General features: G+C 39.6%; 2 protein-coding genes across 2 annotated transcripts; both read right to left on the bottom strand.

Moving 5' to 3' along the window:
* Nucleotides 1–23,355: 23,355 nt before the first annotated feature.
* On the bottom strand, nucleotides 23,356–39,489 carry LOC107822071 (uncharacterized). Its single transcript, XM_075251196.1, has 7 exons — nucleotides 38,498–39,489; nucleotides 37,731–37,868; nucleotides 37,061–37,306; nucleotides 36,377–36,490; nucleotides 35,781–35,963; nucleotides 28,034–28,251; nucleotides 23,356–24,017 (listed from the first exon to the last, which is right to left on the bottom strand). The coding sequence occupies exons 1-7, from the start codon at nucleotides 39,098–39,100 to the stop codon at nucleotides 23,693–23,695; spliced, it is 1,827 nt and encodes a 608-aa protein (XP_075107297.1). The 5' UTR covers nucleotides 39,101–39,489; the 3' UTR covers nucleotides 23,356–23,692.
* An 8,545-nt stretch (nucleotides 39,490–48,034) lies between these two features.
* LOC142180247 (uncharacterized) lies at nucleotides 48,035–50,722 on the bottom strand. Its single transcript, XM_075251197.1, has 3 exons — nucleotides 49,737–50,722; nucleotides 48,970–49,107; nucleotides 48,035–48,545 (listed from the first exon to the last, which is right to left on the bottom strand). Exons 1-3 carry the CDS (start codon nucleotides 50,337–50,339, stop codon nucleotides 48,207–48,209), a joined length of 1,080 nt encoding a protein of 359 aa, XP_075107298.1. The 5' UTR covers nucleotides 50,340–50,722; the 3' UTR covers nucleotides 48,035–48,206.
* Nucleotides 50,723–72,089: the final 21,367 nt, after the last annotated feature.

Consider the following 72,089-nt stretch of genomic DNA (forward strand, 5'->3'; position numbering starts at 1 on the left):
GCGGTCTGCCAGCTGTAATTTCTGCATTTGCGGACCATTTTTCGCACCTGCGGGGTCTCAGATGCGGACCCAACTTTGCATCTGCTAAGCACCAGCACCGGCTCTCTTCTCCGACACTAAAATGAGCATAACTCGCTCATACGATGTCCAGATTCAATAATTTTTTTTCTATGTCTCCGTAATTACGATATAGATCTAATGTATCAATCAAAACAACAATTGGAGGTCATTTTCTTAATGTGGTAGCATTTATGCTTGAAGAAACGATGTTGAAACATCAAAAACGAGCGCAACACAACCCAAACCTATCTGAAACTCACCCGAGCCCCCCGGGACCCCGTCCAAACATACCAATAAGTCCCAACACATAATACGGACTTGCTCGAAGCCTCAAATCACATCAAACAATATCAAAAATAAGAATCGCACCTCAAATCGAACTTAATAAACTTATGAACCCGGAATGACGTCAAATTTTGTATCCAAGTCTCAAATGACGTAACGGAGCTAGTACAATTCTATGAATCGCAATCCGAGCTCCATATCAACAAAATCAACTCTTGGTCAAACCTCTTAACCTTCCAAAACTTCAACTTTCCAATTTTCGCCAAAATGCTTCAAATTATACTACGGCCCTCCAAATCCAAATCCGGAAGCACGCCTAAGTCCAAAATCACCATAAGAAGCTATTGGAATCATCAAAATGCCATTTCATATTCGTCTATACAAAAGTCAAACTCCGGTGAACTCTTACCGTTTAAGCTTCTAAAACAAGAATCATTCTTTCAAATTGATCCCGAATCATCATAAATTCGAACTCCACCACACACGCTAGTCATAATACATAATACAAAGCTGCTCGAGACCTTAAGCCGGCGAACGGAACACTAATTCTCAAAATGACCGATCGGATCGTTACCTTCTCCCCATCTTAAACAAACATTCATCCTCGACCGTGCCAAGAATTGTTCCGAAGTCATCAATCACTGAGTGAACAAACCATACATACACCCGCGGGTGACCCCACGTCACCCCAAATCCACATAAGCCCGATAACACTACCTCAACTGAAGGTTTTTCCATCCACCAATACCAATAGGCCTTAGAACCAAATTTCTCACCATCCGGTTATTTCCACAAGACCTGATTCCTACATCAACACATGGTATCAGCCTCAACCAGCTACAATAACCTATGTATACACTCACCAGATACAAACATATGACCTAACACACTTCACATATGTCCATAACAATATTTCTAATCACAATAGTCGTCCATACTCAAACCCAGCACCGACAATTAACCTCATATCAGCTAGAACCATGTTCCAAACCTACATAACATCGACAAGGATGCAAGAAGCACGAAGATATCATGATTATTCACTCAAATAAATAAGTCACACCCAACACCACTTGGGCACACACGTCGCAAGCTAAACCGCAATAAGTACAACATGAATATAACTGAATATACGAGGGAACACATGAAAGAACTATGAAACAAGCTCGACCGGCACAACTCCCTATCAATACCATACTACAAATTAATTCCACAAGGGAGAATCAAAGTATACGAATAACTCACAAGGATATCATCCTAATATAACTTCACCACGGCACGCAGCCCTCAAAACCATACTTGTACGACATCAACGGACTGATCCCCCTTCTTGGGCACCCTCTACTGACCTGCATCCCAAGCTGGTGGTGCAGTGATATCAGCAACTCGAGCCGAACGCATAGCCTGGATACCCCACCGTGATATATCTATCCGGAGTTTGGGACAATCTCTCACCATGTGGCTGGTATCTCCACACTCAAAGCAGCCACTCCACTGGCGTGGTTGTGGAAGCTGTCCGGCACGGGCACTCTACGACCTATGGATATCTAAAGCACCACGCAAAGCCTGAAGTGAAAACTAATAAACTGACCCACAAAACCTCTACCATGGTGTACCTTGCCTCCAAAATAGGGACTAGTAGATCCTCCTGGTCTACGAGGCCCCTTAGCCTCCATGTCCTCTCTCTCCTAAACCTTTATGTCCTCTCCCTCCTAGTCCTGCATGCCCTCTAGTCGGCAAGCGATCTCTACCACCTTCTGAAATGGAACATCTGACTCCAACTCCCAAGCCATGCTAAACAGGATATATTGGTTGAGCCCCTAAATGAACCTGCGAACTTGCTCTCTAACTGTAGAAACCAAAGCAGGTGCATGTCTGGACATATCACGGAATTTGATGACATACTATGACACTAACATAGTTCCCGGGCATAGTTGCACAAACTCCATGCGCCAGGCATCCAGAAGAGTCTGAGGAACATATTCCCTCAAGAAAAACTCTAAAAACCGATCCCATGTGAGTGAAGTTGCCTTGGCTATGCTACCCAACTCTTACATTCGCCACCACTGATATGCCGCTTCCTTAAGCTGGAACGTAGTAAAAACAACCCCACTCATCTCCACAATACCCATAGTGCAGAGATAACGCTGCACTCCTCTAAGAAATGATGTGCATACTTTAAAGCCAAACCACTGAAGGTAGGAAGGTAATACTTCTTGAACCTTGCAAGTCTAAGTTGTTCTTCCTCAGATGTTGCTTCCCTAATAATGGGCTGAACTAGAAAACCTAGCTGCGCCGGCACCACACCCGGAACCTGACCAATGTGAGCCCGCTGCTCTAAGGTGCAGGCGGTGGTAGTTTGAGCTCCTCCCTTGGTCTATGAAGTAGCTTGTGCAGCCGGTATAAACCCCGCCTGAGCTAGTGTACCAAACATGCTCAGGAACTGTGCTAAGGTCTCCTTAAGTCCGGGGCAATAACAGACACATCCGGTGCCTGTCCCCCAACAAGATCTACTGGTAGCTCCTCAACTGCTGCTCTGATAGGTGCTCTAGCTATAGCACGTGCTCCTCCTCGGCCTCGGCCTCGACCTCTGTCTCTGCCTCTGCCCCTTCCCCAGCCTCTAGCAACACCGGCTCTGGGGGTAGGGTCATTAGTAACTCCAGCTCATGTCCTCACCGTATGTAAAAGAATAGAATGACAAAGGCTCAAACTCCGAGTTGTCTCACCCGACAAGAACTATAGCTGAATTCTAAGATGGCTAGTGACATTATTCTTCCCAACATACCGTTATCAAATCCGGTAGCACTTATTCCAGGTCCAATAACCTCATCTCATCCAGCATAAGCTGCTCGACCGACATTCCACACCAGCACCGCCTTGATCCACATTTTGTGCAACCAGTGCACCAAACAGGCAACAACTCGAATGTACCCAATAATGGAAAGAAAAACAAATAAGAGAACCATCCCGCAAGCTGAACAAATACCACTACAAGGCGCAATTCTATGAACCCATCACACAAAGGAGAAACAATATACATGAAATAAGAAAAAAGATCATATTCCAACCTACTCTAATGTGATGCATGACCCAATCTGAACACCGGTCCATATGGAATACCTCATGCCACGATGCTCTAAATTCAATAACCATATGCACAATAATAACAAACATGCGAAGTACATGACTATAACCATGGAGAAACGGATAACACAATATATGATCCACTCCTAATCCACACTCAACAATGAGTGGAAGAGGTCGTTGGAAGAATGGTATGCAATTATGAGTCAGGGTCGATTTCCTCAGGGAGCTAACAATGAGTGTTAGAGTCTATACTTGATGCACGGAGACGAAACAACTTAAATACACTTCCAATCAAGTTGGTTTTGCTAATTACTTGTATAAACTATACTATCAATGATCAACTAGAGAAATGAAACTAGAAATTGACTAATTGTTTTTGGTTGTTTTCAAACAGGAAAAAAGGCCTAGGGATATAACCTGCGCCTAGGTGTTCTACTAATGGGTTAGTTATGTTAAAACTTATTTTAGTAGTTGGGGTCTATCATAGCTCTCAACTCTAAGTTACCCACTCAATACCTCCCGGTCATAGAGTGATTTTGCCCAATTTGGATTTCTCAAGCTCAAATGGGTATCAAGCAAAATAGTTGATATGAGCTGAAGTCGGGTTTTCCGTATCTGTAATTCAAACCCTTTAATTAGACTAGTCAAATCCTTAACTGGCCTAATTTCTTGTTAGCCATGTTTTCCTACACTAGGTCTCTCTTTCTTAAGTAAAGAGCAAGTCAAAAAGGCATTAATCAATGTTTGCAACCATTAGTTATAAAACTAAAGCATGAACAAGGCTAAATAACAAACAATCAATCATAAACAAGGGTTAAATTAAATACCCATAAGGTTTACACACTAGGGTTGGGTCACAACTCTAGTAAGAATGGAGCTACTCATAGTAGAAAGTGAAGAAAACAAAGAAGAAACACTAATTAAAGCCATAATATAAAATTGAAATGATAAACTATGATGTTGTTGTCCAATAATGATCATAAATTACCCAAAATGGTATACTACAATGGCTACAGCTAAGAAAACATCAAAACATGACCTTAAAAAGTGATTCCCGTCAAAATAAGGCCCTTCGGGAGGTTCTGCTGCCGCACAATTCCATGTGCGGACCGCACATTGCTTGAGTCTGCAGGTTGAAAGATTCTGCAGCCGTACAATTTGATATGTGGCTATACTTCAGCTTCTACGGCCGCACAAATCATGTGTGGTCCGCACTTCTGGTAAGGCTTCATTCTTGGTCATTCTGCACACTCTATGAACTTTTAGAATTATTGTCAGTGCAACCATGTTCTGCGGTCGCACTTCTCTTCAATCACTTCTGGGATTCTACATAAGATCTGCGGCCACAGAGAGAATTCTGCAGTCCGCACTTCTAGTCTGTTGCGCCCCTTCTTTCCTTGTGAGTCGGGACACTCCTTTTTGAGTTGGATTTCTTCATTAGAGTCCAAATATCCAACATTCCTACAATTTTCTCACTTCGATTAGTTTTAGGAACATAAATCAACACTTTCATACTAAAACTGAAGTGAGAAGTTACTAAAAAGTTGTCAAAATCCACACTTATCAACTCCCCCAAACTTAAGTCTTTGCTTGTCCTCTAAAAAATAGATTAGTTACAACCTCCTCAGAGTTAAAGGTCATTTTAGCGAGTCAATGGTAAGCCATCCATACTCAATTGGGACCATCAATTATACACAACACTCGTGCATTGTCAAAAAGTTGACCATTCACATATCATGCACCTATAGTTCTAATGTGACATTTGAGCTTCAAGAATTGACTTTACTCATCGAGTACTCTTGTTCTATCATGTAGATCATGGTGGAATCCAAACTTTTCTTCCTCTAACTTCTATTTGCCAAGTTCACTATAAAGGTTAGCACTCAATCTTTAGATCAATGAAAGGTTTACTCTTCTCTTATAATAGAATATCACAAGTGCAGCTTCAAGTACCATAGGCTTGCCCCTGGTGTTCATCACCACTAATGTAAGCTTGGTTCAAAATCAAGTAGGACTTATTTCGGGTTGTAATGAAGGATTTTGGATTGGGGTAGGATACCATAACGTTAAGTGGCTACACCGTTCCTTAAGCCCTCCATATTTTCATTTCTTGGCTCTCAATTACCAATTCTTAGAGGCATTCTCTTTTTCTTGGGGGCTAGAGAGACTTGACATCACTCTTTCTTGTGCATTTCATTTTTTTTCTCCCTCTATGCTTACGTTAGGGATGATTACCTCTTTTTGAATCATCAACCCTTCCTTTATTATCTTTCTTGCATTTTCTCTTTTTGTTTTTTTTGTTCTTTCTCTTTTCTTCCCTTCTCTTTTCATAGAAATCATTTGTTTTGTCTTTTTTGTGCCTTGTTACCTTTTTCAAATTCCTCAACTCTCCCTCATTATTCCTTAGGCCACTTATTTCACAAGAGTGTTAAGGAAGGTCCAGGTGCCAAGACAGGATCACGACAAAATGGGTAAAGGCTTATATCATGGTTATCAAATGAGAAAGGCTAGAAGCTCTAAGGGGGTTGACTAGGGATAACAATATTGGTTGGCAATATAAATCTCAAACGAACCAAGGAAAGCCTACAATCATTTCCCAAATCAAGAAAACTCAGGATTTTGCCTTGAAGCACATTCGGGAAAAGTTCCAGATCATTCGCACGGGTACTTGGACTAGCAATGAAAGATCACCTCACCCCTCACGTAACTAAACCTTAAAAGAGGATATAGTCGAGAGACTACAACAACCACAATCAAGTTAAAGATCACTATGGTCCAATAAACCACTAAATGATTACCAAAGTCAACTCAAGAGTCTCAAAGTCACTAACTAGAGCTATTTTCTTTCAAAAACCTTGTTCCAAACCATAAGCACGTAGTTAAGTGTGTTGGTACCAAATAAAGCATGAATGAATCTTTTTATGAGAATGATTTGATTAGGCCTTTTATTATTACTATTATTATTACCTAAACATATATAAACTGACTCACTCCCTTAAGAAGGTTGTCACGCCATCCATCCTTGGGACGAGTCACCTGGTTCACACAAAAGCTACCTTTGGAAAGAATCGTGGCATTAAAAAAATCAAAGCCTTATTATTTACGAAAACATAAGAAGATGCTATTAACAAAAGAAGAACTAAAGTGGAAAATTAAAGAAGCTAATGAACAATAACTTCTAAAGATAGATAAACTACAAATAAGAAAAGAGAACAGAATCATCAAATTATTACAGTCCAAATGTATCCAAAATGTGTCATATGTCAAATCAAATAAACTTCACCCCCCCTCCCCCCCCGAATAAAAGTAAGTGTTGTCCCCGATGCTTAAAAATATAAGAGTGAAAAGAGAGAAGGCAAAGAAAACTCCATATGGATCCTTGGACATCTCAGTGTCCTAAGCAACATCATCTCCCATTAGGTAAATCAACTTATCATCATCATCATATCTAGGAGTGGTGGGAGTGGCAAACACCACACGCACTGCCTTAGCAGTGTTAGCAGCAAGGCATGGCTCATCAGACTGGCCAGCTAGTGCAACCTGTGCAAATGGTGCATATGGATCTGGGACGGACTGGTCTGGGTCAAGTAACATATCAAAGGGTAGATCCCCAGCCGTCACAAGTCTTGTCACCTCCTTCCTGAGCTTGTCAACCGATCTCTTGCTTGCTTGGGACTTCCTCATCTTCTTCACTTCTTTGGCCAACTCCTCAATAACTGACTTGTGATGTACCATAGTGTCCGTGATCATCTTCTGGTTGTCCATAATCTTCTTCAACTTCTCATCAACATCATAGGAGACACGTGGTACCTATATAGATGACTACGCTGCAACAATACTACATATGTCAGACATCTTTGAAGTTGTCATCTGCATCCGGTTATTAAGACTCGCCAATGTATTGAAGACTCGTAGAGCGGATAATGGAGTTGTAAGCATGGGCACCAGCCTCAGAGCTATAGCAGGGGCTTCCCTAGGGGTAGTGGTAAGACCCGAGGGTGGTGGTAGAGGTATAGTAGTAGCACTAGAAGAGGGCTCAACAGAGGTAGATGGAATGTCAGTTGTCTCGATGACTACCACTCTCGTCTCGTCAGACTGGCCTGTGGTGGTAGAAAGCTGAGCTCTCTTCTTTGGGTTTGTCACATCCATCAACAAATACCAGTCAAATGGCTTCTTCGACTTCACCTTGGTGTCACATGATCTTGGATATAACTTTACATCAGTGAGGTACTCTGTGATAGTGTTAGGATAAGGGTAGGCCGTGTTGGTATGTTGTGCTACCAATGAAATGTTGGCCGACATCACGGTACCCATATTAATTGGGTACCTGGCCATGATAGATGCCACAAGAACATCACGAGGAAGAGGAAGATGAGTCTCATTCGGGCACGGATCCAGTCTGCTACAAACAAAGGTCTCCCATCCCTTCACCTCAAAGCTCAATGTGTTCTGCTAAATTGGAACCCCACTAGTGATCCATGGTTGTGGTGGCCCTGGTGGTGCTAAGATCTCTGCTAGCCAAGGTCGGCTTCTTCTTTCATTGCACACTTCTATAGGCACTCCCTTAGCTCCAAGTCCTCAAACCCTAAGTAGGCATTTAGCGTGTACTGATCAAGCCTCATCTTGAGGTTGCGTACTTTAGTTACCTTCTTCCCCTTCTTGATGAGAGAAACATTTGTGTAGAACTCTCGGACAAGGTACTCCTTGGAATCTTCAACTCTCTCAGTAAATCACATCTAGCCCTTTCTTGCTCTGAACTTCCTCAACACTGTCGTGTTGTATTTATCCAAATCCTTCAAGGGAAACTGTTGCTCAAGTGTGAAGGATCATACTGGCCACCACATATGGAAGTCAGTGAAGCCTACCAAGCTAACGAACCTAACCTCACATATCTCCTTTTTCTTCAATCTCTCCGCACTCGTGGATGTACCATCTCCCCCTCTAACATCATCCGGGATATTCTATACAGTCTGTGCATTTGTGTACTGGGCAGCTGCTGGATCAGAGGTCTGGCTGGCACTTTCTGACCCCTCGGAAGTTCTGTGAGATGAGGAGGCCTCATCTATGAGCTGAAATCTCCCCTATGGCCTAGACTATATTGGTGTCTTCTCCTCCTGAATATCGACTGAGTTTCCCTCCGAAGCTTCCCTAGACGGGACATAGGAACAAGACTCGGAGAGGTCTGCACCTCTCCGTCTACCTGTTTTGGCCTTCTTCCTAATGGTTTTGGGCTGGCCAAGGGGCAAGGTACCTCTACCTCGACCCCTAGAATATTCACCTTTTCCTTTTGTAGTTTCACCGTCGCGGTGCGCTCGAACCATTTCCTGTATCAAAGAAAAGAAAATTGTTAGTTGCACCTCATCATTCAACATATGCAAGACTTATGTAGGCTAGGGAGAATATTGTGGACACAGTGAAATTATGACAAAAATAAGAGGCCGCTGGAACTGGGATCTGCAGTCTGCAGATTATTGATGTGCGGCCGCAGACAGGAAGTGTGGACTGCATAATTACTAGTCTGGCCACACAGTTATCAAAAAACATCAAAGGCCTAGAAGCCCCTCTCTGACAATAGTGTGGAGGCAGTTTTGCTGCCGCAGAATATATCTGTGATCCGCACATTTTTTAGGGCGACCCCTTTAAGATTTCCGTAGTCTGCATAATTAAAGTGTAGCCGCAGATGCACTTGCTTCACCAGGTTGCCCAAAACACCTAAACTGCAGAAGAAACAAATTCAAGTACGGTCATAGATTTAAAAATTACGCACATACATTCTTTTTCTACTTAGATTTTGCAATTACTTGTCCAAATAAACATGGTAACATGGTGTAATCATGAAATCGCATTAACCCAACCCATTATAGCATGTATTATCAACTACCCAATTCAGATCTACCCCACATGGGCACATGGATGAACTCTAATAATAGAAGGCCTAAAAATAAATTAAAATTTTAAAAATTAAACTAACACAATAAATTAACATGAAATGAACCATACCAGATAGAGTCAGTGCAATGGGTGTATAAGCACAGGTGGGTGTGTGGGGGGACCGTGAAAATCTCTCAGGAAACTTGCAGAGTAGCAGCAATTTTGAGGAAAGGGAAAAGTGTAAAATGAACTCAAGATTTATATTTATACTAAGAATCTTAAGAGGGAAAAGGGGTCAAGTGCGGCCGCAGATTTCCATGTGCGGTCCGCACTCTATCACATGGGTCAACATTCTCTGATCTTAATTTGTGGTCTGCACATTTTTGGGTGCGGCCGCAGATTTCCTCTTGTGGTCGCAGATTAGCCCCGCACTGACAGGCTCAAACTTCAAAGAGTTGACATTTTTACACTTTTGCAACATCATAATTGTGCGGCCCGCATGTGAAATTGTGCGGTTCGCAGATCCTTGAACACTTGGCAAGTTTTTAGTTCACCCTTCTTGCAAGTCGTATTCAACCCTGTAGCACACTTCAAATCACGTGAGAACACAAATAATATATAATTACAAAAGAAAAGGAAAAGAACATGGGTTGCCTCCCAAGAAGTGCCTAATTTAACGTAGAAGCAATGTCAAAGCTCCCTCAAGTGAAGTAAATGATCGACACCATGTGGCTATCTCCAATCTTGCCCAAGTAGTGCTTCATTCGGTGACCATTGACTCATAATACTTCATCTTTCTTATTCTTCATGTCTAATGCACCAAAAGGTGTCACACCCACAATTTAAAATGGACCAGTCCACTTGGATTTTAGCTTCCCGGGAAACATTCTCAACCTTGAGTTAAACAACAATACTAGATCGCCCACCTTGAACTCTTTGTTCTAAATATATTTGTCATGAAGATATTTCATCTTTTCTTTGTAAAAGGACAAACTCGCATATGTATGGTACTGAAACTCATCCAATTCATTCAAATGTGCGCCTCTCAAGTTAGAGGCTACATCCCAATCAAGATTAAACTTCTTTAGAGCCCACATTGCCTTGTGCTCTAGTTCCACCTCAAGAGGACAAGCTTTTTTGAACACCACTTTAAACACAATGAATTTCTTTACAAGAATTGGAGTAAATTGAATGGCAACCGTTATGGAGACATCCCGATAGGTTTTTTATAATACGTCTGATAAGCCCATAACGCATCATCAAGCTTCTTGGACCAATCCGTCTGATTAGCATTCACCGTTTTAGACAAGATACTCTTTATCTCCAGGTTGGAGGCTTCCACTTGCCTATTATCTTGTGGGTGAGAGGGAGTCATGACCTTTTGAGTAACACAATACTTGCTAAGTAAAGTGTCAAAAGCTTTGTTGCAAAAGTGTGACCCCACATTGCTTATGATTGCACGTGAAGTACCAAATCTTGTGAAAATTTTCTTCTTCAAGAAAATCACTACACTTCTCGCCTCATTATTGGGTAAAGCGACAACCTCAACCCATTTGGAAACACAATCCACCACGACCAAGATGTAGGTATTTCCACAAGAGCTCACAAAAGGGCCCATGATGTCAATGCACCAAACATCAAAAATATCAATCTCAAAAATGGTTGTGAGAGGCATTTCATTTTTCCTTGAGATTCCACTGGCCCGTTGACATTCATCACATCTTTTCACCAACTCACTAGCATCCTTGTAAAGAGCAACCCAATAGAAACCACAACTAAGCACTTTGGCCACCGTTCTTGCTCCACAATGATGACCACCATATGGCGAAGAGTGACAAGCCCCAAGAATATCACCTTGCTCCTCTTCCGGTACTCACCTCCTAATTATCCCGTCCGTATAAATTCGAAAAAGGTATTGTTCATCTTAATAATAATCTTGACAATACCTTTTTAGCTTCTTCCTTTGGCTTGAAGAGAACTCATCCGAAATATTTCCACGCACAAGAAAATTTGCTCGCTAACCATGGAACATCTTTCATTGAAATTGCCAAAGGTTGCTCTTCGGGGAAGGATTCATTTATTTCAAGTCCATCATGTGGCCTCCCCTCCTCCTCCAAACGAGATAAGTGGTCCACCACTTCGCTGTTACTACCTTTCCTATCTTGGATGTCAACATCAAATTCTTGCCACAAGAGTACCCATCTCATCTACCAAGCTTTGGAGTCCTTTTTGCTCATAAGATAATGACGTGCCGCATGGTCCATGTGGACAATAACTTTGGTACCCATCAAGTATGGGCGGAACTTCTCAATTTCAAATAAAATAACGATATAGTTGACTTGGGCACTATTCATGGTCTTACTAGCATAGTAGACCAAATGGAAAATCTTGTTGATACATTGCCCCAAATCATCCCTCACCGCTACATCACTTGCATCACATATGAGTTCAAAAGGCAAACTCCAATTTGGAGCGATGATGATGGGAGTAGTTGTAAACTTGAGCTTTAACAATTCAAAAGCTCTCACACAATCATCATTGAAATTAAAAATGGCATCTTTCTCAAGGAGCTTGCACAATGGGTTCACCACTTTAGACAAATCATTGATAAAGCACCGGTAAAAACCCGCATGGCCTAGGAAACTCCGCACACCCTTCACTGAAGTTGGGGGTGGAAGATTAGAAATCACCTGACTCTTTGCCTTGTCAACTTCACTTCCATTCCCTGAGATTTTATGGCCAAGGAGAACACCTTCCCTAACCATGAGGAAGACAATCATGAGTACCAGGTTGCTTTCGTCACATCTAGCGAACACTTTGTCAAAATTAGCAACACATTCATCAAAAGAATCCCCAACCACCGAGAAATCATCCATGAAAACTTCAAGGTAGTCCTCCACCATGTCCGTGAAAATAGCCATCATACCCTATTGAAAAGTGACCGGTGTATTGCACAAACCAAATGGCATCCTCATGAAAGCAAAATTACCACAAGGACATGTAAATGTTGTTTAACTTTGATCTTCCAGAGCAATAAGAATTTTGTTGTAGCCCGAGTATCCATCAAGAAAGAAGTATAAAGCACGACCAGCCAATCTATCGAGCATTTGATCTAATAAAGGAAGTGGAAATTTATCCTTCCTTGTTACTTTGTTGAGCTTGCGATTATACATACACACCCTCCATCTGGTCACCATTCTTGTAGGAATCAATTCATTCTTATCATTGGTGACCACCATCGTGCCCCTTCATCGTGCCCCTTCTTTGGGGCACATCGAACTGGAGAGGTCCATGAACTATCGGAGATAGGGTAAAAAAAACCCGGCATCCAACCACTTGATAATATCCTTCTTGAAAACTTCTTGCATAGCCTCATTGAGTCTTCTTTGATGTACAATGGATGGTTTAGCGCCATCCTCTAACTTGATCTTATGCATGTAAAAGGTGGGGCTTATAACCCAAATATACATCAAGGTCCACACAATATACTTCTTCCTCTTTTGTAACACTGCCAATGTGTAATCTACCTGCACGTTAGTCAAATAAGAGGAAAGAATAACCGGTAAAGTTGAACAAGGGGCAAGAAATTTATAACAAAGGTGTGGAGGCAATGGCTTCAACTCCAAGGTAGGTGGCTCTTTAATACAAGGCTTTGTAGGAAGAGTCTTCCTATTTTCAAGATCCAAAGACAATTTCCGAGGTGCATAGTTGTACGACACTATTCCCTTTAAAGAGTTCACACATTCCACAAAACCATCCATCTCGTCATCATCAAAGTTGAGCAAGACGTCCTCCAACATATCACCAACATTGATAGTATCCCTTGTACCATAATCAATAACATCAGTCACCAAATCCACGAGAGAACACACCTCATTGCTATTTGGTTGCCGCATACACAAATGGAATACCACTTTTTCATCACCAACCCAGAAAGTGAGTTCTCTAGCTACGATCGGCCATTTGCAATCTCATAGAAGTGGGTATTGGTTGTCCAATCCACAAAGTCTTGAAAACTGAATAGGGCATCAAATTTGTACTTGCCCCAAGATCAAAAAGAGCTTTACCAAACTCGACACTTCCAATTGTACAAGGAACCATGAAAAGCACCGGGATCCAACTTAGGAGACATTGAATGAACAATCGCTCTCACTTGATGAGTGACTTTGATAGTCACAAAATTCATCATCCTATTATTTTTCACAAGATCTTTCATAAACTTTGCATAACTGGCATTTGTTCCAAACCTTCTACTAATGACATATTGATTGAAAGATTCTTCATCATTTGAATTAACTTCTTGAATATATTCTCACTATTTTACTTGGCAAGTCTTTGATTATATGGAGGTGGAGGATTAGGCAATGGTGCCCTTGACTTTTGCACTACTAGCTCTGGTATGTCAATGATGTGTTCCCTAGACGGGTTCACCTCCTATTGAGTCTCTTCCACACTATCATGTATATAAAACCGAACTTCCTCATTTGGTTGAGCAACATTGTTCGGGATCTATTCTTCTTGCATTACATTATCAGCATCAGCAAGTCGCCTTCTACTTGAGGTGGGTACATTCCCGTCTCTTCCACTTCTTGTGATAACCACCATAGCATACCCCATATTGTTACTACCCTTTGGATTTACCACCGTGTCACTTGTTAGTGCACCCTTAGGACAAGAATTTAGAGCTTGAGAGATTTTCCCCATTGAACTTCTAGATTGCGGATTGATGTGTTGTGTGAGGCAAGTTGGTCATCCGAATTGGCATTTTTTTGGTGGGTTGCTCAGTTCTTGATACATTGGGGCCTTTGTAAACCCGACCCCCCGACGACCTTGATTTTTACCCCCAACAACGTTGAATTAGTGAAAAAAATGTTTATTTATTTCTTGTTATTGAGTTTTTAGCTGTATTTCTATAATCCATGCTTAATTATAATTTCGGTATTTATTGTTAGCCCATAGTAAGTGTCGAAGTCGAACCCTCATCACTACTTCTTCGAGGTTAAACTAGATACTTACTGGGTACATGTTGTTTATGTACTCATGCTACACTTCTGCACTAATCGTGCAGGATCTGAGGCAGTGCATCTGGCTATCAGTCCGGCGCGCATCCTTGATTTCTTCGAGACTTAGCGGTGAGCTGCCTTCCGAGCCCGTTCTGCAGTACCCGAAGTCTTCCTTTTGTTTTTACTTTCTGTCTATTTCACTTCAGACAGTAGTGTAGTATTTTTGTATATTCTACTAGTAGCTCATACACGTGTGACACCTGGTCTTGGAGATCATGCTAGTAGACACATGGTGATTTTTGGATATTTCCTCATCTCATTTGCTCTTAAAATTATTTATCTCTCATTTTATTTAAACTTTTATTTCCTATTTATGCACTAAATAAAAATCAGTTATTTTTAAAATGTTAAAAGAAACAATCACATGGTTAGTTCACTGTTGGCTTGCCTAGCGGTAACGTTGGGCGCCATCATGGCCTATAGGAGGAATTGGGTCGTGACAACATGGTATCAGAGCACTAGGTTCACGTAGGTCTCACAAGTTATGAGCATGCCTAATAGAGTTTTGCGGATCGGTGCGAAGACGTACGTACTTATCTTCGAGAGGCTATAAGGTGTTAGGAAACTACTCTTTCTTCATATCCTATCGTGCAGTTGATGCTATACTAAGTATCTTTCTCTTATTCTCTCATAGATGGTGAGAACGCTCATGGTGGATGTTCCAGACCCGGGAGGAGTTACTCCCCATGTTGCTAGAGGCCAAGGCAGAGGTTGGGGGAGGGCACCGGCCCGAGGTAGGAGACGAGGATGTCCCAGAGTTTCCCCAGCCATGCCACCAATGGATCCAGTAGAGGATCCCATTATTGAGGAGCAGGGCGAGGTACCTGCAGCAGAGCCAGCCCCGGTAGATTTCATTTCAGCACCGGGCTTCCAGGAGGTCATGGGTCGTATGCTACGGTTCATGGATACTATGAGCCATGTCGGTTCATTTCCAATAGACCTAGCCACATCTCACGCTGGAGGGGGAGCACAGACCCTTACTGCTTAGGCACCTGGGCATGCAGCTGCTGTATATCAGACCCCAGGCACACTACCCGTGGGCGGAGCCCAGCCAGTGGCAGCAGTCGTACCTGAGCCCAGACCAGCTGCGGCCGGCGAGCCGCAGAAGCTATTGGACAGATGGACTAGGCTACACCATCCTGTCTTCGGAGGTGAGCGACATGAGGATCCTCCAGGACTTCATTGATCAGTGCAGAAACAAACTGCACAACAAGAGGATATTAGAGACCCACGGGGTGGATTTTACTACTTTCCAGCTGAAGGGCAGGGCCCGTAGATGGTGGCAGTCTCATCTTCTTGGCAGACCAGTAGAATCTTATCCCTTTACTTAGGATCAGTTTACACGCCTTTTCTTGGGTAGGTATATTCCACCCTCCCAGAGGGAAGAGTTGCAGTTTCAGTTTGAGCAGCTCCAGCAGGGTCAGATGTCAGTGACCGATTATGAGGCGAGATTCTCTGAGTTGTCTCGCTATGCACTTATGATACTTTCTACTGAGGCAGAGAGAGTAAGGAGGTTTGTTGTGGGGTTGCACTCTGGTATTCAGGCAACTATGGCCCGAGCAGTTGCGATGGGGACGTCTTACAAGCTAATTATGGAGATAGCTCGGAGGATTGAGGGTTATTGTCAGCGGGGCCGAGAGCATAAGCTGTAGGACAAGCGATTTCATTATTCTGGAGGGTTCAGTGGTGCTCCATCTGAGGGCAGAGGTCAGTTTGGGAGGGGTCAACCTAGCAGGCCCACATATCCAGCACCACCACCTCCTCGGGGTGCTCCAGCTCGACTTTATTTCAGCACCATGCCAAAGAGTTTCTATCGCCCACCAGCTATTTAGGGTTCTTTTAGTGGGTATTCAGGCCATCATGGTCAGACTTCATGTCAGCAGTCCTTCATACCGAGAGGTTGTTACGAGTGCGGGGACTTCAGCCACGTGCAGAGGTTTTGCCCCAGGCTTCGGGGCAAGTCAGTACAGCAGGATTCTCAACCTATGATTACAGCACCAGTAGTTACACCAGCCGTCCGACCGCCCAGAGGAGGAGGGAAGGTGGGTAGGGGCCATCCTAGAGGTGGAGGTCAGGCAGGTGGAGGCTAGTCAGGTGGTGCTCCAGCTAGATTCTATACTTTCCCAGCCAGACCAGATACAGTGGCCTCAAATGCAGTGATCACAGGTATTATTTTTGTTTGCGGTAGGGATGCTTCTGCATTATTTTATCCAGGGTCTACCTATTCATATGTGTCATCTCTGTTTGTTCATTTCCTGGATGTTCCTCGTGAGTCCTTGGGTACTCATATTTATGTGTCCACTCCAGTGGACGATTATGTTATTGTGGATCGGGTCTATCAGTCCTATATTGTTACATTCTGTGGTTATGAGACTAGGGTGGATCTTCTGCTGCTTGATTTGACCGACTTTGAGTTCATCCTGGGCATGGACTGGTTATCTACATATCACTCCATCCTTGATTGTCATGCCAAGATGGTTACCTTGGCGATACCAGTGTTGCCTAGATTGGAGTGGAAGGGTTTGTCTGTCAGCACACCTAGTCGGATCATCTCTTTTATGAAGGCTCGACACATGGTCGAGAAGCTTTATTTGTCTTATCTAGCTTATGTTCGGTACACTACAGCAGAGACTTCGGCGATCGATTTAGTACCTGTAGTCCGGGAGTTCTTCGATGTGTTTCCTTCTGATCTTCCAGGCATGCCACCAGATCATGATATCGATTTCTGCATTGATTTGGCTCCAGTTACCCAGCCTATAGCTATCCCTCCGTACAGTATGGCTCCGAAAGAGTTGAAGGAGTTGAAGGAACAGCTCGAGGAGTTGCTAGCAAATGGGTTCGTCAGGCCAAGTGTATCACCTTGGGATGCACCAGTGTTATTTGTGAAGAAGAAAGATGGGACTATGTGGATGTGCATTGATTACCGCCAGTTGAACAAAGTTACCATTAAGAACACGTACCCGTTGCCGCAGATTGACGATTTGTTTGACCAGTTACAGGGTGTTAGGGTGTTCTCTAAGATCGACTTGAGATCGGAATAAAATCAGTTGAAGATTCGGGATTCGAATGTTCTGAAGACCGCTTTCCAGACTAGATGTGGCCATTATGAGTTTCTAGTGATGTCCTTTAGTTTGACTAACGCACCAGCGACATTTATGGATTTGATAAATAGGGTGTTCATGCCATACATTGATTCATCTATCATTATCTTCAATGATGACATTTTGATCTACTCGCGCAGCATGGAGGAGCACGAGCAGCATTTGAGAGTGGTGCTTCAGACCTTACGGGAATAGAAGCTATATGCTAAGTTTTCCAAGTGTGAGTTTTGGCTAGATTTTGTAGCATTCTTGGGGCATGTTGTATCAGGCGAGGGTATTAAGGTGGAACCTAAGAAGATTGAGGCAGTTCAGAGTTGGCCTCGTCCTACTACGGCGACTGAGATCAGGAGCTTCTTGGGGTTAGCAGGTTATTATCGCCAGTTTGTGGAGGGCTTCTCATCCATTTCAACACCTTTGACTAGATTGACCCAGAAGTGTGCTCCGTACCGTTAGTCCGATGATTATGAGGCGAGCTTTCAGAAGCTCAAGACAGCTTTGACTACGGCACCAGTTCTTGTGTTGCCCTCCGGTTCGGGGATGTATACTATGTATTGCGATGCTTCACATGTTGGTTTGGGTTGCGTATTGATGCACGAGGGGCGGGTTATTGCATATGTTTCACGTCAACTAAAGCCCCATGAGAAGAATTACCATGTACATGATTTGGAGTTGGCCACAATTGTTCATGCTCTTAAGATCTGGAGGCATTATCTTTATGGAGTATCCTGTAAGGTTTACACTGATCATCATAGCTTGCAGCATTTGTTCAAGCAGAGGGATCTCAATTTGAGACAGCGCATGTGGCTTGAGTTACTGAAGGATTATAATATCACCATTCTTTATCATCTAGGAAAGGCGAATGTAGTTGCGGATTCCTTGAGCAGAAAGGCGGAGAGTATGGGTAGCTTGGCATTCATTTCAGTAGAGGAGAGGCCCTTAGCTTTAGACATTCAGTCCTTGGATAACAGACTTATGAGGTTGGATATTTCAGAGCCCAGCTGAGTTTTTGCATGCATCGTTGCCCAGTCTTCACTATTGAAGCAGATCAAGGCTCGACAGTTTGATGATCCGTACTTGTTGGTTCTCAGAGAGACGGTACTACATGGTGGTGCCAAGGAGGTTACTATCGGCGAGGATGGTGTTCTCCGACTCCAGGGTCTCCTATAAGCTCCTAATGTCGATGGCTTGAGGGAGAAAATTCTAGAGGAGGCACATAGTTCTCGGTATTCTATTCATCCAGGTGCTACGAAGATGTATCGCGACCTGAGGCAGCATTATTGGTGGTGGCAGATGAAGAAGTACATAGTTGAGTATGTTACAAGGTGTCTAAATTGCCAGCAGGTTAAGTATGAGCACCAGAGGCCAGGTGGCCTACTCTAGTAGATGGCTATACCTGAATGGAAGTGGGAGTGTATTACTATGGACTTCGTAGTTGGGTTGCCGCAGACCTTGCGAAAGTTTGATGCAATGTGGGTCATTGTCGATAGGATGACCAAGTCGGCACACTTCATTCCGATTGTGACCATGTATACTTCAAAGAGGTTGTCCCAGATTATATTCAGGAGATAGTTCGGCTACATGGTGTGCCTGTTTCCATCATATCAGATAGAGGCCCTCAGTTTACTTCGCATTTCTAGAGGGCAGTACAGAGTGAGTTGGAGACCCGGGTAGAGCTCAGCACATCATTTCATCCACAAACCGACGGGCAGTCAGAGCGGACAGTTCAGAACTTGGAGGAAATGCTCAGAGCGTTTGTGATTGATTTTGGAGGGCAGTGGTATCGATTCTTTCCTTTGGCCGAGTTTGCTTACAACAACAGTTATCAGTCCAGCATCTAGATGGCTCCATTTGAGGCTTTATATGGTCGGCGATGTCGTTCTATCATCAGATGGTTTGAGCCCGACGAGGCTAAATTATATGGTACTGATTTGGTGAAGGATGCCTTGGAAAAGGTAAAGTTGATTCAAGAGCGATTTCGCACAGAACAGTCCAGACAGAAGAGTTATGCGGATTAGAAGACGCGTGATTTATTATTTATGGTAGACGATAAGGTTCTCTTGAAAGTCTCGCCGATGAAGGGGATCATGAGGTTCGGGAAGAAGGGCAAGTTGAGCCCAAGGTTTATAGGCCAATTTGAGGTGTTGAGACGAGTTGGGGAGGTTGCTTATGAGCTTGCATTACCTCCCAGTCTATCAGGAGTTCATCCGATTTTTCACGTGTTTATGCTTCGGAGGTATCATGACGACAGGTCACATATGTTAGACTTCAGTACGATTCGGTTAGACGAGAGCCTGGGTTATGAGGAGGAGCTGGTTGCCATTGTTGATAGGCAGGTTCGCCAGTTGAGGTCCAAGAGGATTTCTGCGGTAAAGGTTCAGTGGAGGGGCCAACCAGTCGAGGAGGCGACTTGGGAGTCCGAGGAGGACATGCGAAGAGGATATCCACACTTATTCATCACTCCAGGTATGATTCTAGACCCGTTTGAGGACGAACGTTTGTTTAAGAGGTGGATAATGTAATGACCCGACCGGTTGTTTTACTTTCTAGAATCCCGTTCCCCCAAATAAGACTCCTCGTATGTGCTTTTACTGTTTTATGACTTGCGGGGATGGTTAGTTCGGGATTGGGAAGGGTTCGGGTTGAAATCGGAACACTTGGTTCCATGGTTTGGCTTTAAAAGGCTAAGTTTGACTTCGGTCAACGTTTTGAGTAAACGACTTCGGAATCGAGATTTGACGATTCCAATAGATTTGTATGATAAATTTGGACGTGGGCGTATGTTCGGATCGGGTTTTGGATGACCTGGGAGCGTTTCGGCACCTATTAGTGAAAGTTGACTCTTTGAAGGTTTTAAAGTTCTTTAAATTTTGTTTGAAATAGGATTTGGTGTTATCGAGGTCCAATTAGAATTCCGAGACTGGGAATAGTTCTGTATGGTGATTTAAGACTTGCACGCAAAAATTAGTGTCGTTCCGAGTAGTCTAAGGTTGTTTTGGCGCATTCGGAGTAAGTTGGAAGAACTTAAAGTTCATAAGTTGATTCGAATTGGTTTAGGGTATGATTCTTAGTTTTGATGTTGTTTTACGCGTTCCGAGGGTTTGAGCGAGTTAATTTTATGATTTCAAACTTGTTGGTATGTTTGGGCGGGGCCCGGGGGGCCTCGGGTGTCAATCGGACTAGGCACGAACCAAGTTTGGACTTGGAAGAAGAGCTGAAGCACTAGGTTTCTGGTGTAATCGCAACTGCGGAGGGTTAGCCGCAGGTGCGAGCTCGCAGAAGCGAGCCATGGACCACAGAAGCGGCGCAGCCCAGGCTGTCCAGTGTTCGCAGAAACGGCAAGATGACCGCAATGAAAGATCAATTTTAATTTAAAAACATGAGCTTCTCTTGTTTACCAAAAAGGACTCTAGTATTATTTTTATAAGATTTTAGAAACAAATATGCTGAAGTTAGATCAATTTTAATTTATTGTGAAGAAAAGAAATATTAGTTTTAATTTACAAAAAAAAACTCTATTTTTTGTTTACTATGAAGTTCACGTTTAAAAAGAATAAATTTTAGAGTACATGCGCCTAAAATATATGCTAAGACATGAACTTGTGAATTTCTGAGAAGACGAAAGTAAAATTTTATGTAATTCCAAATTCAAATAATTTTTTTTTGAATTTCTAATGATGTCTAAACGAAATTCGCATCAATTAATCATTTTTCATATATAAGCATAAACGAACAAAAGCTACTAATAAATATAATCTAACCTTGAGATATTTATGTTAAACTCATAAATATTGCTAAATATTCTATTATTTTTTTCTCATTTAAGTACTCTTTTTTTTACTTTATATCACCTAACTGCGCTTAGAGAAAATAATATTTTCTCAATAGGACTTTACTTACTTTCTCCATAGAAAAATATTTAATTGTATTTTGATGTTTTTTTCAAATTTTATAAAACAAAACTAATTCTTCATGAATTACCAAAACATTACTTTTCCAGTCAAATCACTTTAATTTGAAATGAGTTAATAGCTAATTTTCAAGTCTATATGTTAAGATTATAGCAACGATCTTCTACAATAAATTGTATGGTTTATACAGTATAGGCCTTCAGTGAAAAAGTTAAGGGTCTAATGTAGAAACTGGCAGGAAAAGTTTGGAGGACTATACTATAGTTAATTCCTACAGGAGCAGATTGATAAATTCATCTGATAGAACCTAACAGTTCTTAAATATTACTCCTCCCTCTCAATTAAAGTGAAAGTGATCAAATTCCAAGAGTCGAACATATTATATTTTGACTGTAATTATTTCATAAGCCTTTAAAATATTTTAAATTATTAATTATTGTAACTTACAGTATTTTTTACGAGTTTCTAAATATGTAAATTTTATTTCAAATAAATAAAAAAAACTACGTTACGTTACAAATTTCAAATATCAGTTCTTTGAATTAATTGAATGTAATTCTCAAGTTTTAAATAAAGAATACATAAATGAAATACATAAACGGCCCCTCGACCCCTTTAAATTGTCCCCAACAATCAGACAGTCACCTTAACTGAGTTCATTTTCAGTTAGACATTTTAAGTGGCTATTGAGTGTATCAAGTAAATACCGACCTAGTCAGCCAATCAAATAATGACACATGTAATTTTAAATAAAAAAAATTATCACATATAATTGAAAAAACAGGAAAAAACTAAAAACCAATTTCCCTTTTTTTACAAAAAGTTCACTGTCTTCCATGGAAAAGAACAGCTCATCCTCTTCCCCACCCCCATTTTAATTTTCGATTTTTCTCCATTTCTTCTCTCAATATTTTTCTTCTACATGTTCCCAACAAGAGCTTTGCTTTATCTTTAACATAAAGCCTAAAAATTTCCAGTAGGCTTCTCTCATTATTATTACATGTATTTTTCTCCAACTCTGATTTTTAATATAGTGGTTATTAGAAAGGAAATTTTGTCCAAAATTTTGAAGAAAAAGATGAATCAAATTCAAGATCTTGAGAAATAATTCTTAAACGACAACGGTAAACAAGTGTGCAAATCACTTGCAGGTGGCGGCGATGGAAATTGCTGAGACGACGGCGACGGTAGTGACGGCAGCAGCCGGAGGACTGACTGGACGGAAAGAATAGGAAACGAAAAGAGAAACCCAATAGATCTTCAATATCTATTTTGTTTTCTTTGAATCTGTCTCATCTGGGTTTCTTCACCAATTAAGCAAAATATTCTCCAATTTCAATACAAATTGGAGGTTTAACAAATGGGCGGCATGATGAACTCGGACAAAAATCACTTGTTTTTCACTGATTATTGCTAGTCAACCTTGGGCTTTGCTAAGGAAGGTTTGTTGGTTGTACTGAAATTTTTGGGAGAGAAGTGGAAATAATTTCGAAGAAAAAATAAATATGGTGTGGGCCCCACTTAAAAATAATTTAAACTGAAAATTAAAAAAAAACTGTAATAGAAGTCCTCACGCGCTCAATTTTAATTGAGACACAACTGAATTGCCGTGTCAGCGCGAGGTGTTTACAAGGCACGCTTAATAGCCACTTAAAGTGTCTAACTGAAAATGAATTCAGTTAAGGTGGTGCGACAACTTAAACAGGTTCTTTATGTATTTCGCCATTCAAAAATGAAAGAAATCATGTTGTACAAAGTATAAGAGCAAGAAAGGTGCTAACGTGTCAATGAAAAAATATTGTTGTCCCGCCATTAAAAAAATATGATCATGGGCCCTCAAAGTACAGTTGTGCCTGGATGTTTCAACGTGCACAGAAAGGCGGGCATCTTTGTGTAGTTGTTGATAACGTCCAAATAATAAGCATTGAGTACAATTCTCTTAAGCAAGCTAACCCTTGTAAATGTCACAAAAAACCCTTAATGTAAACAGGCTGACAGGCATGTTGACGGTGCCTGCTATTCCCTCTTATTAGAAGTAGGAAAACTCACTATCATGAACCCGTTTGTAAAAATTGTTTTGTAAAAACCATAGGGGACAACATTCCCAAAACAAAACAAAAAAAAAGGATTTCTTATACAACACGAACCCCAAACAACAGCTGCAGGCCTAGTGAGATTGAACTCCACAAGTGATGTGATCTGATATTATTCACAAGAAAAATCAACCGAGTAACCTGTGCACATGCACCACCAGCTATCTACACATTCGTGCATGTACTTAAATATTAAAACAACACTAGAAAAGTACCAATCAGAGCTAAACAGGGGGAACAAGCATATTCCTCTCTCCAAACTCTGCAGCAAATTCTTCATCATTTTTGCCCAACATACTTTTCAAGCTGCATTCCATGTTTCTGCCCCTGAGCACCCAAAATCTAGGTTTTATCTTCTTCTCTAACGAGTAGCTGAAATATCTCGGGTATTCAACTACATCACTTAATGGTTTTTCCATTGAGTTCATCAGAAATTCTAGCTTAGGCTTGAGAACTTTGTCTATGCTGTAGCCGAGCAATGGTGAAAACCTGCAGACCATTAGTGCTACTTCCCTCTTCGAAAGCCCAACATGCATCAAGTACGTCATTCTGCTCAAAATGAAAATCAGAAAAGCATCGTCACAACACAAGGTACTATTCTCGCACTAGGAATTTTGTTTGTGTGCTTAGCAAACCAGGCAAATCTGTAAAAGCCTATATTCTGTATGTTATCCAATAACTGTTTGTCTTTTATACGGACTGCAAAATGTAAAACTAGATTGAAATTGCAGCATCGCAAGATGCTGTTATCTACTTCATTTGTTCCAAATTGATAGTACTATTCTGCTCGTTGAGGGTAAACTTGACCCAGTGCAAATTTAATTTGAACTTGGAATAAGTTCTCTTTCTAAAATGAATTTAAAAATTCATATGGATCAATCAATCAACTACATCAAATTCCCAAACAAGTCGGGATCAGCAATATGAACTATAAAAGAATTTAATTATTCATAAACTACAAAAGTTACTTTAACTTGCCTTTTGAAACGCAAGGTTCATTGATGATATGGAACTTATTGATCTTCCTTTACATGGCGGACAGTTCACATGGTTCAGAGGGAATAATGACGAATCAGCATCGAGAATAGACAGATTTTTGGTATCAAGACAGTGGGATGATTCCTTCAAAGCCATCAAACAAAGGGTGCTACCTAGGGTAGAGTCGGATCATTGTCCAATATTGGAGAATGAGAAAGAAAAAAGGGGTACTTTAAGTTTGAAAACATGTGGTTTGAACATGCTAATTTCCTGTCCACGGTGGAGAGTTGGTGGAATTCTTATGAGTTCCAAGGTAGACCAAATGTGGTTCTAGCAAAAAAACTCAGAAAGTTAAAAGATGATTTAAAGAAGTGGAACAAAGAAATTTTTGGTCACCTGGGGAGAAGAAAAGAACAGATTTTGCAACAATTGGACAGGAGGGGGCAAAGTGATAATCAGAATAGTAACTTAGAGGAAGAAGTTTCTGATAGAATAGCATTAACTAAGGAATTGCATGATATAGCCAAAGCAGAAGAGATACATTGGAAACAAAATTCCAGATTTCTATGGATCAAGCAGGGGGATAAAAACACTAGATTTTTTCACAAAATAGCAAATTCAAACAGGAGACATAATTGGATAGACAAGCTACAAATTGATGGGGAGTTCACCGAAGATAAGAATATGATTAAAAATCACATCCTTGAATTCTACAAATATCTTTTTTCAGAGAAGGAGAGCTGGAGACCCTCATGGACATGCCCTGAGCTTGCTACAATCAGTGACCAGGAGAAAGAATGGTTGGAGAGACCTTTTGATGAAGCTGAAGTAACAAGAGTTATTAATATGGTGGAAAGGGATAAGGCACCTGGTCCGGATGGTTTTAATATGTGTTTCTTCAAGAAATGTTAGTATATTGTGAAACAAGATGTTCTGAAGACATTTGAAGTGTTTTACAAGGAAGGAGAATTTGTAAAAAGCTTGAATTCAACCTTTATTGCTTTAATTCCAAAGAAGAAAGAAGCTGCCAACATTAAGGAATTCAGACCTATTAGTCTGATTGGGAGCATATACAAGTTGATAGCTAAAGTTCTCACTGAGAGAATGAAGCTTGTAATAAATAAACTGGTATCTGTAAATCAGAATGCTTTTTTGAAGGGTAGGCAAATAGCAGATGCATCACTTTTGGCAAATGAATGCATTGATTACTATTGGAAAAGGAAATTGTCTGGAGTGGTGTTTAAACTAGATTTGGAAAAGGCTTATGATCATGTCAGTTGGACTTGTATATTGAAGATTCTGGAGAAGATGAATTTTGGAGGGAGATGGATTCAATGGATAAAATTGTGTTTCCACTGCTAAGTTCTCTATTCTTATCAATGGCAGTCCAATAGGGTATTTTAATTCCCAAAGAGGTTTGAGACAAGGGGACCCGATGTCTCCATATTTGTTCCTTTTAGTAATGGAGGTATTGAGTCAGATGATCAAAACTGCCGTGAGAAGCGGCTGGATAAAAGGCTTTAAAATGGAGGGTCAGTCAGGAAAATGTATAGAAGTCTCTCATAGCCTTTATGCTGATGATACATTGCTAATGTGTGGGGCGGAAAGAGAACAAGTGCTGCATTTGAGAGTGGTTTTGCTGGCTTTTGAAGCAGTAACGGGACTGAAAATCAACCTAGCCAAGAGTTCAATGTTTTCTTTGAATGCCGACAGTAATGTAAATATGCTGGCTGATATAGTGATATTATGGGCTGCAAAGTTGAAAAATTTCCTACCACCTATCTGGGACTGCCGTTAGGTGCATAAATTCAAAAACAAATCTGTATGGAATGGAGTCGCCGAGAAGTGTTTAAAGAAGTTGGCTCCTTGGAAGCAGCAGTACTTATCATTTGGGGGCAGATTGACATTAGTAAATACTGTCCTTGATGGCATACCAACCTATCTAATGTCCCTGATTCCTATGCCAGTTAGTGTGGAGAAGAAAATTGATAAAATCAGAAGGCAATTCTTATGGGAAGGTAATGAAGAAAGGAGAAAAAATCATTTAGTAAGGTGGAGCGTAGTAAATACTGTCCTTGATGGCATACCAACCTATCTAATGTCTCTGATTCCTATGCCAGTTAGCGTGGAGAAGAAAATTGATAAAATCAGAAGGCAATTCTTATGGGAAGGTAATGAAGAAAGGAGAAAATATCATTTAGTAAGGTGGAGCGTAGTAACAAAACATAAGAAGGAAGGGGGGCTGGGAGTTAGAAATTTAAGAGCCCATAATCAGAGTTAGGTTTGTAAATGGCTATGGAGGTTAAATGACGGGAAAGATGCTCCCTGGAAAGAATTGATAGAGGTGAGATATGGGAAAGAAGGTTTTTGGGCACCTAAGGAAGTAAAGACTCCTTATGGAGTAGCTATTTGGAGACAAATTAGTAATCTCTGGGAGGAATTCTATAAGTATATTGGCTTGACGGTGGGAAACAGGAAAAAGATCAGATTTTGGAAAGATAATTGGGATGACTCTGGTTTGTTGAAAGACCAATTTCCCAACTTGTACAGATTGGCTTACAATCCGGATGTAGTCTTGGCTGATATATTTACCGATACAGGATGGAACTACCAGTTTAGAAGGAATCTCTTTGATAGAGAAATGCAAGAAGCTGATACATTTATACAGAAGATGCAATTAGTAGAATTACTGCCAGATAAAGAGGATGGTTTAACTGGAGAGCTAGTAAAAAAGGAATTTTTACTGTCAGTTCATTTTATAAAATCCTCAATGCTGGTCAGTCAATGCAAGCACAAAAGTGGCCTTGGAAAATAATCTGGAAGACTATAGTCCCAACGAAAGTGGCATGTCTTGGCTGGTTAGTGTCTCATGAAACATGTCCGACTCGTGAAAATCTGACGAGAAGGGGTTGGATTATGTGCAGTAGATGCTACTTGTGTGAAAAGGCTTGTGAAACCGAGGATCATATTTTTGTGCAGTGTGATTTTACTTGGCAGGTATGGACCATGTTCATGGCAAATTTCGGCATCCATTGGTCAATCCCTATGAAGTTCAGGAGTGTGTTGGAGTGCTGGGAATATGCATGTCCAGAACCATCCCTAAAGAAGACCTGGAGAGTTATTCCTCTTAGCATTGCTTGGACTATATGGAATGAAAGAAATAGAAGATGTTTTGATGGCAAAAAGGAGCAGCTGCAATCTGTTAAATACAATTGCTTCCACTATGTGTACTACTGGAGAGATGGAAATGTTGTACTGAATTTACATAACATGCTGGAGATGCTTGATTGCTTAGGGTTTTAATATTCTTCAGCTAGCTTTCTCTATGTAATTTCACAGTATCAGCTTGATACTGTTTTCTGTTTAATAAAACCTTCCATTATCAACCAAAAAAAAAAAAAAAATTGCCTTTTGAAACGCATGTAAGTATTCATATGGAGGACGAAATAGTTCTCTAAGATTATATTTTAACTCTTGGAAAATGACATAAATCAGCTATTTTCAGACAGTCAAGTTGTTACTTATGTTTTCACATATACCTGCATCTTGAACAACCTAATTATATACCAGAGAATATGATCTTTTACCTTGGAAGTAAAGCTCTGTGGACGTCACATACAAAAAGCTCAGGATATTTCCTGATAATCCTGGGAAGATGATGTCTGGAAACTCCAATACCCATTAGGAAGTTGAGTTTTCTCTTAAGAGTTTTCCCTATGCTCGATGCAAAAATTTCAGGACAGCGACCAAGTATCCTACCAATAACATCATCATCCAGACCTAGATCCCTTAAGAAGCACACTACCTGGAGATAAAGAATTATTATTCCCACGATAAACAGAAAATTATATAACAGGTGCTGAGATAATTATACTACTTGCATTCACTCAAAACAAAGTAAATTCTTCGGTAATCAGCAAAAGAAGATGCTCAAGCACCATAATAAACTTTTACTTTGATAGTTTTATCAAACTATTAACAAGCGATTTCACTCACTTTCTCCATGAAGCTGAAAGCATGCCAAAATCAAGATGTAGAGGAAGAGAATGCATATATCTGAAATACTCACTTATTTGAAATATCAAACTAGAACAAGCAATGCGTATAGCCAGGACAAAGGATTCAGTAAAGATTCATTTACAGCCATGTCATATAGATAAACTTTCAACCAATTGGTAAAAACCCAAGCAAAGAATCACCACATATCAAGATTAAAACATGCAACACCTGGTTTACCTGGATATCAGTAAATGCTTAACCTTCAAGAGATATTAGTTTTATCCCAAATCTTGTATGTGGAAATTAGCTTTTGTATGAGATTAGTAGAGAAGAATTGGGTGGTCTTCATAAAGAGTCATGATTTCATCTCTACCTTTTGTATCCCATCTTGTATGCGAGAACTTTCCTCATTAGTAGAATTAGTTATTTTATCAAAAAATCTGATAAAGGTTGGGTAGTCATATTCTCAAGTTGCCTCCAATTAAGGTGTGAGCTCGACTAATCAGTTACTACTAGAAGGTTACCTAAGTTCAGCTTCCACAGTGATGGTGCTGTTGTAATGAAGCTGCAATGGTCCTTGGGTAGTAATCTTTTACAATTTCAGGGTATTCTATAGGCATGGAAAGATTACTATATCCTTTTCTTCTTCTTAGAAATAAACATATTTTACGGAAACGCTTTTGTTTCAAAAGAAATATTTTAGTGACATAAAGTGGGGATACCACAAAGACAAATACCCCTATAATCTAAAGATCCCCTGTATAAAGACCCGTCAATCATCAATGAAATAGGTAAACATATTTTATTAAAATGCTTTTGTTTCAAAAGTGGGATTCGTCTCGTGTAATTAGTTGACTCTCTCTCTCTCTCTCTCTCTCTCTCTCTCTCTCTCTACCGCTAACGGTCGCTCCTCCTTCGACTCTTCAACTCTTCTTCACCGCTGCACCTCACCGTCGGCACCGGCGAGCACAGGTAAGATCCCCTCCTTCTCTTTCTTTCCCCTTCTTTCTACCTTTCTCTTTCTTTTCTTTCTCTCTCTCCTCCCTTTCTCTCTTTCCCGTTCTGTTCTTCCCCCCTTGCTGGCCGCCGGTTCCTCTGCTCCCCTCTCTTCTCTATTTCTCTCTCTCTCCCTCGCTCTCTGCATGTGTGTGTGAGAGTTAACAGCGGCGGAGTCTCGGCGAACTTTGACAATTTTCCGGCGGAGATCCAGCCACGCGCCGGCGCGTGTGCTGTTCGGACAGTTTTCCAGCGTGTGGGTTTCCCTCCGGTGGTTGCAGCTTCAGAGCGACCTGAACAGCCTCTCTTTCAGTCAGTTTCGAAGCGGAACAGTCCCTCCGGCCAATCGGGTTCGTTTACCGTCCAGTTGGGTCGTTTTTCACTTCCTCCTCTAGGTGTGGCTGCAGCGTCTTGGCACCCCCGTCTTCAATCCAGGTTTTATCCTTCCGGCTTTAGTATTTGCTGTTTTGTTTGTGCATACTTGCTTGCCTGATCGTTATTATCGATTCTTGTAGTCTACCCGATTTGCCTACCTCTGCTGTCACCTTTATATTAGTTGTAGTTATAGCATAGGCAATCCCTTATCTGTACCTTGCCTTTGCTTTTGTCTGGCTGATTTACCTGTTTGACCTCTAGTTATAGCGCAAGACTTTCTTACGTGTACTTGTATTAGTGCCTTTGAGTATTAGACTATCCTTGTGTTTTGGTCTATTTACTTTATTTCTACTCTCTGCCTATTTTAGTTTATTTCTACTTGCATATGGTGTTCATTGACCTAGAAAAAACCTACGACAAAGTCCCACGGGAGGTTCTATGGAGATGTTTGGAGGTTAGCAGAGTTCAGGCAGCATACGTTAGAGTGATATGTACGACGAAGCTAAGACTAGGGTGAGGACTGTAGGAGGAGACTCGGATTATTTCTCGGTGATGATGGGGTTGCATCAGGGATCAGCTCTTAGCTCATTTTTATTTGTTCTTGCGATGGATGTGATGACGCGACACATCCAAGGGGAGGTGCCATGGTGTATGTTATTTGCAGATGACATAGTACTAGTGCTGATTGACGAGACGTGTTGCGGGGTTAACGCTAGGTGGGAGGTGTGGAGACGGACCCTGGAGTCTAAAGGTTTCAAGTTGAGTAGGATGAAAACTGAATACTTGGAGTGCAAGATCAGTGTTGCGATGCAAGAAACATTAGTGGACGTGAAGCTTGATACACAAGTCATTCCCAGGAGAGATATTTAATATCTTGGGTCTGTAATACAAGGTAACAGGGAGATTGACGAGGACGTTACTCATCGTAGCGGAGCGGGATGGACGAAATGGAGGCTCGCATCTGGAGTTTTGTGTGATAGGAATACACCACCAAGACTCAAGGGCAAGTTCTACTGGGTGATAGTTAGACCGACTATGTTGTATGGAGCCGAGTGTTGGTCAGTCAAAAAGTCTCATGTTCAGAAGATGAAAGTAGCAGAAATGAGGATGTTGAGATGGATGTGTGGGTATACTAGGAAAGATAAGATTAGGAATGAAGTTATTAGGGACAAGGTGGGGGTGGCTCCTGTGGAAGACAAGTTGCGGCAATCGTGGCTAAGATAGTTCGAGCATGTGAAGAGGAAAGACACGTATGCCCCGGCTAGGAGGTATGAGAGGTTAAGAAGGGTAGAGGGAGGTCAAAGAAGTATTGGGGAAAGGTGATTAGGCAGGACATGACACTACTTTAGCTTACCGAGGATATGACCCTCGACAGGAAGGTGTGAAGGTCGAGAATTAGGGTTGCGGGTTGACATGTAGTCGAAAGTTTCTCCTAGTGTCACCAGCAGTATTAGTACTAGTCTTATATTTTCCTATTCCTAGTTCCTTGTTATTACACGGTGTGTCATTCTTACCGGTAGTATTGGCACTATTCTTGTATTTTCGTATTCCTAGATCTTTGTTATTACATATTGTGTCATTTGCTTCTGTTGTCCTATTACTTTGTTGATGTTATTGTTTGTTTATTGCTCCCTTTTCTATTCTTAAGCTGAGGGTCTACCGGAAACAGCCTCTCTACCTACATAAGGTAGGGTAAGGTCTGCGCACACACTACCCATCTCAGACCCTACTTGTGGGATTTCATTAGGGTTGTTGTTGTCTACTCTTTGCCTTGCCTTTGCTTTGTCGGACCGATTTACTTGCTTGACCTCAAGTTATAGCGAAACACTTTCTTACTTGTACTTGTAGTAGTGCCTTTGAGTTTTAGATATCCTTGTGTTTTAGTCTATTTTAGATTATTTCCACCATCTGCTTGTATTGTGGTAGTGCTAGCTTAGCAGTTCTTGGATTATAGTGGTTGTGGGAAGTAATGGTAGAGTAAGGTCTTGTCCTTGGGCAGGCCGGGGGGCAAGGGTGGTAAGGGAGCCTCTAGGCTGAGGGTAGGGTTCTGGAACATAGGGACATTAACGGGGAAATCTATAGAGTTAGTGAAGATTCGCCAGAAGAGGAAGATCAATGTAGCTTGTGTTCGGGAGACTAGGTGGGTGGGATCTAAGGCACGAGATGTTGATGGGTTTATATTATGGTATTCAAGAAGCGTGAGGGGCAAGTACATGGTAGGTATTTTGGTTGATAAAGATCTCAGAGAGCAAGTGGTAGAGGTTAAGAGAGTGAATGACATGATGATGACTATTAAGCTTGTTGTTAGAGGGCTTACTGTTAACGTTGTTAGTGCCTACGAACCTCAAGCAGGCTTGGACGAGGAGACCAAGAGTCACTTTTGGGAGGACCTTGACGAGGTTGTGTGTGGCATCCCGCACACTGAGAAGCTGCTCATATGAGAAGATTTCAATTGCCACATCGAGATGGCAGCTAAGGGATATGACGACGTGCATGGCGACTTCGATTTCGGGGATAAAAACGAAGGAGGAACTTCGATGTTGGATTTCACTAAAGCGTTTGATTTGGGGATAGCAAACTCGAGTTTTCAGAAGAAGAAGGAAGTGGTCACCGTCCAGAGTACAGTGGCCAAGACCCAAATTAATTACCTACTCTTCAGGAAGTGTGAAGGTTTATGCACAGATTGCAAGGTTATCCCGAGCGAGAATAACATAGGCTCTTAGTTATGGACTTAGAGATCAAAAGCAAGAGGGAAGAAGAGCGCGGCGTATGGTCAACCTTGACTAAGGTCAAAGCTCAGGAATTGGGGGAAGTTGCTGGCAATGGGGGCCCGGATGAGTAGTGGGGATACGAGTGGTATGTGGTCCACGACGGCGAGCTGCATTCGGGAAGATGCTAAAGAGGTGTCAGGGGTCTCAAAGGGCTACTTAGGAAGTCATAAAGGGGACTGGTGGTGAAATGGAGAGGTCCAAGGTAAGGTGAAAGTCAAGAAAGCAGTGTACGTGAAACTGATGGAGAGCAACGACGAGGAGGAGAAGAGGACTAATAGGGAGGGGTATAAGAAGGCGAAGAAGGAGGCGAAGTTAGCGGTTATAGCGGCAAAGACTGCAGCGTTCGAACTTTTGTATGAAGAACTGGGGATCAAAGGCAGGGATAGAAAGCTGTAAAGGCTTGCCAAGGTGAGAGAGAGGAAGACCAGCAACTTGGACCAAGTGAAGTGCATCAAAGATGAGGACGACAAAGTATTGGTGGCAGAGGCACTTATTAGAAGAAGATGGCAGACTTATTTCATAAACTCTTGAACGAAGAGGGATAGGAACATTGTGCTAGGCGAGTTGGAGCACTCCGAGAGTCGCCGTGATTTTGGGTATTGTAGGCGTATTAAGGTTGAGGAGGTTGAGGGGGCTATGCGCAATATGAGCAGGGGTAGAGCGACCGGGCCAGACGAAATCCCCGTGAAGTTTGGAAATACGCGGATAGGGAAGGCTTGGAGTGGCTCACTAGGTTGTTTAATGTCATTTTTGGGACAAAGAAGATGCCCGGGGAGTGTAGGTGGAGTACGATGATTCCGTTGTACAAGAACAAGGGTGACATCCGAAACTGTAACAACTATAGGGGTATTAAGCTGTTAAGCCATACCATGAAAGTTTGGGGAAATATGGTGGAAGCAAGGGTGAGGAAGAGTGTCTATTTTCGAGAACCAGTTTCGATTTATGCCGGGGCGTTCGACTACGGAAGCCATTCACCTCATTAGGAGATAGATGAAGCGGGACCTACATACGATGTTCATTGACCTAGAAAAAGCATATGATAGAGTCCCGAGGGAGGTCCTATGGAGGTGTTTGGAGGCTAAAGGTGTTTCGATAGCATACACTAGAGTGATTAAAGACATATATGATGGAGCTAAGACCAGGGTTAGGACGGTAAGCGAGGACTCAGAACGCTTCCCAGTTGTGATGGGGTTACACCAAGGATCAGCGCTTAGCCCTTTTTTATCTGCCCTGGCGATGGACGTTTGGACACGTCACATTCAAGGGGAAGGTGTCGTGGTGCATGTCATTTGTTGATGACATAGTACTGATTGAGGAGACGCGAGGTAATGTTAATGCGAGACTGGAGGTTTGGAGACACCTTGGAGTCAAAAGGTTTCACGTTAAGCAGAACCAAAATGGAGTACTTGGAGTGCAAGTTCAACGGCGTGTCTCAAGAAGCGGATGTGGATGTGAGGCTTGATTCACAAGTCATCTCGACGAGAGCGAGTTTCAAGTACCTTGGGTCAGTAATCCAAGGGGAAATTGATGATGATGTCATACATCGTAGCAGGATGGATGAAATGGAGGCTCGCATCCGGTGTTTTGTGCGACAAAAATGTACAACCAAGACTTAAAGGTAAGTATTATAGAGTGATGGTTAGACCGACTATGTTATATGGGGCAGAGTGTTGGGCAATCAAGAAATCCCATGTCCAGAAAATGAAAGTGGCAAAAATAAGAATGCTGAGATGGATGTATAGGCATACCAGAAGAGATAAGATCAGGAATTAAGTTATTCGGGACAAGTGAGAGTGCCCCTCGTGGAGGATAAGATGCGGGAAGTGAGGTTAAGATGGTTCGGGCATGTGAAGCGCAAGGATACAACTGCCCTAGTGAAAAGATGTGAGAGGTTAGCCCTGGAGGATAGGAGGCGAGGAAGAGGTAGACCGAAGAGGTATTGGGCGGAGGTGATTAGGCAGGATATGGCGCAGCTTCAGCTTACCGAGGACATAACCTTTAATAGGAGGGTGTGGAGGTCGAGGATTAAGGTAGAAGTATAGTTGGTAGTGGAGCTTATTTCTTTCCCATACCTGTAGTATTAATATTGCTCTTGTATTTTCTTGTGCTTCGTTCTCTTTTATTACCTGGTATTTCGGTTTCTCATTCTTATTCCTACTCTTGTTCCTTTCGCTTCGGTTGGTCTATGATCGTGTTACTATCTATTAGCTTGTTGTTATTGCTATTAGTTCTGTCTCATTTTCCTTGAGCCGAGGGTCTATCGGAAACAGTCTTTCTACCCTCACAAGGTAGGGGTAAGGTCTGCGTACACTCTAACCTCCCCAGACCCCACTTGTGGGATTACACTGGTTTGTTGTTGTTGCTGCTGCTTTTGTTTCAAAAGAAATATATTTTGCTGACATAAAGTGGGATACCTTAAAGACAAGCAATACCCCAAGAATCTAAAGTTCCCCTGTATAGAGAGCCTTTAATCATCTATATAAGTAGGGATATCTTTTCACTTCAGAAATAACAAAAAAGGAGCCCAAAAAAATTGATGAGAAACAACAAGGAGCAAATTAATGTGGCCTTTTTCCATATATGGGAAACTTTCTCATCTCCGCATGTTTAAAGTAAAGACTAACTTACAGTCTACTACTGCAGAACCTAACAAATATGAAGTCAACTCCAAGATCAATATCACTTATGATGGAGCTTCAATCAGGAATGTGATGCTTTTAAAACCAAATAATTGTGCTATCATCTTTTTTTTTTTGGATCACCGAGAAATCTGTCTGGGGCCAACCCTTAAGATCAACCATAGCCTTCGAAACTTGGGGACAATGGACCTGGCCCTCTACCCTTCTCCACTTAAATACTAGGCTTAGTTCGCATGGGGCAGGGCTAACCTGTGACCTAAGTCAGAGGTCCCTCAACCTTTACCACTTGAACTAAGCTATGTGGGCCAAACTGTTTAATCATCTATTATTCAATACAAGATTTGTGAAGATTATTTTTGAAAGGGAAAAGAAGTCTTCACAAATCTTGTATTGTGAAGATTTACTAAAATGAAGATGCTGATGAGGTTGTACAACTACCGTCGCCAAATAATTCGAAAATATCATGTTAAAGCTCCCATGTCAATCAGCACAATCTTGCATACATTTGTACTATTAGTAATTTGTTAGGCAAACACCATCATCTTGACTCTCACCTGATGGAATTCCTGAGGCTTCTGCAGTAGTAGCTGTGGACTTGTAGCAATCACTTTACCCAACTTCTGGTTTCTAATGCCAAAGTTACGGAACTGTTCCACCACCAATTTCAGCTTGTTAACTGACAATCCCAAAAGGAGCGGGCAGCTTTTGATTGCCTGAGCTACACTAGTTTTTGGCACCTGCCCAAAACAAAAAATAGCAAAGTGACAACTATATTACGCTTTAACTTACTGGCATATAGTGATGCAGCAGGAGCAGCCCAAAATAGGGTCAAACCTGCTACTTGGCTGAAAATGTGGGTCGCAAAACTGATATGCAGTCTATATATAGTGGTCTTTCACTTATAAACACAGGGTCCGATCTGGAAATTGTGGGTTCTATCAAACCCACTGCTCGTACCATGATCCGCCACTGAATTAGAGACCACAGCTCTAGGCAATTAAATGCAGAGATACAAGGGACTCCTAGAATATTGCAATGACTTTACACATAAAACCCACTAGAATCAACCAGAGACAATTCATAGCAAAAACTAAGTGCTCAAATGAGAAACTTGGCATCATGTGCAAAATAGTATAATCAGGATTAATACCTTTTCATCATCAAAGAAAATCAGGATGTCCTCGTAGTTTTGCAGAATGCTCTTTGAAAGAATCCACGGATATTTCAGCAACATCTGCCCAAAATCTTTGCCCTCCGTACCATCCTAGAAATGAATAGACAACAATCACACCAGCCTAGAAATGAATGCTCCTAGATTGTCCAACTTATTCACATGTAAACAAATGGACTTAGAAAGTATGTAAATTACTTATCAAAAAAAGGAGAGAGAGAGAGAGAGAGAGAGAGAGAGAGAGAGAGAGAGAGAGAGAGAGAGAGAGAGTATGCAAATTATTTCAGTCCTACAGTAACATTTCTACTAAACTCTAAGACTATGATTCAGTTCTCCTCAGCAGAGTTATGTTCATGTTTGCCCATATCAGTTCAGGCTGAAAACTGTCCCAAAATAACTGGGCAAATTGATAATATTCTTTCAAAATCATCTACAAGTACATCCTTACCAACACGCTTCGGTGCAGAACTTCCACAGAGAGCGAGAGAGAGAGAGAGAGAGATCTAAATGACCTTTGTCTGTCATACTAGTAATATTAAGAGCAGTCCATCGAACATATTACAATCACATTTATGTGATAACTGAGTCATCAAACTTGCACGTGTTGGAGCAATGTACAGAAGGAAAACTATTAAGATCAAATATTAATGAATAAGCTGATACCTTAAGGATTGCCTGCAATCTTGGTCTAACATCCTTTTCAATGTCATAGAAAATAATAGGCGGAAACAAAAGGAAAATTTGTCTCTTACATCCTTCCGCCACTCCAATATCATCAAGAAATTCCATCAGACGCTTCATATGACTCTCCTTAGGTAGCAATAGAAGTCGTGGAAATGATTCAATAAGATGTCGGAAAGATGCATCTTGAGAACCTAACAAATGCAAACCTCCGCGCCTTGCTTGAATCTAAAAAACAAGTACAATACCATTATGCAGTTTCTAGCAGGAAGTATTATTCTGACTCGTTTTAGTTGACTTAAATGACTATGGTGGAGAGTGAGAGAATGATTAAATGTAAGAGTAATATGTTAAGATTAGTTGGAACTTGGTGAATTGTAGAGAAGCAGTCATATAAAGGCTACGATTATATAAAGTAGTGGTTGACCATAAGTAACTTCAAGGACCTGCAGATGAGAAACTTTGCGATTTAGGAAAAATAGTCATTAAAAGGGAGAATATGAGGGATGATATAGATGTAATAGATTTTAGCGCCACAAACTTTACGGTAGGTGCAGCTCAATAAAGTGAACAGAAATCAGTACCACAAATGTCAGGACAGGCACAGTAAAATAAGCTTCATCAATCATCCTGATTCAAAGAGGCAACTGACCTTCTCAAAAAATGACAAGGTCTGCTGGACATCCTCATCAATACTGATGGACAGGTGCAGCATCATTTGCCGGGCATTTCTAGCAATAAGTCCTCCATCATCACTGTTTGCGAAGAATATTTCCTTCACATACTTAACCTGTGAGCAAGCGGAAGAGGGATCAGGACAGGTAAGAAAGAACTAAAAAAGGGTCCAAACGTCTTATCTGAAGAAAGAGACGAATTTATGCCCACTCGCGAGCCTTTTTAACTGACTTAACCATGGCTTGAATGGAACTTATAAAGGCAATTTAAATATTTTCATCAATAACTACATGCCTTAGCAATTTTTGAAAGCATTCCATCGAGTATATCACTTTCTTATCTATCCAAACAAAATCAAGAGTTTTCATTCTCCTGTGATATGGTCAATGTACAGAGATGACCATGATCCATGATTTTCCCACTGAGCTCAAGAGATTGTCATAGAATGACACAACACTAGGAAAGATGAATAGCATATCAACTTTTGACATTATTAAAAAGGCTTCTGCTAATTAATATTACATGTACTATTCCGATTAAACAAAAGAAAAACAGGAAAGAGCAGTGCAGGATAGTAAGGAAAACAAAATAAAGTGAGCTAAAATGGAAATTCGCACCAAGCAACTGTCAACCAAGATTTTGAATTCTTTTTTTTAAATGAAGAAAGAAAAACAAAGCACCTCCATCATAGAAATAAACCAATAATTCCACATATATGCACTCTACAGTAGTTGTATTACTAACCTTATTGATAAGGATAGGTAGAGAATTAGAGGAAAGATAGCGAGCTAAGTGGGTCGCCGAAGAGAGAGTGAGGCCAATGCTCTCCAAGAAGGGAAGCATGCCCTTATCACCTTTTTGCTTTGCCATCATGTAGACCTTCCTCTTGAAAGATGACAGTGGGCGTGTAAAATATGGTTTTTCTTCATCAACGTTAGCAGTGCTCCAGGAATTCCATAAGGAAAACTCATCAAGGTCACGCACGCTATCTACCAACATGCTAACGTACTTAGGTGAGTTGAGGGCTATTTCCACGGACTCCTCCTTAGAAACGCCAAGTTCTTCAAGATAATAGCTGACTGCCTCCCTAGCTTCAGCGACTCCTCCTCCTTCACATTCTTCCCCGTCTTCTGTTCCGTTACCGTTAGAAGAGGAAGACCTAGCAGCTGCCAGCGGTACAAGTGCTGGCGCAAAACTCAACTTGCGGCAGTGGAGATGACAGACTTGCTCTGGGCGTATAATAAATTTAGAATAGAAGAAATAGGTATTGCAATGGCAAGGGAAAGGGTGAGAATTTGAGTTGGGAACGGCGAACGCCAAATAATTTCCAAGGCAATTTGAAGGCATTTTTAGTGGAAGACAGGCGCAACTCGCATCCTAATTTGTAAACCCTTCCGACAAAATTCCTCCTTGCACTCGTCTTATCATTGTCTCGACCCTCCAGGAGTAAAACTCTCGTTTGTAAAGCAGCTCCTCGCCCCAATTCTCTGTTTTTCTTTCTTTCATTTGCGATGTGTTTAAGAGAATCCAAGAAATGGGATAAAGCAATTTTCTCTTTCAAGAAAGGTAAAAGGTCCAAATTTACCTTTGCCGAAATGGTTTAACTTTGTCCTCTGTTAATAATTAGATTAGAATCAAATACAAAGAGAATAAGAAAATAGAAATAAAAAGAATGAAATTTCTTTACTACCATGGAAGAAATTTTCTAGTGGGTTTTTTTGTTGTTGTCGTCGTCTATAAGAGGAGGGAGGGGAGCCTAATAAAAAGGGGAGATGGGTTAAATTTTTCCCACGTGGGCCATAAGGGTATATATATATATATATATATATATATATATATATATGCTAGTTTTATAATAGTTGATATCAACTATTAATGGAGGGCAAAGTTAAATAATTTTGCATAGTTCAGATGTAAGTTTGGACCTTTTCCCTTAAGAAATTATAAGTAGTTTTCAATTGTTTAACCAAGCCAAATCAACCTTTAACCCATTTGAATTTATTTTATGATTTTATAAATTAATACCATTCTCTTTTTTATCCTCTTTTTCGTAAAAATATGCCAATTAAAGTAAGGAGTTTCTCCGGACAGCAAAGGGTTGAGTCAACTTTTTAGTCAAATGAGCATCTTTCCCATCTTTTCTTGAGGCTGTTCCTAAACTAACCGACCTTACAAAATAATATTGGAACTTTTAATTAATGACATAGCATCATAATTGGTCCAAAGTGTTGATGGTTGAACATTTACCTTCTAACTCGTGTCTAGACTTCTCTCCTTAACTGGTGTAATGTTCTTTCGATAAAAATAAATTTGGGCCATCACTAACCAAAAGTTTTAGCTCACAACAAAAGAAAAAAGGAGAAGATAGATCAAGTTAGTAGTAACCGTGAGAAAAACAAAACTACAAATAGCATATAGGTTTTGCCTCATTGCAGCAGCGACACTAATAATTGACGAGTATTATAACAGTGTATAAAACAAGAGCTCGTGTTAGTCAACAATTAGATGATAGTTATCCCATACGGATTCGGTTTTGATGAGGGCAAAATCGGTGTATAAAACCTAAAGCTCACTAGCCAAATATAGCATACTTTATGTATCGTCTCCACGTGAATTAAATTTAAACATTGTTCTAGTAATTTCTGGTTTTACGTTATTCAGGATAAATAGATCAGCTTGAATTTTTCTTATAATTTTATCGTATTACTCCTTTCGTTTCAATTTATGTGAACCTATTTTATTTTTAGTCCGTGCCAAAAAGAATGACCAATTTCCTTATTTTGAAATAATTTACATTTATGTAATGATTTATAGCCACACAAAATATATGTGTCTCATTTTACACCACAACTTCAAAAGTCTTTTCTCTTTTCTTAAACCACGTGCCCAGTCAAATGGGTTCACATAAATTGAAACGGATGAAATAGTTTTTTTATTCATTCATGCGCTTAATTATTTGATTGCTTGATCTCCAGTTGAATAATATCTACGAATCTAGGATTGAACTCGCAAGTGAGAATTCTAGATTGCACATATGATTAAGTAGAACAAGTTCTTGAACATGGGCATCGGGGAACAAATTCGCGGTTAGGATAGGAATATACCTAATCGCCTTGTTTGGTTACTATACAGGAATTATTAATATGTTCTTGTCAGTTCTAATTCCATGGGAATACAGGCATTAGATTAGCTTGAATAGGCGAGTAGTACTTCGAGAGAATGCTACTATTGTTCTGATGGTAGGCTAGAAGTATCAATTTTTTGCTACATTGCGCCTATTATTTGCTACTCTTTAATTGTGTTTGAGCTAAATTGTGAGTAATCTATACTCATTATATATGGTATGTTGTGTAGGTTGTGATTTCGAGCTAAAACATATTTTTGGAGCTAAAAGTTTAAAAGAGAACTTTGAAGTCTGATTAAAAGTTTGAGAATTAAAATCTGGATCGAGTTCGGGGTCGAGAATCGAGTGTACATATGAAAAATAAAAGAAAATCGCTAATGATGTGAGCGTGGCTGTGATTAAATGCATTTGAATTTGTAACACTTTGTAAATTCCGATTAGGTATGGATGTGTTAAATGAGTATTAATGTGATATTTTAAACATGTGAAGTCCTATTGGGATGATTATGGGTGGAAATAGTTATTTTGAAATCAAGACAGAGAGTGAGGTGCATAAGATTCGATAACATCGACTAAGTTGTAGATCTTTGAAATACCTTTCCAATAATATATTATGGAGCCCAAACGAATCTCTGTGAAAAAGGTTATGCACATTTTACTGAACAATGTGCAGTCTGTGCGCCCAGATGCGCGCTCAGCTGTAACGTGCGCGGCAGCGCACTTATGGCATTGCCACTGCCTTGCTGCATGTTCAGGTGTACAGTTGGGCCTTCAGCTGCATGGACGCGCACCTAGAGGGGCGTTTTAAAAGTCCTACATCGTTTCCCACACCCAAAAATACAAAAATTTGCTCTAGAAAGGGAAGTTCTCAAGAACCCAACTTCCTCCAAGGTCCCTCCATCATCCAAGGTAAGTTCTAATGATGAGTCTAAGTTAATTTCAATTCTCTAATACTTTATTAACATGGGTAAACCCTTTAAATCATTAGATATTCGGTTGAGACATCATTGTTGAGAAAAAAATCCTAAAACTCGAATTCAAGAGGATTGAACGCCAAAAAGGTAATATCTTCACCCTCTATGTAAGGACCCGTAAAAATTTAAACCAAAAAAAAAAAAAAACTTGGGGTTTAGTGGTGCCAAGTTAGATTCCTGAGTTATTATAGTAGAAAATTCTTCGCGGCGAACTTGCTCGTTGAGGTTCAGACATTTTGGATTGAACAGTACCCTACGGACTGAGAGGAAAATATTTCACAGAAGAACGCATTTTTGCGGACTATTATGCTACCGCATAATCACTCTGTGGACCGCATAATGACCGCAGAGTGAAGCAGTAAGTTTGGCCAACTTGAGGTCATTTTTGCAGTCGATTATGCGACCGCATAATTGATATGCGGACCGCATATCGATCGCATAATCCCTCTTGAGTTTTTGCGGAGGGAGTTCTGCGGTGTATTATGCGACCGCAGAACGAGTATGCGGACCGCATACTGGTCGCATACCTAGGCCGTAAGTTTAGGCCCATGAGGGCCATTTATGCGGTCACTTTGCGGATCGCATAACCATTATGCGGTCGCATATGCGACCGCAGACCTGTGTCGGGGCACCATTTTTCTTAATTTTAAACCCGACCCTCATTCCGTTAAAACACCCCATTTAGTCTATTTTGAGCTCATTTCTGATATTTCTAGTGAGAGAGAGAGAGTATTCTAGAGGGAGGAACTAATTTTCATCAATCAATCTTCATCCATCACTCAAAGCTTGGAAATACTCAAGTAGAGCACTCAATTTCTTCATCCAAAAAGGTAAGACCTCATCACCCCAACTCTTAATTTTAAACATAGCTATAATGGGGTATTAATAAGATGGTCCATGGGTATGAGGGTTGTTTATCTTGCATGCATGTGTGGTAAAAAGAGTGTGGAAAAGGGAACTAGAACCATGAATATTTTCCTAAATTTGGGTTCAATTTGTATATTACAAAAATAGATTGAGGTTGCTAAGGGTTCCGGATAATTGTAGAGTCTAAAGAAGCGTAATTGAGGTATGTATGGCTAACTCTCTTCTTCTTAGAATCGAACTCCTGGTGTCCGAATAATTGGTGTAAGTTCCAACCTGAATATACTAGAATTGTTTGCCTTAGTGCGTTTGATTGAAAGATTCATGTTCCCTCATTGTTTTAGATGGTTACCATGTCATCATGCTATTTGAGAATGTAATTATGATTTTCCAAGCTCCTTCCCTTATGTGTGAAATGCCTTATATGATGGTACTTATCGACATGAATGATGATGTTATTCGAACAAATAAAAAGGGGAAAGATTTGAATTGTAAAATGTGCCCAAGTGCCAAGAACTACTTAATAAATGAGGCTGTTTGTGCCATGTAATGGAGATGGGAAAGAAATGTGAATTGAGTGGACAATTAAAAGAGGTTATGTCTCAAGTGAGATGGCTTAGCCGATCGGGCCGAGATCGGATGCCATGCTGTACACATGGTGGCATTTATGTTGGAATTATTGATTCACATTGTGGATAAGGATATGTCTCACTTGGGATGGCTTAGCCGGTCAGGCCGAGACCAGACTCCGTGTAAAAACATGGTGGCATTGTGAGTTATGGCTTGGCACTAAAGATTATTAACCTAAAAAGATGAAAAGATTGAATTGGGAATTGTGTAATCCTTATTTGGTGTTTTCTTGTATTTTCATGAAGTACTTATTGATTATTGTGACTGTCTTCTCTTTGTTTCACTGTTCATTCTACTGAGATTGGTGTTTGCCTTACATACTAGTACTATTCGACATTACTAACGTCCCTTTTGTCGGGGGCGCTACATCTTTGAATGGATGTAGGTGGTTCCATCACAGATAGTGCCGATCGCAGATAGTGGTGCTCTTTTTCTCTCCTCACAGCAGTTTTGGTGAGCCCCATTTCTCCTAGGGGTCATGTAGTCCTTCTTTTGTATAAGTTTTCACATTTTGAGGTATAGCCGGGGCCTTGTTGCCGGCATTGTCATGTTGCTCTTTTGTATCCTTAGAGGCTCCGTAGACGTTTTTGTGGGTCATGTATGTATGTTGGGGCGGTCGTTAGATCGAGTTGTATTTTGGAAACTTAACTATGGCATAATGCATATAATGGGGAAAAAATGAACTAGCAATGTTTATATATTTATATAACTGATCTTTCCCCTATTTTGCAAATGGTGACGCATTCCCTTTTTGGATCATGAATGAGTCGGGCAGGAAATATTTACTAGGCTTGCTCGACCGGGTTCACTCGGTTGAGCGCCGGTCGTGCTCCCCGAAGTTGGGGCGTGACACTCTAATTGATTATAGAATTGGAATAATGACAGTAGACTCTAAGTTCATGAGATATGAATTTATGGTTTTGATAGAAAAGTATGAACGGTTATAGGTTTGGGTTGTTAATTGTTGATTATTGATTAAGAGTGTTGTTTATCTTATGGGTGATAAAGAATGATAGTGATTATAACAATTTGAGATTTTAGAATTATCTAGGAGCAAGAGAATGGGTTGTTGGGTATAGAAACACTATTACTAAGGACTATGAAGTTTTATGCCCACCAAGTGTTTGATAAAATGTCCTAAGTGACCAAAACATGAGCATTAATGCTAATATTGGTTCCTCTTGATATGTATTGCCATTGATTATCGTAGAAAGAGGCGACGAACATTGTGATAAGTTTAAAAAGGCCAAAGTCAAGGTATGTGAGGTTAAATATCTATGTTTGGGAATGTTAATGATTCTTCCTACACTACGTTTCTTTTACAACGTTACTAATTGCCTCAAAAATATAGTTAAGCTTAGTTCCTTGAATAGTTGCAGAATTTCTATTCTCTAGCTTCGTAATTCATTCATGACTTTCATTTTGAATGTTGTGAGCTCAGTGCGTAATCAATATAGACTTGTGTTTGATGCCCATGAGTCTTAGTCTAGATTACTCAGCATGTCATAAACAGTTGAAGCTTTAGTTCTCATAATCAGTTCATGAATACATGTCTCAGTCTGGTCTTATTCAGCAATCCAGTATCACGTAACCCAGTATGATTCAGTATTCCAGCATCATGTATTACGGTATGATTCTTAGTTCCTGAATTTAAATCCCTGAATATTGAACACTTGTATTTGGGCCCGAGGCTACAGTTTATGCTTTATATATCTTTGGGCTTGAGGCCGCAGTTATGTATACATATACTTGGGCCCGAGGCCGCAGCTTGTGCACATATATATTGGGCCTGAGGCAATAGTTTATTTATTCAGATAAATAGGTGGTTCATCATTCAGAAGAGGGAGTATTTATATCCGTACTTCCTTGTTTAGTTATCAGTTCAGTTTCAGTATTTACAGTTCTTTCTTTCAATTATTTTACATACCAGTGCAATTCAAATGTATTGATGTCCCTTTTGCCCGGGGCATACATCTCATGATGCATGTAATGATTTACAGGTTGACGATTCAGAGTGATAGGATTCTCGTACTACCTATTTGGTGAGCCCTAGTTCTTTCGGGGCATTATCATTACTATACAGTCTTTTCGTATTTGTAGACTAGAGTAACCTTGACTAGAGTAACAGTCAGACAGAGTCGCATGTTTTCATTTTAAGCGATGTTGGCTACAAATTCCAGACGTATCGAATGCCCAAGCGACAAGTAGGGGAAACCCAAGGTCCTAAAGAGGATGATTGCCCATTGGGGTACAATTATGGAGTACATGTTGGTAATAAAATGAGACTTGAAAGGATGTAATGTATAGTAGTACAAATTAGAGCATAACCTTATCAGAAAGTAAAAAAAAACATTTATCATGTTTTATGTTTATTAGTTTACCTCAGTTACCAATTATACAGTCTTTCAGTTAGCAGGTTTATGGTTATTCAGTATGCTAGTATTCAGTTATTTAGTTAACAGATCTCCAATTTTCAGTGTATCTAAATTCTGGTGACTTGTGAGTATACAGTGATGCTTATGGGTGATAAAAGAAAATGAAGTAATTTATCAGATGATGGTATACTCTAAAGGACAAATTTGTATATGATAGTGTATCCGTATGTGTTTTAACTCACAAAACAATTTTTAAATTTTTGAAAATACAGCCACATGTTGTATGATGATAGTTCAGATGTTAGACCCCATGCTGTAACATGTTAAGAATTTAAGCACAACAGGCATAGAATTGATCACTATAGTTTTGGACAGAAAGGAGCCTAAGGGCAAAATAACTAAGAAGATATGATGTACAAAATGAGAACTAAGAGTAGCGGATATTGAATTTTAGGGAATGATTTTAAGTTGTTTAGGTTTATTCAAATCAAAACTAGAAAGTACCAAGTTAGTAAATTACTATAAAAAGCAGGTATTATTGTGATATAAAAGATATGACAGTTTTCCCTTAGGTTATGTGACTAAGTATTTATCCTGTATGTTTATAGTCTGATATGATTTTGAAGTGTATAGAAAGTTTGGAGTCAGATATAATTTCGTTTAAGACAGATGAAATTTCCCTAAGTGTGACCCATGTACATAGTTTAAAAAGAATAAAATAGTATGCGACCGTAGAATAGGGTCGTATGGTGAGGGAAGTTAGGAATAACCTTATGCTTCACTTTAGTTATTCAAAGCAGAACAAGAAAACATAATGCTAGCAGGTGGTTAGTAAAAGAATAGTAAGTAAGTTTTGAGTAGATACAGTGAATTAGAAATTTCAGTGGAGCTAGTAGAGGTACGATTTGATTTACTTAGCCAAGTTAACACTAGTCAGTGGGTAATAGTTTGAAATACCGAATGCATGTTAGAACCAAAAGAGTTTAAATTAAATCCGAAGTATAGTGATAATGGAAAAAAATCATCTAGGCAGTAAGAGAGCAAGCTACAGAAGAATAGCCTTTAAGAGTTATCGAAAAATGAGGTTTCCCAAGATTGATAGCATGAGCAGAGTTAAATCATTAAGATTGGGTATGATAGTTGTGAATACATTAGCTTTCCATTTATGTAAGTAATTTAGTTTTTCCTAGTAAGAAAGATTGCGCAGAAGTAAGTCGGAATATAAGTCGTCATTGACAAAAAGTGCAAAGAATTGCAGAAGATAAGAAAAGTTGTTCGGATCCCGACAAAAGAGAAGGATCTGCAAGTACAAGACCTTAACCTTTAGTCTAAGGGGGAGATGTGAAAATCCTCAATAAGTCTAGATGAAGATTTGAAACACGCAAAGTTCGTATGGGATATAACAACTATAAAATCATGCCCAGTTATGTATCAAGAGAGTAGTGCCATTGCACGAGACTCTAATCTTCGGAGTACTGGTCATAGACTTAGCTCACAACAATACTATAAGTGTTTTCAGGAAGTACCTTAAAAAGATAATCAAGTATGGGGAGTATAGCTCATGATTGAGGCAGAAAAGAGAAATATGGTGAAAGAAGTTCACCACTTAGCCAAGCTAGGAGTTCAACTTTCTGACACCGAAGATGGTGGAGTTGTTGTTCAGAACAGGACTTGTTCTTCCTTAGTCGCCGAGGTGAAGGAGAAACAGTTTGATGATCCCTATTTGTTGCAGCTGAAAAAGGGGATTCACAAGCATAAGACGATGGCTTTTGTTTAAGGGGGAGATGATGGTACTTTGACGTGCCAAGACGGACGGTGAGTTCCAGACATAGATGGACTTAGAGAGGAGAATCGTGTTAGAAGCCCATAATTCCAGGTATTCTATCAACCCTGGTTCCCTAGATGTATCATGATCCCAAGGAGATTTATTGGTGGAACGATATGAAAAAGAATGTCGCGGACTTTGTGGCCAAATGTCTAAATTTTCAGCAAGTGAAAGTCAAGCAGCAGAAAACCTAGTGTTTTACCATACCAGCCTAGAAATGAATGCTCCTAGATTGTCCAACTTATTCACATGTAAACAAATGGACTTAGAAAGTATGTAAATTACTTATCAAAAAAAGGAGAGAGAGAGAGAGAGAGAGAGAGAGAGAGAGAGAGAGAGAGAGAGAGAGAGAGAGAGAGAGTATGCAAATTATTTCAGTCCTACAGTAACATTTCTACTAAACTCTAAGACTATGATTCAGTTCTCCTCAGCAGAGTTATGTTCATGTTTGCCCATATCAGTTCAGGCTGAAAACTGTCCCAAAATAACTGGGCAAATTGATAATATTCTTTCAAAATCATCTACAAGTACATCCTTACCAACACGCTTCGGTGCAGAACTTCCACAGAGAGCGAGAGAGAGAGAGAGAGAGATCTAAATGACCTTTGTCTGTCATACTAGTAATATTAAGAGCAGTCCATCGAACATATTACAATCACATTTATGTGATAACTGAGTCATCAAACTTGCACGTGTTGGAGCAATGTACAGAAGGAAAACTATTAAGATCAAATATTAATGAATAAGCTGATACCTTAAGGATTGCCTGCAATCTTGGTCTAACATCCTTTTCAATGTCATAGAAAATAATAGGCGGAAACAAAAGGAAAATTTGTCTCTTACATCCTTCCGCCACTCCAATATCATCAAGAAATTCCATCAGACGCTTCATATGACTCTCCTTAGGTAGCAATAGAAGTCGTGGAAATGATTCAATAAGATGTCGGAAAGATGCATCTTGAGAACCTAACAAATGCAAACCTCCGCGCCTTGCTTGAATCTAAAAAACAAGTACAATACCATTATGCAGTTTCTAGCAGGAAGTATTATTCTGACTCGTTTTAGTTGACTTAAATGACTATGGTGGAGAGTGAGAGAATGATTAAATGTAAGAGTAATATGTTAAGATTAGTTGGAACTTGGTGAATTGTAGAGAAGCAGTCATATAAAGGCTACGATTATATAAAGTAGTGGTTGACCATAAGTAACTTCAAGGACCTGCAGATGAGAAACTTTGCGATTTAGGAAAAATAGTCATTAAAAGGGAGAATATGAGGGATGATATAGATGTAATAGATTTTAGCGCCACAAACTTTACGGTAGGTGCAGCTCAATAAAGTGAACAGAAATCAGTACCACAAATGTCAGGACAGGCACAGTAAAATAAGCTTCATCAATCATCCTGATTTAAAGAGGCAACTGACCTTCTCAAAAAATGACAAGGTCTGCTGGACATCCTCATCAATACTGATGGACAGGTGCAGCATCATTTGCCGGGCATTTCTAGCAATAAGTCCTCCATCATCACTGTTTGCGAAGAATATTTCCTTCACATACTTAACCTGTGAGCAAGCGGAAGAGGGATCAGGACAGGTAAGAAAGAACTAAAAAAGGGTCCAAACGTCTTATCTGAAGAAAGAGACGAATTTATGCCCACTCGCGAGCCTTTTTAACTGACTTAACCATGGCTTGAATGGAACTTATAAAGGCAATTTAAATATTTTCATCAATAACTACATGCCTTAGCAATTTTTGAAAGCATTCCATCGAGTATATCACTTTCTTATCTATCCAAACAAAATCAAGAGTTTTCATTCTCCTGTGATATGGTCAATGTACAGAGATGACCATGATCCATGATTTTCCCACTGAGCTCAAGAGATTGTCATAGAATGACACAACACTAGGAAAGATGAATAGCATATCAACTTTTGACATTATTAAAAAGGCTTCTGCTAATTAATATTACATGTACTATTCCGATTAAACAAAAGAAAAACAGGAAAGAGCAGTGCAGGATAGTAAGGAAAACAAAATAAAGTGAGCTAAAATGGAAATTCGCACCAAGCAACTGTCAACCAAGATTTTGAATTCTTTTTTTTAAATGAAGAAAGAAAAACAAAGCACCTCCATCATAGAAATAAACCAATAATTCCACATATATGCACTCTACAGTAGTTGTATTACTAACCTTATTGATAAGGATAGGTAGAGAATTAGAGGAAAGATAGCGAGCTAAGTGGGTCGCCGAAGAGAGAGTGAGGCCAATGCTCTCCAAGAAGGGAAGCATGCCCTTATCACCTTTTTGCTTTGCCATCATGTAGACCTTCCTCTTGAAAGATGACAGTGGGCGTGTAAAATATGGTTTTTCTTCATCAACGTTAGCAGTGCTCCAGGAATTCCATAAGGAAAACTCATCAAGGTCACGCACGCTATCTACCAACATGCTAACGTACTTAGGTGAGTTGAGGGCTATTTCCACGGACTCCTCCTTAGAAACGCCAAGTTCTTCAAGATAATAGCTGACTGCCTCCCTAGCTTCAGCGACTCCTCCTCCTTCACATTCTTCCCCGTCTTCTGTTCCGTTACCGTTAGAAGAGGAAGACCTAGCAGCTGCCAGCGGTACAAGTGCTGGCGCAAAACTCAACTTGCGGCAGTGGAGATGACAGACTTGCTCTGGGCGTATAATAAATTTAGAATAGAAGAAATAGGTATTGCAATGGCAAGGGAAAGGGTGAGAATTTGAGTTGGGAACGGCGAACGCCAAATAATTTCCAAGGCAATTTGAAGGCATTTTTAGTGGAAGACAGGCGCAACTCGCATCCTAATTTGTAAACCCTTCCGACAAAATTCCTCCTTGCACTCGTCTTATCATTGTCTCGACCCTCCAGGAGTAAAACTCTCGTTTGTAAAGCAGCTCCTCGCCCCAATTCTCTGTTTTTCTTTCTTTCATTTGCGATGTGTTTAAGAGAATCCAAGAAATGGGATAAAGCAATTTTCTCTTTCAAGAAAGGTAAAAGGTCCAAATTTACCTTTGCCGAAATGGTTTAACTTTGTCCTCTGTTAATAATTAGATTAGAATCAAATACAAAGAGAATAAGAAAATAGAAATAAAAAGAATGAAATTTCTTTACTACCATGGAAGAAATTTTCTAGTGGGTTTTTTTGTTGTTGTCGTCGTCTATAAGAGGAGGGAGGGGAGCCTAATAAAAAGGGGAGATGGGTTAAATTTTTCCCACGTGGGCCATAAGGTGTATATATATATATATATATATATATATATATATATATATATATATATATATATATATATATATATATATGCTAGTTTTATAATAGTTGATATCAACTATTAATGGAGGGCAAAGTTAAATAATTTTGCATAGTTCAGATGTAAGTTTGGACCTTTTCCCTTAAGAAATTATAAGTAGTTTTCAATTGTTTAACCAAGCCAAATCAACCTTTAACCCATTTGAATTTATTTTATGATTTTATAAATTAATACCATTCTCTTTTTTATCCTCTTTTTCGTAAAAATATGCCAATTAAAGTAAGGAGTTTCTCCGGACAGCAAAGGGTTGAGTCAACTTTTTAGTCAAATGAGCATCTTTCCCATCTTTTCTTGAGGCTGTTCCTAAACTAACCGACCTTACAAAATAATATTGGAACTTTTAATTAATGACATAGCATCATAATTGGTCCAAAGTGTTGATGGTTGAACATTTACCTTCTAACTCGTGTCTCGACTTCTCTCCTTAACTGGTGTAATGTTCTTTCGATAAAAATAAATTTGGGCCATCACTAACCAAAAGTTTTAGCTCACAACAAAAGAAAAAAGGAGAAGATAGATCAAGTTAGTAGTAACCGTGAGAAAAACAAAACTACAAATAGCATATAGGTTTTGCCTCATTGCAGCAGCGACACTAATAATTGACGAGTATTATAACAGTGTATAAAACAAGAGCTCGTGTTAGTCAACAATTAGATGATAGTTATCCCATACGGATTCGGTTTTGATGAGGGCAAAATCGGTGTATAAAACCTAAAGCTCACTAGCCAAATATAGCATACTTTATGTATCGTCTCCACGTGAATTAAATTTAAACATTGTTCTAGTAATTTCTGGCTTTACGTTATTCAGGATGAATAGATCAGCTTGAATTTTTCTTATAATTTTATCGTATTACTCCTTTCGTTTCAATTTATGTGAACCTATTTTATTTTTAGTCCGTGCCAAAAAGAATGACCAATTTCCTTATTTTGAAATAATTTACATTTATGTAATGATTTATAGCCACACAAAATATATGTGTCTCATTTTACACCACAACTTCAAAAGTCTTTTCTCTTTTCTTAAACCACGTGCCCAGTCAAATGGGTTCACATAAATTGAAACGGATGAAATAGTTTTTTATTCATTCATGCGCTTAATTATTTGATTGCTTGATCTCCAGTTGAATAATATCTACGAATCTAGGATTGAACTCGCAAGTGAGAATTCTAGATTGCACATATGATTAAGTAGAACAAGTTCTTGAACATGGGCATCGGGGAACAAATTCGCGGTTAGGATAGGAATATACCTAATTGCCTTGTTTGGTTACTATACAGGAATTATTAATATGTTCTTGTCAGTTCTAATTCCATGGGAATACAGGCATTAGATTAGCTTGATTAGGCGAGTAGTACTTCGAGAGAATGCTACTATTGTTCTGATGGTAGGCTAGAAGTATCAATTTTTTGCTACATTGCGCCTATTATTTGCTACTCTTTAATTGTGTTTGAGCTAAATTGTGAGTAATCTATACTCATTATATATGGTATGTTGTGTAGGTTGTGATTTCGAGCTAAAACATATTTTTGGAGCTAAAAGTTTAAAAGAGAACTTTGAAGTCTGATTAAAAGTTTGAGAATTAAAATCTGGATCGAGTTCGGGGTCGAGAATCGAGTGTACATATGAAAAATAAAAGAAAATCGCTAATGATGTGAGCGTGGCTGTGATTAAATGCATTTGAATTTGTAACACTTTGTAAATTCCGATTAGGTATGGATGTGTTAAATGAGTATTAATGTGATATTTTAAACATGTGAAGTCCTATTGGGATGATTATGGGTGGAAATAGTTATTTTGAAATCAAGACGGAGAGTGAGGTGCATAAGATTCGATAACATCGACTAAGTTGTAGATCTTTGAAATACCTTTCCAATAATATATTATGGAGCCCAAACGAATCTCTGTGAAAAAGGTTATGCACATTTTACTGAACAATGTGCAGTCTGTGCGCCCAGATGCGCGCTCAGCTGTAACGTGCGCGGCAGCGCACTTATGGCATTGCCACTGCCTTGCTGCACGTTCAGGTGCACAGTTGGGCCTTCAGCTGCATGGACGCGCACCTAGAGGGGCGTTTTAAAAGTCCTACATCGTTTCCCACACCAAAAAATACAAAAATTTGCTCTAGAAAGGGAAGTTCTCAAGAACCCAACTTCCTCCAAGGTCCCTCCATCATCCAAGGTAAGTTCTAATGATGAGTCTAAGTTAATTTCAATTCTCTAATACTTTATTAACATGGGTAAACCCTTTAAATCATTATATATTCGGTTGAGACATCATTGTTGAGAAAAAAATCCTAAAACTCGAATTCAAGAGGATTGAACGCCAAAAAGGTAATATCTTCACCCTCTATGTAAGGACCCGTAAAAATTTAAACCAAAAAAAAAAAAAAACTTGGGGTTTAGTGGTGCCAAGTTAGATTCCTGAGTTATTATAGTAGAAAATTCTTCGCGGCGAACTTGTTCGTTGAGGTTCAGACATTTTGGATTGAACAGTACCCTACGGACTGAGAGGAAAATATTTCACAGAAGAACGCATTTTTGCGGACCATTATGCTACCGCATAATCACTCTGTGGACCGCATAATGACCGCAGAGTGAAGCAGTAAGTTTGGCCAACTTGAGGTCATTTTTGCAGTCGATTATGCGACCGCATAATTGATATGCGGACCGCATATCGATCGCATAATCCCTCTTGAGTTTTTGCGGAGGGAGTTCTGCGGTGTATTATGCGACCGCAGAACGAGTATGCGGACCGCATACTGGTCGCATACCTAGGCCGTAAGTTTAGGCCCATGAGGGCCATTTATGCGGTCACTTTGCGGATCGCATAACCATTATGCGGTCGCATATGCGACCGCAGACCTGTGTCGGGGCACCATTTTTCTTAATTTTAAACCCGACCCTCATTCCGTTAAAACACCCCATTTAGTCTATTTTGAGCTCATTTCTGATATTTCTAGTGAGAGAGAGAGAGAGGATTCTAGAGGGAGGAACTAATTTTCATCAATCAATCTTCATCCATCACTCAAAGCTTGGAAATACTCAAGTAGAGCACTCAATTTCTTCATCCAAAAAGGTAAGACCTCATCACCCCAGCTCTTAATTTTAAACATAGCTATAATGGGGTATTAATAAGATGGTCCATGGGTATGAGGGTTGTTTATCTTGCATGCATGTGTGGTAAAAAGAGTGTGGAAAAGGGAACTAGAACCATGAATGTTTTCCTAAATTTGGGTTCAATTTGTATATTACAAAAATAGATTGAGGTTGCTAAGGGTTCCGGATAATTGTAGAGTCTAAAGAAGCGTAATTGAGGTATGTATGGCTAACTCTCTTCTTCTTAGAGTCGAACTCCTGGTGTCCGAATAATTGGTGTAAGTTCCAACCTGAATATACTAGAATTGTTTGCCTTAGTGCGTTTGATTGAAAGATTCATGTTCCCTCATTGTTTTAGATGGTTACCATGTCATCATGCTATTTGAGAATGTAATTATAATTTTTCAAGCTCCTTCCCTTATGTGTGAAATGCCTTATATGATGGTACTTATCGACATGAATGATGATGTTATTCGAACAAATAAAAAGGGGAAAGATTTGAATTGTAAAATGTGCCCAAGTGCCAAGAACTACTTAATAAATGAGGCTGTTTGTGCCATGTAATGGAGATGGGAAAGAAATGTGAATTGAGTGGACAATTAAAAGAGGTTATGTCTCAAGTGAGATGGCTTAGCCGATCGGACCGAGATCGGATGCCATGCTGTACACATGGTGGCATTTATGTTGGAATTATTGATTCACATTGTGGATAAGGATATGTCTCACTTGGGATGGCTTAGCCGGTCGGGCCGAGACCAGACTCCGTGTAAAAACATGGTGGCATTGTGAGTTATGGCTTGGCACTAAAGATTATTAACCTAAAAAGATGAAAAGATTGAATTGGGAATTGTGTAATCCTTATTTGGTGTTTTCTTGTATTTTCATGAAGTACTTATTGATTATTGTGACTGTCTTCTCTTTGTTTCACTGTTCATTCTACTGAGATTGGTGTTTGCCTTACATACTAGTACTATTCGACAGTACTAACGTCCCTTTTGTCGGGGGCGCTACATCTTTGAATGGATGTAGGTGGTTCCATCACAGATAGTGCCGATCGCAGATAGTGGTGCTCTTTTTCTCTCCTCACAGCAGTTTTGGTGAGCCCCATTTCTCCTAGGGGTCATGTAGTCCTTCTTTTGTATAAGTTTTCACATTTTGAGGTATAGCCGGGGCCTTGTTGCCGGCATTGTCATGTTGCTCTTTTGTATCCTTAGAGGCTCCGTAGACGTTTTTGTGGGTCATGTATGTATGTTGGGGCGGTCGTTAGATCGAGTTGTATTTTGGAAACTTAACTATGGCATAATGCATATAATGGGGAAAAAATGAACTAGCAATGTTTATATATTTATATAACTGATCTTTCCCCTATTTTGCAAATGGTGACGCATTCCCTTTTTGGATCATGAATGAGTCGGGCAGGAAATATTTACTAGGCTTGCTCGACCGGGTTCACTCGGTTGAGCGCCGGTCGTGCTCCCCGAAGTTGGGGCGTGACACTCTAATTGATTATAGAATTGGAATAATGACAGTAGACTCTAAGTTCATGAGATATGAATTTATGGTTTTGATAGAAAAGTATGAACGGTTATAGGTTTGGGTTGTTAATTGTTGATTATTGATTAAGAGGTGTTGTTTATCTTATGGGTGATAAAGAATGATAGTGATTATAACAATTTGAGATTTTAGAATTATCTAGGAGCAAGAGAATGGGTTGTTGGGTATAGAAACACTATTACTAAGGACTATGAAGTTTTATGCCCACCAAGTGTTTGATAAAATGTCCTAAGTGACCAAAACATGAGCATTAATGCTAATATTGGTTCCTCTTGATATGTATTGCCATTGATTATCGTAGAAAGAGGCGACGAACATTGTGATAAGTTTAAAAAGGCCAAAGTCAAGGTATGTGAGGTTAAATATCTATGTTTGGGAATGTTAATGATTCTTCCTACACTACGTTTCTTTTACAACGTTACTAATTGCCTCAAAAATATAGTTAAGCTTAGTTCCTTGAATAGTTGCAGAATTTCTATTCTCTAGCTTCGTAATTCATTCATGACTTTCATTTTGAATGTTGTGAGCTCAGTGCGTAATCAATATAGACTTGTGTTTGATGCCCATGAGTCTTAGTCTAGATTACTCAGCATGTCATAAACAGTTGAAGCTTTAGTTCTCATAATCAGTTCATGAATACATGTCTCAGTCTGGTCTTATTCAGCAATCCAGTATCACGTAACCCAGTATGATTCAGTATTCCAGCATCATGTATTACAGTATGATTCTTAGTTCCTGAATTTAAATCCCTGAATATTGAACACTTGTATTTGGGCCCGAGGCTACAGTTTATGCTTTATATATCTTTGGGCTTGAGGCCGCAGTTATGTATACATATACTTGGGCCCGAGGCCGCAGCTTGTGCACATATATATTGGGCCTGAGGCAATAGTTTATTTATTCAGATAAATAAGTGGTTCATCATTCAGAAGAGGGAGTATTTATATCCGTACTTCCTTGTTTAGTTATCAGTTCAGTTTTAGTATTTACAGTTCTTTCTTTCAATTATTTTACATACCAGTGCAATTCAAATGTATTGATGTCCCTTTTGCCCGGGGCATACATCTCATGATGCATGTAATGATTTACAGGTTGACGATTCAGAGCGCTAGGATTCTCGTACTACCTATTTGGTGAGCCCTAGTTCTTTCGGGGCATTATCATTACTATACAGTCTTTTCGTATTTGTAGACTAGAGTAACCTTGACTAGAGTAACAGTCAGACAGAGTCGCATGTTTTCATTTTAAGCGATGTTGGCTACAAATTCCAGACGTATCGAATGCCCAAGCGACAAGTAGGGGAAACCCAAGGTCCTAAAGAGGATGATTGCCCATTGGGGTACAATTATGGAGTACATGTTGGTAATAAAATGAGACTTGAAAGGATGTAATGTATAGTAGTACAAATTAGAGCATAACCTTATCAGAAAGTAAAAAAAACATTTATCATGTTTTATGTTTATTAGTTTACCTCAGTTACCAATTATACAGTCTTTCAGTTAGCAGGTTTATGGTTATTCAGTATGCTAGTATTCAGTTATTTAGTTAACAGATCTCCAATTTTCAGTGTATCTAAATTCTGGTGACTTGTGAGTATACAGTGATGCTTATGGGTGATAAAAGAAAATGAAGTAATTTATCAGATGATGGTATACTCTAAAGGACAAATTTGTATATGATAGTGTATCCGTATGTGTTTTAACTCACAAAACAATTTCTTTAATTTTTGGAAATACAGCCACATGTTGTATGATGATAGTTCAGATGTTAGACCCCATGCTGTAACAGGTTAAGAATTTAAGCACAACAGGCATAGAATTGATCACTATAGTTTTGGACAGAAAGGAGCCTAAGGGCAAAATAACTAAGAAGATATGATGTACAAAATGAGAACTAAGAGTAGCGGATATTGAATTTTAGGGAATGATTTTAAGTTGTTTAGGTTTATTCAAATCAAAACTAGAAAGTACCAAGTTAGTAAATTACTATAAAAAGCAGGTATTATTGTGATATAAAAGATATGACAGTTTTCCCTTAGGTTATGTGACTAAGTATTTATCCTGTATGTTTATAGTCTGATATGATTTTGAAGTGTATAGAAAGTTTGGAGTCAGATATAATTTCGTTTAAGACAGATGAAATTTCCCTAAGTGTGACCCATGTACATAGTTTAAAAAGAATAAAATAGTATGCGACCGTAGAATAGGGTCGTATGGTGAGGGAAGTTAGGAATAACCTTATGCTTCACTTTAGTTATTCAAAGCTAAACAAGAAAACATAATGCTAGCAGGTGGTTAGTAAAAGAATAGTAAGTAAGTTTTGAGTAGATACAGTGAATTAGAAATTTCAGTGGAGCTAGTAGAGATACGATTTGATTTACTTAGCCAAGTTAACACTAGTCAGTGGGTAATAGTTTGAAATACCGAATGCATGTTAGAACCAAAAGAGTTTAAATTAAATCCGAAGTATAGTGATAATGGAAAAAAATCATCTAGGCAGTAAGAGAGCAAGCTACAGAAGAATAGCCTTTAAGAGTTATCGAAAAATGAGGTTTCCCAAGATTGATAGCGTGAGCAGAGTTAAATCATTAAGATTGGGTATGATAGTTGTGAATACATTAGCTTTCCATTTATGTAAGTAATTTAGTTTTTCCTAGTAAGAAAGATTGCGCAGAAGTAAGTCGGAATATAAGTCGTCATTGACAAAAAGTGCAAAGAATTGCAGAAGATAAGAAAAGTTGTTCGGATCCCGACAAAAGAGAAGGATCTGCAAGTACAAGACCTTAACCTTTAGTCTAAGGGGGAGATGTGAAAATCCTCAATAAGTCTAGATGAAGATTTGAAACACGCAAAGTTCGTATGGGATATAACAACTATAAAATCATGCCCAGTTATGTATCAAGAGAGTAGTGCCATTGCACGAGACTCTAATCTTCGGAGTACTGGTCATAGACTTAGCTCACAACAATACTATAAGTGTTTTCAGGAAGTACCTTAAAAAGATAATCAAGTATGGGGAGTATAGCTCATGATTGAGGCAGAAAAGAGAAATATGGTGAAAGAAGTTCACCACTTAGCCAAGCTAGGAGTTCAACTTTCTGACACCGAAGATGGTGGAGTTGTTGTTCAGAACAGGACTTGTTCTTCCTTAGTCGCCGAGGTGAAGGAGAAACAGTTTGATAATCCCTATTTGTTGCAGCTGAAAAAGGGGATTCACAAGCATAAGACGATGGCTTTTGTTTAAGGGGGAGATGATGGTACTTTGACGTGCCAAGACGGACGGTGAGTTCCAGACATAGATGGACTTAGAGAGGAGAATCGTGTTAGAAGCCCATAATTCCGGTATTCTATCAACCCTGGTTCCCTAGATGTATCATGATCCCAAGGAGATTTATTGGTGGAACGATATGAAAAAGAATGTCGCGGACTTTGTGGCCAAATGTCTAAATTTTCAGCAAGTGAAAGTCAAGCAGCAGAAAACCTAGTGTTTTACCATAGAATAAACATATTCTTGAGTGGAGATGGTAAATGTGGATTTTATAACAGGATTATCTCACCCATTTTGAAAGCATGATTTGATTGGGTGATTGTAGATCGACTTACCAAGTAAGCGCACTTCTTGCCAGTAAAGACTACAGATTTAGCAAAAGATTATGCATATTTACAATGAACTTTTAGAAGTCCTTTCAGAAAGGATTAGGCATAAGAGTAAACCTCATCACAGTTTTCATCCTCAGAAAGATGGTTAGGCAGAGCGCACTATTCAGACACTTGAGGATATGTCCTTGATTTTAAAGATAATTGAGATGATCACATACCTCTCATTGAGTTTGCTAATAATAACAGCTACCATTCTAGTATCAAGATGGCACCATACGGAGTTCTTTATGGGCGAAGGTGTAGATCGCCAATTGGTTGGTTCAAAGTTGGCGAAGCAGAGTTGTTGGGAACATATTTGGTCTATCATGCTATGGAGAAAGTCAAGTTTATTCAAGAGCATTTGAAGACGGCTTAGAGTCACCAAAAGTCCTATTCGGACGTGCGACATAGAGACCTAGAGTTTCAAGTTGATGATTGGGTGTTTCTAAAAGTTTCGCCTATGAAAAGTATTATAAGATTTGGAAAGAAAGGAAAGCTCAGTCCCATATGCATCAGGCTGTATTGGATCCTACGAAGGATCGACAAGTAGCTTATGAGTCAGAGTTACCACTAGAATTGGCAGTTGTACACCAGTATTTCACGTGTCATGTTATAACATTCAAGTCTCCAGTATTCAGATCTCATGTCATGACATTTATGTTTCCAATATTCAGATATCGTGTTATAACATTCATGTCAGTTCAGTACTCAGATACTCATGTCAGTCAAGTACTTAGATATTCATGCCACATAAGTACTCGTATATTGATGTCAGTTCAATACTCAAATATTTGTGCCAGTTCAGTATTCATATATCCATGAATACTGATTCAGGGCGCTAGGATTCTCACGATGAAGGTAATGATTTACAGGTTGACGATTCAGAGTGCTAAGATTCTCGTACCAGTTATTTGGTGGCCCCCAATTCTTTCGGGGCCTTATCATTACTATACAACCTTTCAGTATTTGCAGACAATCAGTGTTTTCAGTACTTCATTAGAGGCTTCATAGACTAAAGTACCAGTTAGACAGAGTCACATGCTTTTCATGTTAAGCTACAAATATGATTCAGACTTGTATTAGTGTTTTGGCGCATTAATTTATATCATTTCAGACTTTCAGTATATCAGCATGTGCTAGTTTATTTTTTGCATTCAGTATGTTATGATATTACATGTTAATTCATCCAGCCAGTTGGTTCGCTCGATCACATGTAATTAGGCATCGGGTGTCGTGTTACGTGGAGGCTCAGGTTTGGGGCATGATAGAATTGCACTATACCAACTTTGTGAATTAGTGGCTTAATACATTGATGTCGTGCACCATTGATATGATTGGCCAAATGTTAGGCAGCCACCAAGAAAACAGGCTTATGAATTCCGCCATTAACGCGGCGCGCATCGCGTCACCTAGTGCGACGCACTTGTGTAATTTTTCGCTTAGTTAATCCTATTCTAGTTTAGAAAGGGTATTTTAGTCCATGTCCACATATATTTGGTATAAATACACTGTAAGAAGAATTGGAGAGCTACCACGACTTGAAGATACAAGATTTCATCAACTATCTTGCTAACAATCAGCGCAAAACTAGAGTTTGTATCGTAAAGTTGTTTTTGATATTTTCTACGTTCTTAAACCCAGACTCGGAATCCCAAACGGACGTCGATATCATTGAAATGCACTCCAACCCAAATTTATGAAATCCTTCCAAAGTGCCAACTTCCACAATAGGCGCCGGAACGTTTTCGGGTCATCTAAAACCCGATCTGGACATACGTCCAAGTCCAAAATCATCATATGTACCTGTTGGAACCTTCAAATCCCTATTCCGAAGTCGTTTACTCAAAATCACCCTTTAGTCAATTCCTCCAACTTAAAGTTTTCGAAATTAGAATTTTCTTTCCAAATCAACTCTGAACTTCTCGAAATTCAATTCCGATCATACACACAAGTCATAATACCTGAAGTGAAGCTGCTCGGGGTCTCAAACCGCTGAATGATGCGCTAGAGCTCAAAACGACTGATCGGATCGTGACAGATTTAGTTCAACTCTCACTCTCTGTGATCAATTTTAATTAGTCATAATCTTAATTTAGTAGTTAATTTTAGTAAGTAATTACCTTAAATCAAGTATTGATCATCCTGAATAGCAAAAAATCATAAGTTATTTGAACATTGTTTAAATCCAATCTCTATGTAACACCCCAGAAAATTTCGAAGTATTTAAGTGGTAAGCCCGGTAAATTTTGCAAAGAAATTAATGTTTCATGGTGTCGAACTTTTTGGGTTGAACAATGCACCGGAAAGTAAAGAAAAATATTTGGCCGAAAAGTGCATTTCTGTGGTCCATTATGCGACCGCAGAATCACTCTGCGGACCGCATAATGGCCACAGAGTGAGGCAGTTAATTGGACCAATTGGAAGCAATTATGCGGTCGATTATGCGACCGCATAACTATTATGCGGTGCATTATGCGATCATATAACGGTTATGCGGACCGCATAATGACCACATACACAGGCAGTTCTTTTGGCTATTTTGTAACCAATTATGCGACCGATATGCGGTCCGCATAACCATTATGCGGTCATATATGCGATCGCAGAACCTGTTCCGGAGCTTCATTTTGTGTTTTTAAAACCCGACCCTATTTCGTTAAATACACTCTTTGGGTCATTTTTGAGCTATTATCTGACATTTTAGAGTGAGAGAGAGTGCCCTAGAGTGAGAAGGTGATTCTTTAATAATTGTTCTTCAATTCTTGCTCAAGATTTGGAAGATTAAGAAGGGAAGCTCACTAGGTCTTCATTCTAGAGGTAAGATTCTACACTCTAAACCCTAGTTTCAAAATCATCTGAAAATGGGTAATTAACAAGATAATTTTTAGGCATGAGAGTTGTTCATCTTACATGCATGTGTTATCAAAGGGTGTAGGAAGATTGTTGAGCTAAGAATGATAAATATTGGGTTGTGGGATGATGGAATCCTCCATAAAAAGGGCCTTGAAACCTTAAAGCACACCTAGTGTTTGATAAAATGCTCAAATGAGCTAGAACCATAATCATCTTCCTAATTGTGATTCAGTTTGTTAAATTTCTAAAATAGATTGAAGTTGCTAAGAATTTCGGAATATTTTAGAGTTTAAGGAAGCTCAATTGAGGTATGTTGGCTAAACTCTTCTTTAAGAATTGGAATTCTCATTATCCTTGTAAGTTCCGAGATGTTGATTATAAATCGAGTATTCCGATAAGTTTTGTGATGAAGATATATGTTCAATTCGTATTTCAAATGCTCTTATCATATTGCATTATAAATTGAGGATGTGTCCCAAACTATGGATTCCGTAGCCACATGTTATAATTTCTAGTCGTAATTTATGTGAAAGTTATTATGCCAAGTTGTATAGAGATTGTGATTGTGATACACCTCCACCCACATACATTGGGGTGAGGCGGCATGACCGATTTGTGTGGGTATTATGGTATAGAGATTGTGATGGTGATACATCTCCACCCGCATATATATATTGGGGTGAGGCAGCATGACCGCTTTGTGTAGGGATTATGATATTGTGGAACTGCACCTCCACCCGCTTACATTGGGGTGAGGCGGTACGACCGCTTTGTGTATGGTTTTGGTATTGTTGTGGCACCACCACCCACATACATTGGGGTGAGGCGGCATAGCCGCTTTGTGTTTGTATTGGTATCGTTGATGTATTTCCACCCGCATACATTGGGGTGAGGCGGCATGGTCACTTGATTTGAGTTGTGGTATTGTACGTACACCTCCACCTGCATACATCGGGTGAGGCGGCAGGGCCACTTTGTGTAAAGATGGTTATAGAGGATCTCATCTTAAATCCTATAAAGGTTGTTGATAGCTTTTAATAAGCTTTCTATGGTTGAGACGATTATCTATATTATTCTATTGCCGTACTGGTTCATCATAATTATCTTGTATTTCTAAATTCTTAAATTGGTGTTTAGTTTTCATACTAGTACTATTCGACGGTACTAACGTCCCTTTTGCCGGGGGCGCTGCATCTTTAAATGGATGCAGGTGGTTCCACAGCAGGAGACATTGATCAGTGATAGAAGTACACCTTCTTCCCAGTTGACTTGGTAGCCTCACTTCATCCCGGGGTCATGTATCTTTTGTTCTTTATGTATTTTGGTTGAGATATAGTCGGGGCATTGTTGCCAGCATTATCATTGTACTCTTCTTTATCTATAGAGGCTCCGTAGACATAGTGTGGGTTGTGTATTGGTGCTGGGAAAGACAAACTACGTTATGTTATGGTTGTATTACTTGTTCTAGTTAAGATGACTAAAAACGATTGAACTGTTGGTAATGAATTGGTATTGTGAACATGAACACATTTTTGTCTAATTAATGAACTAATTGCTCAAGGCAGTGAAGTCTGCCTATCGCGTCCGTGTCGCGTCCAACAAATTTTGAAGGAGAAAAGAGGGGGATGCGTCGCATCCCCCTCAGCATGAAATTTTTTTTTTTGATTGACGGGCCAATTGCTCAAGGCAGTGAAGTCTGCCTATCGCGTCCGTGTCGCGTCCAACAAATTTTGAAGGAAAAAGAGGGGATGCGTCGCATCTAAGCTCGCACGCACAGGTAAGTACTATATATTTTAACACATTTTAAGAATAAACTGAGGCATACAAACGCATACAAATTCGTTAATCGAACTTGCGACGCATACAAACGCATACACATCTCTCTAATTCAACTGGCAAGCATACAAACGCAACAGGTACGCATCATCTTCTTCATTTTTTTCTTTGGTTTCTCTCCTAATTCGTCTCTCTTCTCTCTCTCAATGGTAGCAACAAGTAGGTTTTGCAATTTCAAATATCACACATGTAAAAGCCTAGGGTTTAGGGCTGTCGTTCTTGGTAGCTGTACTAGTTGCGAGATGATAAACTATAATTCCCTTCATCTCGTCAAATTTTGGGAGGGTAGTCGCATTACCCAACTGATAGAATGAACTAGGCACACTTGTTGCATATCACATGTTTGACGAATTGTCCATGAGGAGAATTTAGGCGTCAGTGAAGTCTGAGTAACCGAGCAACATTGGTATATGCTTGAGAATAGGTGTGGGGTCGAGTGAGGTGCTATGTGAAATTGACCGTGGTTAGTGAGCGTCGCTAGGATAGACCTCATGTTGAGCATAACGATATCTATATAGCGCAAGGCTTTTGTGTAAAATTGAAGAGAGTTATCACATACTTGCTGAAAGCCATGAGCTATAATTCCATGAAGTATTGAATGGCGGACGCTATAATTACGAATAATTGGAAGTGGAGGCTGTTCTTTGCTAATACCCTATCAGCTTTCTTGACAGAGATGGGAGTACTATGGGACAAGGAGAATGACGACATTGAGGCTAAAGCTCCAGGACCATACGATGTCACTCATGTTCTAGAGCCGAACAAGGGAAGGTCTTCTAAGCTCACCATTCAACAATTATTTGAGCAGATGCAAGCAGATATGCAAGAGAACAGGGCTGAGCTGATAGCGACTCGTGTCGAGTTGAGTGCCACCAGGGATGAGTTGAGACAGACTCGTGCGGATCTAAGCCGAGTTCAGACCGAGCAGGCCACGATGATGAAGGAGATATCATTACTCCTCAGAGCTCTGGTTCAATGTGCAGGTACAGACATCTCACAGCTGATTGCATCATCCACTGCCGGACCATCCACTCCTGTTCCTCCTATAGTCACTGAGGCTCCACACAACAGGCCTACTGAGGTCGCTGTAACACCTGCTACAGAATCAGCTCCAGTTGTTGATGATAGGACAATGACAGCTCTCCCTATGCGTGAGGATGATGTTGAAAGGCCGGAGGGGGTCCTGATGAATGCTATGGATGCAGATGCTCTTCCACAGACTGCGGAAGAGCCCTCCACCTTGACTTGAGGGAGTTCTTCTCACCCTACTTTACCTTGTTTGTGTGCATTGGGGACAACGCACAGTCCTAAGTGTGGGGTGGGGGCTATTCATATTTTGTTGTATGGATGAATGTACTAAAATATTCACTGGATTAATGGCATATAATAGCAGTAAATTCATCTATATGGAGTAACTCTCTGTTTATTCTTGAAGGTATTAAAAAAAAATAAAAAAAAAATAAAATAAAATAAAAAAATAAAAAAAAAATTCTTTGTAGGTAGTAATAATCCCCTGTGGTTTTTCTTTGTGCATCGGTTCTTTTCCATGGGATGTATTTTGAACCGGGTAGAAAAATTTTTCTTTTAGAATAGATTAGAGTTAGAAAATAAATGGAGGAAGAAATATGAGATTCCGAGGGGGCTACTGACTTGTTTGATAGTAGCATAGTCAGGCTTTGGCATATGTAGGGCCTCTCCTATGTTTTGAAATTGATCATGAAGCTTTCATGTATTGGATAGCATGTTTGTGATACCTATGTCTCGTTTACATGACTTATGTTTACTTTGCGCTTAATGTTTAATATCTCGTGGCTTCGTGAATACTTGCATTGTTTGAGAGTCGGAATGTGACTGTCCTTAATGAGTCATGTGCCATGTGTGGTGAGAATTTTTGTGTAGTCCATGTATTGTACTTGTGTCTAGAACTTGCCCGGTATGTGAGTTGAAGCGAAATTTTAGGTGATGCTCGGTTTAAAAAAATAATTTTAGGCTTTCTTTGATCTTTTTGAGCTTATTGCTTATCACAAATAAAATCAATCCCTAGTTAACCCTTTTGAGCCTGTAGACCTGTTATTTGGTACCCACATTACAAGCCTATACACTTTTTATTCTTAATTGATATTGTTTTGATCCTTTTACCTTTTAAAGCACTTTAATTGTTAGATGAGCGCTAAAAGAAGTAAGAAGGGACTAAGTGTGGGGTGACTTTTGAGGGGAACCAATGAAAGAAAGAAGGGTGCACTTATTTTGGAAAATAATACACCACTAGCGGAAATTGGAAAAAAAAAAACAAAAAAAAAACAAAAAAAAAAGAAAAAAGAAAGCTTTGTTGAATAAATTGTTGTCTTGTTCTTGCTAGTGGGTATGAATTAAAGTAGTACTTAAAGAAAGAGGAAATATTGTTGGGTGATATTATTTGTGAAATTGAAGTGGGGTTAAAGAATTTGCGCTTAAGTTATTTGGTGATGTGTTAAAGTGCTTTGGAGGTTGAGTCACTATTCCTAAAATATATACTACCCGTCCCTTAGCCCACATTACAACCATGAAAAAGTCCTAATTGATTTTAGATCGAGCGAGCTTACATTAGTAGAGATTTACATTAAGGGCAAGCTTATGGTACCAATTACATGCATGTGACTTCTTTTGTGAGAGTGAGCGATTTTCGTTGATATATGAGCATGAGATTCGAATGTGTGGATTGAGTTGACATTCTTTGTTTTTGTGAGGGCACATGGTTTCAAGAGGGATAGGTAACATTATTAGACTTCTCTAGGATGTTGGGTGTTCAAGCCACGAATATATTGTGACAATGAGTCATACATTGAGGCTAGGATTGTTATGAGCATGTTGACTTGTTTGAATATTTTTGAAGAAGGGCATAAGTAAAGGGAAAGGTATGTGATGCATAGCCTAGAGCTGAATTGTTGCAAATAACCACGGTCATAGGTGCAGTGTGCTTTGAATGATTTGTTTCGTCTACTAGAGGATGGTTTGTTCGAGGACGAACAAAGGTTTAAGTGTGGGGTAGTGATGTTTGGCATATTTCGATATGTGTTGATGTTACTTTACCCATGTTTTAACCACTTCTTGATGTTATTTGATCTTTAAAATTCCCAACATGGTTTAATTATTGGTTTTATGACTAATTAAGTTATGTGTGATGATTTAAGGTGTTTGGAGTGCAAAATATGAAGAAACGGTGGTCTAGCCAGAGGAAGAAGGGTTGGATGCGTCGCATCCAACCTAGAAAAAACATCATCTTTCGTGCACCCTTAGCAGTGAAGTCGGCCCATAGCGTCCGCCATAGCATCCGAAACTGGGAAGTAGAAGAGAAAGGTGGATGCGTCGCATCCACCCTCGCATGCAAAATTGGGAAGTAGAAGAGAAGGTGGATGCGTCGCGTCCACCCTCACATGCAAAGTTAAGAAATGGAGGACGAGGTGGATGCGTCGCATCCACCTTAGCATCAACCCCTGAAGCCGATTTGGGCTAGGGTTAGGATAACTTTAGCCCACAACTTTTTGGACGATATATATAAAGCTTAAAAACGCTTTTTAAAAGGGAGGACGGGATTGAACAAGAAGGAAGCTACAACCAAGTTCAAAAACCACGGAATTCGTCTTGAGTTCTTATTTCTCTCTTTCTTTTATTGATTCTTATGCACTCTTATGAAATTTTGGATGATTGCCTGAATATGAGTGGCTAAGAATCCTATTGTTCTAGGGTCATGGGTATACATGAATGTTGATTTTTGAAGTTTAATTTGACTACGTTGAGTTTATCATATTGGGTTGTTTATTTAATTCTATTTTTAATTATTTTACTGAGTAGTTAACAGTGAAATACTATCTACGAATCTAGAGTTGAACTCGAAAGTGGGAACCCTAGATTTCATATAGAAGTAAATAGAGTAAGTTCTCATACCCGGGCATCGGGGAACGGATTCGCGATTAGGATAGAGATATACCTAATTGCCTTACTCGGTTGCAATACAGAAATTGTAAATGCGTTCTTGTTAAACTTAATTCCATAGACATATAGGTATTAAGTTAACTTGAATAGGTTTGTAAGAACTCGACAGATTCTTACAAGTGAAATTAACTCTGTGAATCAACAATTCCGATAAATCATTTAGTTATTTTAAACCAAGAATGCAACATGAATGTTAGATGACCCGTGACCCTGGAATATTATATCCTATTGATTGTTATTCAAAACTATTTAAGTGTTGTGTTTCTTTCTTAGCAATTCATTATTTGATAGTCTTTAGGTAGTAATTTAGAAAATTATATGTTTTGTTAGAAATATCTTGAATCAATAAGCTATTCGAGTTTAAAATAGTCAAAAGTTAATCATAAGTCTCCGTGGGAACGATACTTTATTCACTACTTTATTACTTGACGACCACGTATACTTGCGTGAGTGTGTTTGGACCCGACAAAGTAGGTAGGTCATTTTCGTTAAGGAAAATGACCTGCTCACTGAGTGTAGTAGCGTGTTTGGACAAAGCGTCGACCACTTCATTCCCTTCTCTGTAGCAATGCATGATCTTGATACCATGTTGTTGCACCTTTTATTGTATTAGAGTAACGTCTTCTTTAAGTCTCCATGGGGTATTGTATGTCCCTAAAATCATGTTGACAACCAGAAGAGAATCTAGTTCCAAGCTTAGATCTTGACAGTTACGGTCGCAACACAAAAAAATACCAAACAGAGCCTCTTGCACTTCAGAGTAGTTGTTAGTTAAGAAATGTACTGGTGCGGCGAAGGCCATCACCAAGTGACCATTTCTTTTCCTAACAACAACACCAACGCCTGCTTTGCCTAAGTTTGCGATGAAGCGGCTGTCTGTGTTAATTTTCCACTGATTGCTATCTAGAGGTTCCCATAGAACCATAACACTCTTCAATCTTGTTTTGTAGTCTTCCACTACGTTGCACACTGTATTCCATGTCCAGTCCCAATTCATTTGACTGTATTTATGGCCCATGGAAACTTTAACCTGAAAAAGAACCTGTTGACATATTTTAAAAACAAAAATAGTCTTCTTATCATATTTCTTACCACATATGCCCTTCCATATCTCCCAGCATATTATAGTTGGGGTAATATGCAGTAGAAACTTATGGACATTATTTTTTTGTTGTCTGCTCCACCATTGATTTAGGATGCATAGAGTGTTTCTTCCCGTGGTCTGGAATCCTAGTGGAGTGGACATAGTGTTCCATACCTTCTTTTCTATATTGCTATTTGCAAAAACATAGTCCATAGTTTCTTCTTCTGGCACCCTGTAACAACAACATCTAGAGATAATGTTAGTACAAAATTTTAGAACAACGTCATCCAATGGTAACCTGCCTTTTAAGAGTTTCCATGTTGCAAAGGAGATTTTAAAAGGTAGATGCTTATTCCAGATTTTGGCTAGTTGAGGTGAGCTCTCTCTTCTTTTCCTTAGAAGTTGATAGGCAGATGAGCAGTAAAGGATCCTTGAGGGTTGGGGGTCCAGATGGCTTGGTCTTGAATTTGATTACGGCCAATCTTGATTTGCATAATCTCATCAAAAACTCTTTGTGGCAAAGTGTCCTGGAGAAGCTCAATGTTCCAGCCATGGTTGGTGAAGAACTCCCTAACATTGATGTTTCCTGGTTTCAAAGGAAGATGGCGTATGTTTTGATGTTACCCGAGGGAATCCACCTATCTCACCAAAATTAGATATTGCCCTTGTTGATCTTCCAGAGAAATTTAGGCTCCACCCTGTCTCTGGTCTCCGTTAGGCTCCTCCAAGGGTTAGAGTCTTTGGGGTCCAATCTTTTTGTGATGGGGTTAGATATTTGGCAGTACTTAGCTCGGAGAAATTTTGTCCACAAGTTATCTTCCACCCTGAGTCTCCATTATCTTTTTGCTGCAAACGAGTTGCATATATCTTGTAGCTTTTTAAAGCCAATTCCTCCCTTATCGGTAGGATAGCTCATATTATCCCAGGAGCACCAGTGATAGCTCTTCTTGCCTGCTTTTTCACCCCAAAAGAAATTTGACAAGTACATTTCAATCTGCCTGATAATGGTCTTGGGAGGAACCATAACTGCAAGCAGATATAGAGTTTGAGACTGAAGTATGTGTTTGATAATAATTGCTTTACCACCAAATGATAGGATCTTCCCTTGCCAGCCGCTAGCTTTGTTTAGCACTTTTGTGTCTAGATCAGAGAAGTAGCAAATCTTCTTTCTACCTATATAGATAGGGCATCCAAGATATGTGAATGGGAATTGCATATGCTTAAATCATGTCCATTTTCGGATTCTTCTAATGGCTCTTTTATTATCTCTGTTAACTCCATAGGTATACTTCAGAAAGAAACTTTTTTCCTTGTTGATCTCTTGGCTAGATGCATCCTGGTAGTCATCTAGAATTTCCATTAGCAACTTCACTGATTTCCTGTCACCAGAAGAGAAAATAATTAGATCATCAGCATAACTTAGGTGGTTTATCTTTGGTCCTTTAGGATTCATAGAGAAACTAATAAATTGGTTGTTCTCATTGAGTCTGCTAAGGGCCCTGGATAAAGCCTCAGCGGTTAGAATAAAAAGAGATGGAGAAAGAGGGTCTCCCTGCTTCAATCCTCTTGTTGACTTGAAGAAGCCACGTCTTGTTCCATTAATTAATATGGAATACCAATTCTTAGAAATCAATCTGTGTATATAGTATCAATGATAGCTTCAGAGAAATTCATTTTCCTTAGCACAGCCGTAAGGAAACTCCAAGAGAGCTTGTCGTAAGCTTTTGACATGTCAAGCTTAATGACAATGTTGCCTCCCTGATTATTCTTCTTGATGCCATGAACAAGTTCCTGGGTAAGAAGGATGTTTTCAGTGATTAGTTTACCTTTAACAAAGCCAGATTGATTATCAGAGATTAATTTAGAAAAAATATTAGCTATCCTAGCACTGATAATTTTTGAGATAATCTTGTTTGACACATTATAGAGACTAATGGGTCTTAATTGTGACAAAGATGAGGGGGAGGGGACTTAAGGGATGAGCACCAGATTAGTATGGGTATAGTATCTGGTAAGATTATAACCATTAAAGAAATTTTGAACAAACTTGCAAACCTCCCTTTTTATAATGTCTCAGGATGCTTGGTAAAAGTGACCATTGAAACCATCTAGGCCTGCAGAGCTGTTGGGATCAATAGAGAATACTGTATTTTTTTTATCTCCTCTTCATCAGGGATCTAGTTCAGGAGATGGTTGCTTTCATCTGTAACCATTGGCTCAATACAATCAAGAATGGACAGGTTGTTGTCACTGTGAGCGTGGGTAAACAAGTTGCTGAAGTGATCAATTGCAGCATTTGCGATAGCTACATTGCCCTCAATCCATACTCCTTGATTATTTTTGATTCTATAGATGTGTGCTCTTCTCCTTTTCTCCTTGATCACACTATGAAAATATTTGGAGTTAGAGTCACCTTTTTCGGCCCATTTGATTCTGGATTTTTGCCTGAGGATAGACTCTTGCATCTTCAGCCATCTGGTATATTCAGCTTGGACCTTGTACAAGCTTTGCCTATTAACATCATTGTTATTGTTCTCATATTCATGCTCTAACATGTATATCTCCAACTCAAAAAATAGAAATACAACTAGATACTCAAAAAATGTATGATCTTGGAAAACTTTCTCTGATTTGATTCTGTATCAATAACTTCTTTTATGATTTTCTATATTACTCTTATATTATTTTGATTTTTTAGTAACAATTCTTTAAACTTATTAACCATTAATGAAAAACAATTACAATTTAACAAATTTTCCCTTTCTTTCTCCTATTTCCAAGAAAATAAGTTCAAGTTTGTACAAGAAGTCTAACCCTTTTTTGAATGACAATTTCTTGGGTCTTCTTCAGCAGTTTTCAAGTCTCAGTAATTTCTTCTCTACTTTTCCTTCTCAACTATAGCGTTTAAGTCTTCACTAATTCTTACTGAAAAATCTCCATATACTAATTTCAATGCTGTTATCCTAACAGTGGTGTACAGATAAATTTTTTTATAAACGGATTCGAAAAAAATAAACAAATATATATATATATATATATATAATACTTATAAAATTTATACACATATCTAATTAATTATTTTGAGGAAGTGGTGTCACGGGAAAAAGGCAGGTCCAACACAACTGCTCGTTGAACAAAATAAAAAGATCTCCATTAGTAAGCATCAAATTGAAGTAAA

The sequence above is a fragment of the Nicotiana tabacum genome, chromosome 4 (assembly GCF_000715075.1).
Source record: "Nicotiana tabacum cultivar K326 chromosome 4, ASM71507v2, whole genome shotgun sequence".
Lineage (NCBI taxonomy): Eukaryota > Viridiplantae > Streptophyta > Magnoliopsida > Solanales > Solanaceae > Nicotiana > Nicotiana tabacum.

What these genes read in the sequence shown, in the direction of transcription:
- LOC107822071 (XM_075251196.1), bottom strand. Translation starts at nt 39,100, where the DNA reads ATGCCTTCAAATTGCCTTGGAAATTATTTGGCGTTCGCCGTTCCCAAC. An exon ending in TACCTATCCTTATCAATAAG is followed by an intron (nt 37,869 to 38,497) that starts GTTAGTAATACA and finishes GCTTGCTCACAG; the next exon opens with GTTAAGTATGTGAAGGAAAT. An exon ending in GATTGCAGGCAATCCTTAAG is followed by an intron (nt 36,491 to 37,060) that starts GTATCAGCTTAT and finishes ATTCATTTCTAG; the next exon opens with GATGGTACGGAGGGCAAAGA.
- LOC142180247 (XM_075251197.1), bottom strand. Translation starts at nt 50,339, where the DNA reads ATGCCTTCAAATTGCCTTGGAAATTATTTGGCGTTCGCCGTTCCCAAC. An exon ending in TACCTATCCTTATCAATAAG is followed by an intron (nt 49,108 to 49,736) that starts GTTAGTAATACA and finishes GCTTGCTCACAG; the next exon opens with GTTAAGTATGTGAAGGAAAT. An exon ending in CCTTGTCATTTTTTGAGAAG is followed by an intron (nt 48,546 to 48,969) that starts GTCAGTTGCCTC and finishes CTTGTTTTTTAG; the next exon opens with ATTCAAGCAAGGCGCGGAGG.